The sequence below is a fragment of the Schistocerca cancellata genome, chromosome 7 (genome assembly GCF_023864275.1).
Source record: "Schistocerca cancellata isolate TAMUIC-IGC-003103 chromosome 7, iqSchCanc2.1, whole genome shotgun sequence".
In the NCBI taxonomy this organism is placed as follows: domain Eukaryota; kingdom Metazoa; phylum Arthropoda; class Insecta; order Orthoptera; family Acrididae; genus Schistocerca; species Schistocerca cancellata.
Genome location: NC_064632.1, coordinates 71,096,780 through 71,168,868, shown reverse-complemented (window position 1 = coordinate 71,168,868; position 72,089 = coordinate 71,096,780). Strand labels below are relative to the sequence as shown.

Genomic DNA, 72,089 nt, shown 5'->3' with positions numbered 1-72,089 from the left:
TGTTAACAAATTTCTCTTCTTCAGAAACGCTTTCCTTGCCATTGCCAGTCTATATTTTATATCCTCTGTACTTCGACCATCATCAGTTATTTTGCTCCCCAAATAGCAAAACTCATTTACTACTTTAAACATCTCATTTCCTAATCTAATTCCTGCAGCATCACCCGATTTAATTCAACTACATTCCATTATCCTCATTTTGCTTTTGTTGATGTTCATCTTATATCCTCCTTTCAAGACACTGTGCATTCTGTTCAGCTGCTCTTCCAGATCCTTTGCTGTCTCTGACAGAATTACAATGTCATCCGCAAGCCTCAAAGTTTTTATTTCTTCTCCATGGATTTTAATTCCTACTCTGAATTTTTCTTTTGTTTGCTGTACTGCTTGCTCAATATACAGATTGAATAACATCGGGGATAGGTTACAACCCTGTCTCACTCCCTTCCCAACCACTGCTTCCCTTTCATGCCCCTTGACTCTTATAACTGCCATCTGGTTTCTGTACAAATTGTAAATAGCCTTTCGCTCCCTGTATTTTACCCCTGCCACCTTCAGAATTTGCAAGAGAGTATTCCAGTCAACATTGTCAAAACCTTTCTCTAAGTCTACAAATGCTAGAAACATAGGTTTGCCTTTCCTTAATCTATTTTCTAAGATAAGTTGTTGGGTCAATATTGCCTCATGTGTTCCAACATTTCTACGGAATCCAAACTGATCTTCCCCGAGGTCGGCCTCTACCAATTTTTTCCATTCGTCTGTAAAGAATTCGCGTTAGTATTTTGCAGCCATGGGTTATTAAACTGATAGTTCATAATATTCACATCTGTCAACACCTGCTTTCTTTGGGATTGGAATTATTATATTCTTCTTGAAGTATGATGGTATTTCGCCTGTCTCATACATCTTGCTCACCAGACGGTAGAGTTTTGTCAGGGCTGGCTCTCCCAAAGCTATCAGTAGTTCTAAAGGAATGTTGTCTACTCCCGGGGCCTTGTTTCAACTCAGGTCTTTCAGTGCTCTGCCAAACTCTTCACGCAGTATCATATCTCCCATTTCATCTTCATCTACATTCTCTTCCATTTCTATAATATTGTCCTCAAGAACATCGCCCTTGTATTGACCCTCTATATACTCCTTCCACCTTTGTGCTTTCCCTTCTTTGCTTAGAATTGGGTTTCCATCTGACCTCTTGATATTCATACAAGTGGTTCTCTTTTCCTCAAATGTCTCTTCAATTTTCCTGTAGGCCATATCTATCTTACCCCTAGTGATATGCGCCTCTACATCCTTACATTTGTCCTCTAGCCATCCCTGCTTAGCCGTTTTGCACTTCCTGTCAATCTCATTTTTGAGACATTTGTATTCCTTTTTGCCTGCTTCATTTACTGCATTTTTATATTTTCTCCTTTCATCAATTAAATTCAATATCTCTTCTGTTACCCAAGGATTTCTATCAGCCCTCGTATTCTTACCTACTTGATCCTGTGCTACCTTCACTATTTCATCTCTCAAAGCTACCCCTTATTCTTCTACTGTATTTCTTTCCCCCATTCTTGTCAATTGTTCCCTAATGCTCTCCCTGAAGCTCTCTACAACTTCTGGTTCTTTCAGTTTATCTAGGTCCCATCTCCTTAAATTCCTACCTTTTTGCAGTTTCTTCAGTTTTAATCTACAGTTCATAACCAATAGATTGTGGTCAGAGTCCACATCAGCCCCTGGAAATGTCTTACAATTTAAAACATGGTTCCTGAATCTCTGTCTTACCATTATATAATCTGTCTGATACCTTCTAGTATCTCCAGGCTCCTTCCACGTATACAACCTTCTTTTATGATTCTTGAACCAAGTGTTAGCTATGATTAAGTTATGCTCTGTGCAAAATTCTACGAGGCAGCTTCCTCTTTCATTAAATTTTCGTCTCTCTTCACTATCTGAATAATTTCTTTTATCTCATCATACATTTCATCAATCTCTTTGTCATCTGTGGAGCTAGTTGGCATATAAACTTGTACTACATTGGTAGGCATGGGCTTCGTATCTATCTTGGCCACAATTATGCGTTCACTATGCTGTTTGTAGTAGCTTACCCGCATACCTATTTTTCTATTCATTATTAAACCTACTCCTGCATTACCCCTATTTGATTTTGTCACCTGACCAGAAGTCTTGCTCCTCCTGCCACCGAACTTCACTAATTCCCATTATATCTAAATTTAACCTATCCATTTACCTTTCTAAATTTTCTAACCTACCTGCCCGATTAAGGGATCTGACATTCCACACTCCAATTCATAGAACGCCAGTTTTCTTTCTCCTAATAACAACATGCTCCTGAGTAGTCCCCGCCCGGAGATCCGAATGGGGGACTATTTTACCTCCGGAATGTTTTACCCAAGAGGAAGCCATCATCATTTAACAATACAGTAAACCTGCATGCCCTTGGGAAAAATTACGGCCATAGTTTCCCCTTGCTTTCAGCCGTTCACAGTACCAGCACAGCAAGGCCATTTTGGTTAGTGTTACAAGTCCAGATCAGTCAATCATCCGGACTGTTGCCCCTGCAACTACTAAAAAGGCTGCTGTCCCTCTTCAGGAACCACATGTTTGTTTGGCCTCTCAACAAATACCCCACCATTGTTGTTGCACCTACGGTACGACTATCTGTATCGCTGAGGCATGCAAACCTCCCCACCAACGGCAAGGTCCATGGTTCATGAGGTGGGAGGGGGGGGTTAAAGTCAGTAAGCATTTCTGATTCCCATTTAGAGATGTGCAAGCTAGATCATACCTTATTTTTGCTCATGTTGTTATCCCCATAGATAATCTTAAGACACCACATGAAGGCAAAACATGTTGTTAATAAAAGAATAAGTTGCAACCAAAACTGTTTTTAATTCATATACTCTACATATGGTTGCTGCACCAGATGGCGTAATGGAGTGGAAGAAATTTTACGAATCACAAGGAGGAGATTAAAGCAGAAATTCTACTAGATGTATTAGACAGAGGCATAATAACTAAGTCGGTTAGTCACAAGCTAAGCAAAGACTGACAATTTAAGCATACCTAAATGAATTATAATCCAAGCAGATATAATCAGAGTTGTGAAAAATCAACACGCATGGGTTTAGGCCATTTTTATTACATACATTCTTTATATTTATGTTTAAATGCTGGTAAATTGAGTTTATAAGCAGAACCCATAAAATTTAATTCTTGGGCATGTTGTGGCCAATTTGTTTAATTAAGCTTATCATATGTATAGGGTAACATCAACAGCAGCATGAAAATGATATAACTGGAGAAGGATTTATGATTAATAGAAAGGGAGGGCAAAGAGTGTGTTACAGTGAACAGTCCAGTAGTAGGGTTGTTCTTGTCAGAATTGATAGCAAACAAACACCGACAACAATATTTCTGGTATACTTGCCGACATTGCAAGCTGATGGTGAAGAGATAGAGAAAGTATATGAGGATACTGAAAGGATAATACAGTACATAAAGTGAGATGAAAATCTGATAGTCATGGGAGACTAGAATGCAGTTGTAGGTGAAGGAACAGAAGAAAAGGTTACAGGAGAATATGGGTTTTGGACAAGGAATGAGATAGGAGAAAGACTAATTGACTTCTGTAATAAATTTCAGCTAGTAATAGTAAATACTCTGTTCAAGAATCACAAGAGGAGAACGTAAACTTGGAAAAGACCAGGTGATACCAGAAGATTTCAGTTAGATTGAATCATGGTCAGACAGAGTTTCTGGAGTCAGATACTGGATTGGAAGGCATGCACAGAGCAGATATAGACTCAGATATAATGTAGTAGTGAGGAAGAGTAGCCTGAAGTTCAAGAGATTAGTTGGAGGAATCAATACGCAAAGAAGTGGGATACAGAAGTGCTAAGGGATGATGAGAGATGCTTGAAGTTCTTTAAGGCTATAGATATAGCAATAAGGAATAGCTCAGTAGGCAGTATATTTGAAGAGCAGCTCAGCAGGCAGTACATTTGAAGAGCAGCTCAGTAGGCAGTACGTTTGAAAAGGAGTGGACATCTCTAATAAGGGCAATTACAGAAGTTGGAAAGAAAAACATAGGTACAAAGTAGGTAACTGCAAAGAAACCATGGGTAACAGAAGAAACAGTTCAGTTGATTGATGAAAGAAGGAAGTACAATAATGCTCAAGGAAATTCAAGAATACAGAAATACAAGTCGCTGAAGAATGAAATAAATAGGAAGGGCAGGGAAGCTAAGATGAAATGGCTGCATGCAAAATGTGCAGAAATCGAAAAAGAAATGATTGTCAGAAGGACTGACAGGAAAGTCAATAGAACCTTCAGTGACATTAAAAACAAAGGTGGTAACATTAAGAGTGCAATGGGAAGTCCACTGTTAAATGCAGAAGAGAGAGTGGATAAGTGAAAAGAGTACACTGAAGGTACTGGGGGAAAACTTGTCTGATATGAAAGAAGAAGAAACAGGAATCAGTTTAAAAGAGATAGGGAATCCAGTATTAGAATCAGAACTTAAAAGAGCTTTGGAATACTCAAATTAGGCAGAAGGGATAGACATCATTCTGCCAGAATTTCTAAAATCATTAGGGGAAGTGGGAACAAAATGACTATTCACATTGGTGTGTAGGATGTATGAGTCAGGCAACATACCATCTGACTTTCGGAAAAATATCATCCAAGCAGTTCCGAAGACTGCAAAAGCTGACAGGTGCAAGAATTATTGCACAATCAGCTTAACAGTGCATGAACCAAAGTTGCTGACAAGAATAATATACAGAAGAATGGAAAAGAAAATTGAGGATGTGCTAGATGTCCATCAGTTTGGCTTTAGGCACAAGAGAGGCAATTCTCATGTTGCGGTTGATAATGGAAGCAAGACTAAAGAAAAATCAAGACACTTTCATAAGATTCGTTGATCTGGAAAAAAGTTTTCAACAATGTCAAGTGGTGCAAGATGTTCAAAATTCTGAGGAAAATAGGGGTAAACTATAGGGAGCGATGGGTAATAAAAGAAAATGTACAAAAGCCAAAAGGGAATAAGAAGAGTGGATGACCCAAGAGGGAACAATAAGAGTTGACAACCAAGTAAAAAGGGTGTAAGAGAGGGATGTAGTCCTTCCCCCCTACTGTTCAATCTGTACATCAAAGAAACAATGTTGGAAATAAAAGAAAGGTTCAGGAATGGAATTAAAATTCAGGGTGAAAGGATATCAATGATACAATCTACTGATGACATTGCTATGAAAGTGAAGAAGAATTACATGATATGCTGAATGGAATGAACAATATAATGAGTACAGAATATGGACTGAGAGTAAATCGAAGAAAGACAAAAGTAATGAGAAGTAGCAGAAATGAGAACAGTGAGAAACTTAACATCAGGATTGATGATCATGAAGTAGATGAAGTTAAGGAATTCTGCTACCTCGTCAGCAAAACAACCAAAACAGCAGAGGCAGGAGGGCATCAAAGCAGACCAGTAGTGGCAAAAAGGGTATTCCTGGCCAAGAGAAGTCTACTAGTATCAAACATAGGCCTTAATTTGAAGAAGAAATTTCTGAGAATGTACTTCTGGATTACAGCATTGTATGGTATTGAAACATGGACTGTGGGAAAACCAGAACAGAGGAGAATTGAAGCATTTGCAATGTGGTGCTACAAGTGAATGTTGAAAATTACGTGGACTGATAAGGTGAGGAATGAGGAGGTTCTGCACAGAATTGGAGAGGAAAGGAATATGTGGAAAACACTGACAAGGAGAAGGGACAGAATGACAGGACATCAGTTAAGACATCAGGGAATTACTTTCATGGTACGAGATGGAGCTGTAGAGGGTAAAGACTGTAGAGGAAGACAGAGATTGGAATACATCCAGTGACTTCATTTACTTATTTTAACGTTTATTTGTGTTAATATTTTGCTGTAAAAGTAACTTATTAGTGGATTTTCATTAATCTCAGTCTTTCTTCCTTTGTTATTGACTCGAGTGGTCTATTATTTGTGAGTGTTCTTTCGTCGTTCGTCTACGCCTCGCGCCTCAGTAGTGTGTTTACATCTTGTGGCATGCACTGCAGCTGTAGTGGCTATAACCTAAGTACTGACAAATTTATTTGTGCTCTGTAATACAGTTTTTAAATTTAATAGATTGCAGCAGTGTTGCATGCCGTTTGTGGTGAAATAACGACTTAATAAACTTTTGTAATCGTTCGCCCACTGTGTTTTATAGAGTTTTCAGTGTGTTGAGTCGTTCAGTAAATTTTGTGCTTTAGTTTTCAACTGACGTTTATTATTCTTTCTAGTGAAATATTTGAGTAAAATTTTCATTCAGTGTTTTAAATTCGCTTAGTGTTACAGTGGTCGTTTTAATTTTTTGGTTTTAGCTAATAATTTTGTGAAGTTTTGCTGGTATTGGTATCGACTGTGTTGTAGTAGTATTGATACAAGTAGCTGCTTTCTTAGAAGGCAGAGAATTTCGAGACCATTATTGTTAGTTCTTAAATAGTTCTACTGGTGTAACTGAAGTTTGGTAACATAGACGTATAGTTTTTTTTTCAGTAATTGTAAAATTTTACCATGATTGAGAAGTGTGGGCTCTGTCGTAGGTTTGTGAGTAGTGGATTATGGTGTGGGATTTGTTCAAAGTATTTTCATTGGGGGGAATGCAGTGGGGAAGCCAGTGGTCATTTTAGGGAGATCCTCTCCTGGGAATGTAGAATCTGTAGTAGAAACAAGTTAATAGAGGAGCAGGAGTGTAAGATCTGTGCCCTTCAGGTGCAGTTACAATGTGCAAAGGAGGACCTAGATAGGTTGAGGAGGGTGAAGGGTGGTGGGGAATGGGAACTGGCAGTTGGCAAGAAGGTAGCTAGGAAGAGGAGGTATTCGGACAGTTTTACTTTGCATACATGCAATAGATACGACCAACTGTCAGAGTTGAGTGGAGAGGAGCCTCGAGTAGCTGTAGATGTAGGTAACTTGCAGCAGTCCTAGAGGTGTGGGCCAGCAGTTGCAGGAAGTGTTGGGGAGTGAGTACCAGGTCACCAGCATTGTGAAGCCTAGTGCAGGGTTGGCTCAGGTGACTGAAAGCATCGGGGAGTTATGTAAGAATTTTATGAAGGAGGATCAGGTAGTGATAGTGGGTGGAGCAGGGAACAGTCTTGATAGGGATGGGAAATATGATGTCAGTGGTGACTTGGTTAAGATAGCTACTCAAACTGGTGGCACTAATGTGCATTACGTGCAACTGTTTCAGCGTCATGATTGGCCTCACCTTAATGCAGCTGTTAGGTGCATTAATGTGGGGATGGGGAGGGCACTGATGGCGGAGGGCATGGATCACATCTCAGTGGTGCCAGTTTGGTCTATCAGTAGATGGGGTTTCACTAAGCATGGCCTGCACCTCAATAGGTATGGGAAGGTAAGGCTGGCTAAGCTTATGGGTGACAGTGTAGTGGGTGGTGGTGGTGGTAGTGGTGTCACTCATGGAAAAATTCCTGTAGTAGTTGGTGTTAAAGCTGCACCTTTTTTAGACTGAAGTCAGCTGATAGGTATACCTGCTTAAAGGAAGTCCCTCTAACTAAGGGCTCACCTCCAGAGGATGTCATGTTTCCAAGTAGAGAAGAAATTAGCATATTTCATCAAAATATAAGAGATATTAGAGATAAAGTTAGTGAACTGCTAATAGATGTTAACTATGAAATTATTGGTATATCAGAGCACCACTTAAATAATTTGATAATTCAGAGGCTTCCTTTACCAGGCTACAGTACAGGTTAGCTGGCTGTTTCTCAAGGAGTTCCTTGCAGGGTGGGGGAGTGGCTCTGTATGTAAAAAACAGTATTTCATTTGAGTCCATAGACAAATCATGACACTGCACTGAACAGATATTTGAAAGTTGTGCAGCATTAGTTGAATTTAGTGAAACTAAACTTCTAATTGCTGTTGTTTATAGGTCCCCTAACTCCGACTTCAGAGCATTTTTGCTTAAGCTACAGAGGGTTCTTGATTCACTTTGTAGGAAGTACCAGAAAGTAGTTATATGTGGTGACTTCAATATTAATTTTTATATGATTGTGCAAGAAAAAGAATGTTGGTAGATCTCCTAAATTCATATGATCTAATCCAAACTGTGTTTTTTTCCAACTAGGGTGCAGGGGAACAGTAGCACAGTCATAGACAATATTTTTATTCATTCTTCATTACTAGATGGGCATTCTGTTAGTAAAAGGGTGAATGGCCTTTCAGACCATGATACACAAATTTTAACACTAAAAGGTTTTTGTACTCAAACCAATGTCATTTAATTACAAACTATGTAGGAAAGTTAATCCAACAGCAATAGAGAGTTTTTTTAAAACTTGTCAAGGAACAAGAGTGGCAAGATGTTTATAGTGCCAATAATATAGATGATAAATACAATGCTTTCCATAACACATTTCTCATACTCTTTGAGATTTGCTTTCCATTAGAACATTCTAAATGGGGTACTAGCAGTAATGGACAGCCCAGTTGGCTGACTAGTGGGGTAAGGATATCATGTAGAACAAAGTGGGAATTATATCAAATGTTAGAAGTTGTCACAATCAAGCTACAGTAGCCCATTACAAACAGTATTGTAATGTGCTTAAAAATGTTATTAGCAAGGCAAAAAGTATGTGGTATGCAAATAGAATAGCTAATTCACAGGATAAAATTAAAGCCATATGGTCAGTTGTGAAGGAAGTGTCTGGTCAGCAGCACAAGGTCGATGATATAAAGTCGGTTCACAGTAATAATATTTCTGTTACTGATAAATCAGATATATGTACAGTATTTAACAATCATTTTCTGAGCATTGCTGGTGAGTTAAATAGAAATTTAGTTTCTACAGGAAATCATATAAATTTCTTAGCAAATGCCTATCCGAGATTGATGTCTGAAATACTCCTCTGTGATACAGGCAAGAGGGAGATTGAGTCAGTAATTAAATCACTGAAGACTAAGGACTCTCATGGTTATGATGGAGCGTCTAGCAGAATATTAAAGTACTGTGCTCCACATGTTAGCCCTGTATGTAGCCATGTCTGTAATTTTTCCTTTAGGACTGGCCAGTTTCCTGAGCGATTAAAGTACTTAGTAGTAAAGCTGCTTTATAAAAAGGGAGAAAGGGATAATGTGGATAATTAATGTGGATAATTTTAGACCTATTTCTATGCCATCAGTGTTTGCAAAAGTTATCAAAAAGGCTGTGTATGTAAGGTTAATTGATCATTTTATATCACATGATTTGCTATCAAATGTACAGTTTGGCTTTAGAAGTCGTTTGACAACTGAAAATGCTATATTCTCTTTTCTCTGTGAGGTACTGGATGGGATAAACAAAAAGTTTAGAACGCTTGGCGTATTTTTTTATTTAACAAAGGCATTTGACTGTTTATATCCAGAAGTTGGGCCATTGCAGAATAAGGGGAGTAGCTCACAATTGGTTCACCTCTTACTTTAGCAACAGGCAGCAAAAGGTCATTATTCACAATGTTGATAACGGCTGTGATGTGGGATCTGAGTGGGGTACTGTCAGGTGGAGGGTGCCCCAGGGATCAGTTTTGGGGCCGCTCCTGTTCCTTATTTATATAAATGATATGCACTCCAGTATTATGGGTAACTCTAAAATACACTCCTGGAAATTGAAATAAGAACACCGTGAATTCATTGTCCCAGGAAGGGGAAACTTTATTGACACATTCCTGGGGTCAGATACATCACATGATCACACTGACAGAACCACAGGCACATAGACACAGGCAACAGAGCATGAACAATGTCGGCACTAGTACAGTGTATATCCACCTTTCGCAGCAATGCAGGCTGCTATTCTCCCATGGAGACGATCATAGAGATGCTGGATGTAGTCCTGTGGAACGGCTTGCCATGCCATTTCCACCTGGCGCCTCAGTTGGACCAGCGTTCGTGCTGGACGTGCAGACCGCGTGAGACGACGCTTCATCCAGTCCCAAACATGCTCAATGGGGGACAGATCCGGAGATCTTGCTGGCCAGGGTAGTTGACTTACACCTTCTAGAGCACGTTGGGTGGCACGGGATACATGCAGACGTGCATTGTCCTGTTGGAACAGCAAGTTCCCTTGCCGGTCTAGGAATGGTAGAACGATGGGTTCGATGACGGTTTGGATGTACCGTGCACTATTCAGTGTCCCCTCGACGATCACCAGTGGTGTACAGCCAGTGTAGGAGATCGCTCCCCACACCATGATGCTGGGTGTTGGCCCTGTGTGCTTCGGTCGTATGCAGTCCTGATTGTGGCGCTCACCTGCACGACGCCAAACACACATACGACCATCATTGGCACCAAGGCAGAAGCGACTCTCATCGCTGAAGACGACACGTCTCCATTCGTCCCTCCATTCACGCCTGTCGCGACACCACTGGAGGCGGGCTGCACGATGTTGGGGCGTGAGCGGAAGACGGCCTAATGGTTGTTGCGCAGCTAGCGCCATTCGACGGCCAACACCGCGGTTCCTGGTGTGTCCGCTGTGCCGTGCGTGTGATCATTGCTTGTACAGTCCTCTCGCAGTGTCCAGAGCAAGTATGGTGGGTCTGACACACCGGTGTCAATGTGTTCTTTTTTCCATTTCCAGGAGTGTATTTCTGTTTGATGATGACACTACCTTGGTAGTAAAGGATGTTGTGTACAATATGGACTCGGTTTCAAATAGTGCAGTACATGACCTCAGTTCATGGCTTGTAGAAAATAAACTAACATTAAATCACAGTAAGACTCAGTTGTTACAGTTTCTAACACACAATTCAACAAAACCTGAAGTTTTAATCTCACAGAATGGGCATATGATTAGAGGAACTGAACAGTTCAAATTTCTAGGTGTTCAGATAGATAGTAAGCTGTTGTGGAAAGCCCACGTTCAGGATCTTGTTCAAAGACTTAATACTGCCATTTTTACTATTCGAATGGTATCAAAAGTGAGTGATACTTCAACACGTAAATTAGTCTACTTCGCTTATTTTCATTCCCTTACGTCATATGGTATTATGTTTTGGGGTAACTCTTTCCATTCTAGAAGGATATTTTTGGCTCAGAAATGGGCGGTTCGGGCAATAAGTGGTGTGAGTTCACGAGCCTCTTGTCGACCTCTGTTCACGAGTCTGGGTATCTTGACATTGGCCTCTCAATATGTATAAAGTTTGTTACCAAGAATAAGCAGCTTTCACTCGGTTAATACTCAGCAGAAATCAAACCTCCATTTGGATCGGACTTCCGTAACTCCCGTGCAAAAAGGTGTGCAGTACACTGCTGCATCCATTTTCAATAAGCTGCCACTCGAATTCAAAAATCTTAGCAGTAATCCACATGCTTTCAAATTGAAACTCAAGAGTTTCCTCATGGGTCACTCCTTCTATTCTGTCGAGGAGTTCCTTGAAAAATTAAGCTGGTTCTTATTGTATTGCTGATAGCATTTACTTAAACTTATGGACTGATTTTTTTTCAGGTTCATGAAAATTTATTTTTATCTGTTATTACTTTTATGTTGTAAGTTCATGTACTGACACGTTCCATGACCTAGGAGATTTGCTTCTCAATTTGGTCCTACGGAACTTGACGCGTAAATAAATAAATAAATGAATATTTGAAGATGTAGGTTGCAAGTGCTGCTCTGAGATGAAGAGGTTGGCACAGAGGCAGGCCACATCAAACCAATCAGAAGACTGATGCCACCCCCCCCCCCCAAAAAAAAAGAAAACTATTTAATTTTAAAGTAAATTAATTAATATATGGGACCTATTGTAATTTTAAATTGGTATGTTAGTTAAGAAAACCATTGCTGAGAGCAATATGGAGATATGTTTAGTGACCAGTATCCATTATCCAAGGCAACAAAGGTCCAAGATGGCAAGTTGTATGTCACAGATTATTTTTTGGAAGGTCCCAGGAGAAGTGATACAACCAAAGAGGAAAATTCTGTGTAGTTTCTCTACCAAGACACCCTTTAGGAAGAAAGACGATGCAATTATGTCCTTAATTAATGCTATCTTTTTCTATTAGTTATATTACAAAAAATGACATTTCTTTTCTTGGACTACTGAAGATCATCTTCATTAGTTGCAGATTTTAGACACAATCTTCAAAAAGACAAAACAGAACAAAATATGAATATGATGAAGGGCTAGGGAGGCGATACAACCTCCTACCAGTCAAAGGGAAGAACGAACCTGAGGGTCAGTGAAAGGAAACACCTGTGTCATGTTCCACTGTTTCCCATCCCAGGCCTTCCTCTTCTACAGGTGAGGCAACCGCAATAAACAGCAAACAGTGAGAACCTAAATAGCGTGAGAGTGGTGCAGCTACAGAATTCACTACTAGCAAGTGAGAAACTGCATACTCTTATGTGCTCAGTTTCTGTAATAATCATGTTTTAAATAATTTCTTGGCAGCTGAGAATAATCCAGAATTGTGTATGTAAGTGGATTGCAAATTAGTATTTACTGCATTTTTTATATCTGACGAAATTAAATGAATCTACACCACAGCAACCCTGTCAGAAAAGGAATACTCTCTTTTGTAACCACGGCTCATGTTATGGCAACCTCTACACCAGTACTTGAAGCTCACAGCTCACTGTGATGGTCTCAGCTATGTTACTTAACTTTTGGGGCCAAATGCTTTGTACTTTAGCGTTAGGAAAGAGCTATTTAATGATATCAAATAAATGAATGTTTACAAAGTACACCCACTTTTGCAACATTTATTCATTTATTCCTCCTTTGAACTGTATCCTTTGGCTAATTTTAAGTAGTAGGAGATGTGACTGCCATTACGATTCTTCACTGATGCGTGATCAGTCCAGAAAAATTAAGTGAGAGCAACTTCGTTGAATTACAGTTAATATTCCATGCTTGCAGCAGGTGGGAACCAATTAGTTCCTATACTGAATTTTTCATCAAATTAGCCTTGCTGTTAGCCATACTATACTATAGATCCCTCAAACATAAAACTGTGCCCAGTAGTTGGGAGAAAGTGTGGGTCATACTGATCTCCAAGAAGGGCAGCAGAAGTGATCCACAAAACTACCATCAGTATACCTGACATCCATTTGTTGTAGAATCTTGAACATATTCTGAGCTCAAATATAATGAGGTATCTAACAGAATGGTGTCTTCCACATCAACCAGCAAGGATTATGAAAACATTGATCATGTGAACCCAACTCGTCCTTTTCTTACATGACATTTTGAAAGCCATGGATGAAGGCAATCAGGAAGATACAGTATTTGTAGACATAGGACTCAGTGCCATACATGTGCTTATTACTGAAAGAATGATTGTAAGAAGTGCTAAGCAAAATTTGTGAGTGAACTGATGATTTCTTGGTAGGGAGGACACAGCATGTTGTCCTGGATGGAGAGTCATTGTCAAATGTAGAAGTAATTCAGGTGTGCCCCATGGAAGAGTGTTGGGGCCCTCACTGTTCATGTTGTATATTAATGCCGTTGCATTGATAGTATCCTCAGATTTCTGCAGTTAATATAGTTAACTATAATGAAACACTGCCTGAAAAAGCTGTCCAAATATTTAGTTGGTTCTCAAGAAGATTTTACTGTGATGCAGATTGCTTTAAGCATTCATCAATGTAAAATAGTGCATGCCACAACACAAAAAAAAAAAAACATAGTATCCTATGACTGCAATATCAGTAACTCACAGCTGGAATCAGTCAGCTCATACAAATACCTGGAGGTAAAAAGTCATTGGGAAGTGAAATGGAATGATTACACAGGCTCAGTCATAAGTAAAGCAGATGCAGACTACAGTTCATTGGTAGAATACTATGGAAAAGCAAAATCAGTCTTCAGAGAATATTACTTACAGGACACTTGTGTGACCTAGCTTAAAATATTACTCAAGTGTGAGGGACGCATACTGCATAGGACCAATAGAGGACACTGAATGTACACAAAGAAAGGTGGCACAAATCATTACAGGTTTGTTTCACTCATGGAAGGGTATTATGGAGATACTAAAAAAAAAAATGGAATTGGAAGACACTTGAAGACAGATGCAGCTCTCTTAAGGATCATGAGGATGAGATTAGATTACCAACAGCACACACACAGGAACATAAGCAATCATTCTTCCCACACTCCATGTGTTACTGGAGTGGGAGCAACCCCTAATAGCTGGTACAGTGGGAAGTACCTTTTGCCATGCACTTCACAATGGTTTGCAGAGTATGGATGTAAATGTAGACATAGTTCTAATTGACACAGTACCAGTTCTACAAATACGCAAGGGCTTGCCGCAGGTCAGTAACAGGGTGTGTCACAGGTGTTGGTTCTTTTTGCACATTTCATATTCCTGTTGTATTACGGAGTTACATTGTGGAGTAGTGCTCTTGAATGAAAGATAGTATTTATGCTGCAGTAAGAATATTGTGTAACGTTTATAACTCCACATCTCGCAGAGGCCTCTTCGAGAATATGAAATATGATAGAGTGTTACTCACCACATGAGGAGGCATTGGGTGGCAGGCAGACATGTTTAAAATTATGCTTAAATGTAGACTAAGTTACTGCACAAGTCCTTATTCAAATTTAGAAAAACTCACACACATTCATATTGTTGTTAAAAGTAACTTTCATGTAGACTTTTCCTCCCCTCTGTAGAGTTAAAAGCAGAATTGTTACTCTGGCGCAGAAGACGTTGACAATCTCCTATACAACATAAGCAAACAGTTGGGGGCCCCTATAAGTTTAATAGAAAATTACAACATGACAGATTGGCCAGCCACATACTGCTGAGATTCATCGATAGAAAATTTGTGTTAGCTACATGTTCACTACCACTGTTCATTTAAAGTTGCACGGCAAATAGCCAGTTATCTATAGTTGGTAAAATGCAGCTGTTTAACAGAACTCCAGAAGAAACAATCTTTTTTATAATCTGGCAGCTTTCCCACCAATTTACTTCGTTACATTTGTCTGGTGCAGCACAATTAGCATCAAGCTTTATAATGATAGTTCATTGTTAATACAGTGAGCATACTGAGTTTTTTTGTAAAGTGTTGCTTCAGTTTTTTGTCGATGTACATCGTGATTCATTCCACATCCCTGACATTCTCTCCTTCTTGATGAGATTTACAAGAGCATCATGAATAAATAATTGATGAACTAAACAAGAAGCTTTGCTTGGAAGTTTGGTCCTTATAAGTATTTCTCATATGTTTACATAGTTTGTCTAGAGTCAATCCTTGTTGTCATGCAGAATGTCATCTTGAGCAAGGCAACTGAGATATGTTTTTGCCCAGAATGAGCAAACCGTAATAATGTTGAAAATTCCTTGATGATTAAAACTGTATGTTCACCAGAATTCGAACCAGGGACTTTTGCGTTTCATAGGCAGTTACTCCACTGCGCTATTCAAACACAACTATGACCTGCCTTTAGATCGTTACTTCCTCTTCTACATTCCAAACTTCACAGAAGTTCTTCTCTTGCATACTTTTGGGAGTAGCTATCACTACCAGAGAAAAAGATATTGAGGAGAGAAGGTACTGGTGTAAGTGAAGCTCGGATAACTCAGGTTGGTATAGCATTTAATCTGCAAGTAAGTTTTAAATAAGTGCGCGCTGTGCAGCAGGGTGAAAATTCATCCAGGATGTAATCCATTACAGTAAAATCCCGAATTAACAAACCCACTTTTAAGCAAATCCCGCTTTTAACGAATATTTCTGTCGGTCCCATTAGGATAATGTTGTTATTCCTCTCTTTTAAGGAATAAACACATAATGATTTGCAATATGAAATGTTCGAGTGAGTTTTTTTTTATTTCTTTCCATTTCATTTCGCTTTAGGGGTAGTCGTATTATAGTCGTGTAACGCAATAAATGGTAATCGATTCAATCGGTCGACATGTACGTAGATCGCAGTGAATAACTCGACTTCCCTTTTAGTGTTACCGATATATGCGTCGAAACAATCGGAAATCGATTCCTCTGCGACTTGCGTCACGTGATATGATGTTAAGTTTCAGTTTACGTTTACGAAGCGCGAGAACTGGTTGTTCGTTTTCCAAACTGTCGAAGTTATCAGTTTTACTTTTGTGGAAATATGGCCAGCAAACGTTGAAAGCTTACAGTTCAGCAAAATCTGACGATCATCCTTCACGTCGACAATTTTAACATAAATATTTTCGCCATGGCAAAGAAATACGATTAAGCGCCGTCTACATACGCTGCTTATTCAAAGATGATAAATTGTTCTAACAATTCTTATGGATCCAAAAAGGAGGAATATTCGTATGTCTACATTCAGTGACGGGAAAAATATTTTTGCACTGTGGTTTCAAGCACTGAGAAGTGGAAGCATTCCTATAATCTGAAACCTAAGCTGCAAGAGGAGGTTCCTGAAATCGCTCTGAAAATCGACACAGAAAATCTCAGTGCATCGAATGCTGGATGGATCGCTTTAAAAAACATTATTATATCTGTCGTTTCAAAGTGTAAGTGAAGGAAGTGAGGCCTTTATTATAGAAATCGTGAACTGTGGAAAGAATTACATTGCCACGATCGACACGGCGTTGTGACACCAGATACATTTTCAACGCTTATGAAACATCCTGCAAAACCATATTCCATTAAGGCAAAAAAATACCAGGGAGATAAAACAAAATAAAGAAACGTTGACGACGCTGTTGGGTAAAAATAGTGATGGAAGTGAAAAAGGTGCGTCTACTATTAATTCCTTGCTGTTTCCAAAACATAAAAACGGTACTATGTACTTACGACAAACCCTGGAGACGTCAGAAATCTTTACGATTTTTTCAGGCATTTAGATACCAAGATGAGTGCAGCAGGAAGAAATTAGATTTATTATTGGCATATGCCCAGTATATCTCACAGATACATAAAATGAGGAGTGTAAATGTTGTGTATATTCCTCGCACTTAACAAGTCACCTACAGCCTCTGCACTTGGGCATAATTTATTTATTTATTTAGCAGCTTATGATGTACATCTATAGAGTAAGTCCAAGTACATATTTGTTTTGTCAGTTTTCCAATAAAATACATTCATTTTACTGATTCTAACTATAGTTTTGCTAAGATATAAATTTTACACTCTGTCACAGCCAAACACAGAGTAACAGTTGCACAGAGGTCAGTTTCATTCTTTGAGTGGTAGGGAGTGATGAGACTGCTTGTACAGTGATGAGACTGCTTGTACAGGCTACACACAAATTTGTTGCTGCCTAGAATTCTGTTATGCAGCAGATTATGTTAAAGTGGCTGTTATACGTCAGTTGCAGCACAGGACGACGTTGTTCCAGAAGATGGATGGAATAGCAAAACTGATAGTTCTGAAAATGCAAGATTCCAGGACAGTTTAGTGATGTTGATGTTCTGGTTTCCATACCTGAGATTGATGTGAGTCACCTGCTTATGAAGCTACACAGGTACGAGCTGGTGGTGACACTGAAGATAAAAGGAGGGTGCTATGCGAGGTGTTGATACTGTCAGGAATTTCTTTTTCTCTTTTAATGTAAATGAACCTCACATAAACCAGTTGGAGTGATGGCTCCTTTCATTACAATATATTGGAAGGGTTAAACAAACAAGACTCCTTGATTTCTTAAAAAAGTTAAGGATTTCCTGCATTTGAATTTGTAGTGCTGTGTATTGTTAATTCGGGTTAACGGAAGCGTCCGATTCCACCCATCTACTTTGACCCATGACGTCACCAATATGGTGGAAACGACAATTCACAACTACTCCCATATCGCACCTATGACGTCATTACATAAACATGACAAGAAACACGAAAATAGCCCAAAAAACCATCAAACACACATTCCTCCAAAAATATAATGAAGCAACAGGACAAGTGGGGGAAATGGGGGTTTTTGGGCGGGGACAAACTAAAAATGAACACACGCCACTAAAACCAAATGAGAAAACTATAAAATGAAACAACCACAACCTTTCCAAAATCAAGTAAAACCCATATCCACTGGAATCGATCACTTCCCTTCACCTAAATAGCTCAACAGAAACTACTGATTCCAACTCACACAACCCAAAACTACAACCACCTCCACAATAACTGCTACCTCAAAAAAAAAAAAAAAAAAAAAAAAAAACACAACAACAAAATGGGAATCAAACTCTTCCCTTGACGTATATAGGTCAACAGAAACTCCAGATACCAATTCATACAACCCAAAACTACAACCACCTCCGCAATCACTGCTACCTCAAAAAAACCACTGACAACAACAAAATTACAATCGAACACATCCACTCACCTACATAAGCCAACAACAGCTCACAATACCAAACCACCCACTAGAATCGGATACTCCCATGCACCTTCACAGATCAACAACAACTCGCAAAACCAACTCACCAATACCAGCAACAAAATCTCCCCCACTCACACACACACAATCCACAAATCCTCTAACCAGACAAAAAATGAAACAACTCACCACAACAAAGCTCCAGCACTGACCCCTAGGTTGGACACTACAAAATTCCCAACCCACTCACCACCCCTCCAAAAATCAAAACAAAGAAATAAATAATAACCAAAAGCAAAGATAACTACAACAAAACAAATCCTCCACAACAAAATAATCAAAAACTGACAACCACTCCCTACCCGCCTACCTCCGCAAACCTCACCACTCCCCCCCCCTCCCACCCCCCCCCCACCCCCCCAAATCTTAACCAACCCACAACCTTCGGCCTGTACGTCTTACCAACAGCCCTTAAGAAAACCCTAAAAATACAATAACCCTCAGGGATGCTCTTCCGCCAACAGTACTCACCTAAATGAGCCTGAAGGTTGGAAGAGCGCCTCTTCCCCCTCCCAATAACAGATTTAACAACTCCCTAAAACCCCTCTATAGTATTAGTACAGGCCCCACTCTCGTAATTCTTAAACTCAATGTTGTGATTAACTACTAAGTGATGGTAACCCTCGTGACCTAACCCACTATAAGAAGCAAACCCATCAGAAACTACAGTGCTCCCCTGCTCTACATACTCCTGAATCAACCCCACTAACTCCCTTTATGTATGCCGTTCAACAACCCTAAAAACATATTCAGAAGACCCAGACCCCATTACTACAGCCCCCCCCCCCCCCCCTACCCATAACCCAACCACATGCTCACCCCTCCCATGCTTCCTCCTACCAAACTGCGACTCATCAATTTCTACAACTACTCCAGGCCCACCCAACTTATCCCTGTATTTAATGTATTCCGAACAAACCTCATGACAAAAAGAATACCAGTCAAGAACTGTCCGCTCATTCACACCCACCTCATATGTGCAAAAACTGTGAGAGGACTGATAACAAAAATGATAACTCATCAAGATAATTTCACGCATGCCCAAACTAGATTTCTCGAACCATGTACCCCAGCATATGGAGCGCCAAACGTTATCACACCGGCACCTCCACACACAGCCGTCCCTGGTCCGAGACATCAGAACTTTGGTTAGCCTCATATTTTCCTGCCATACAGCGCACTTCACCAACTCAGCCAGAAGACCAAAAAGCTGAAGGAATTTGATCAGCAATATTGGACTATCGCCCATCATGCTCCACAACCAAAAACTGTTGATGTTGTTGGTCATATCCATTCTTAACGACTACATAACAAAAGTAATCTAAAAAAATTCAGACAAAACAAACCAAACACGACACTACATTAACTTAGAAATAACCAAAAACTAAACTGTCAACTCACTGGAAAATATTCCACTATACAGTCAGTAATCACCAGCACAAAACCTGTCAATGTAAACAACTCAAATGAACCCAATACGACACAACATACACAACCCACAAACACCACCAGAGAGCACCACCAACAACAACCATATGCCACCTAAGAACACATCATAAGCACACACTAAACCAACAACAAAACCAAACATGCAACCCACAGACACACCACCAGAGAGCACCACCGATAGCAAAAACAAGACATCTACAAACATGCGACACTTACAAGCTAAACTTCGCACCGTCGTACGTCACAGGTCAAAGCTGACAGATGCAATTGGACGTTTCTGGTCATCCGTTAATTCTGTAATTAAATAGCACAGATATCATGTAAACATGCTCTAATTATGAATTTGGGTCACCCTTTCAACATACTCTGGCAAAACTCACGTTTAAGGAAAAATTGTTTGAGTCACTAGAGATTCATTAAAAAGGGTTTTATTGTATGTAAAACTGATGATGTAGCAGCCTCCTCAAAGAATTTAAAATTCCTACACTTACTTCTCAGCCTATTTACTCCTTAATGTTGTTTGTTGTTTACACTTGGTTATTCTGAAGTAGCACTACAGTCTGCATGCAGTCAAAAAGTCTTCAAAAAACAGCAAACCTGTCATAGTAAGGGGTCATTCCATATCAAATCACCCAATAAAAAATAAATTTTACACCCACCTACTTAGATTTTCATGAAATTTGGCTCAAATGATTCTAATACCATCCTGACAACACCTGCATTTTTTTTTTGCTATATCTCTTATAGTTTCTTTTTTTTATAAATTTTTAAAGTTTTTATGTTTTCATAATTACTATTAAAAACAGTCTTGATCACGATTTATTTAACAAGGTGACCGGTTTCGACCACTGCTGTGGTCATCTTCAGACCATTGAGTAGGAACCCCTTTCTGTTGGATTTTTAATAGTAATTATTTACAAGACATTGATCACTGCTGTTCCCGTAATGCATTCAAAAGTAATTTTATGTTTTCCTTTTTCCGGACCTTTGGAAATGGTAAATTTAATTTGTATTCAAAACTTTAAAATTGCTTATCTTAAAAACTCTTTTAGATAACATCATGAATTTTTGCAGCAAGTTTATTTATTATACATATTTGAAGATAAAAATGATACTATTAAAACATAGTAATATGTAATATTTTCTATGAAAATAAAATATATATGTATTTTTTTTTAAAACGGATGTTTTGTTTTATAAGAATTGTAATATCTAGAGTCTCAGACCTGATAGAATGCTCAAATTTGTTTTAATTTACTCTTAAAAATATAGGCTACTTGATAAAACAAAAATAATGATAGCTTTGTAACATGTTTATTAATTATAGCAGATTACATTAGAATTATGTACAAAGATAGTGTACTTACGACACTTATGTATAACCCAACTGATTGCTTGAAACATTGAATTTTTTGAGTAATTTTGTCTTTTTAATAAACATTAATGCTGATTCAAACTGTTTTTCCACTTCATCCAAGAGCTTTCAGTTCTTTTGATACAGTCTTTTTTTGAAGTAATATACACAGACTATGTGCTCCAAAGGCACTATGCAAGAATCATCTCTTTCAGGCCAATAAAATGATGCAGCTGGTCCTGAAGGATGTAGAAATAGAATTTCTGCATCTTCTTCATCATTGAATATTGTTTTTACCAGTCCAAAGTACCAGTTACCATCATAATTTGCAGCCACATAGCTATTTATGGATGATTCAACACGAACCCAATCAGAAGAAGAATGGAAAGAAAAGACTAAGGAGGGTTTTACACTATCCGTAGTCCTTCTAATTTCGAGGTTGTTTGTTGGAAATGGTTTGAAGTTATGAAAACTTCTTGTTCCAGGAATGGTTCGGGTTGCTGGAAAATGTTTTTCTAGTTTTAACCTAGCAAATCGCTTCTTTTTTGTTAATAAAGTGAAAATGAATGTTTTCAATATTTTTTTCACAAAACTTGTACACATCGATTGCTGTCATTATTTGTTCTTCGTCTAAAAACTGTAGACTGGCTTTCCTTAAAATTCTTTTAATAGTTCCTCCTAGGCCATCACAAATTGACTTCCCATGACTTGTTGTGAAAAAAGAGTGTTGAGCCTTCAAATTAAAGTCTCTCAAGTGTTCAGTCAAATTTTTAAAACTGTTTCTATTTTTGTACTGCCCAGCACAACCATCTGTAAAGTAGTGAACGGAGTCAATGTCAGTATGATGTAATGACAGCCACTTTGTAATTTCTTTTTGTACAAAGTTAACAAAACCAGTGTCATGTTCTTGGTCATCACTAATAAAACAGTGGTTGGAAACAAAAACATTGTTTTCCTCATTTCTTAGAAAAACTCCAACTGGGTGTAGAGTACAACCACCTCTATTCCAGTGGTAACTTTGGAACTCATTTTGTATAACAAAGGAATAATTTTCACTGAAATCCATCACAATAATTGCTGTTTTGGGTGGTGGGTCTTCTTTCAGTCTTTTAAAGGCTGCTGATTGGGATTTTGCTATAAATGAGTGCGGGGTGAGCTTTTCCAATGACCTAACCAATAAAGAAATGTAGTCTTCAACACTGATAGACTGTTTGATCATTTCTGCCCTGTCTGTGTTAACCCACTGACTGATTACAATTTCTTCTTCTAAATCATAATCTTCACTTAGTTTTTCAGTTAAGTACTCAGTTAGTGCAGTATTTGCAGGACAGCTGTCGCAATGATGTAGCATGCAGTTTTGGTTTTCTGTGTTGCACACAAGCATCTTTATAAGATTCTTCAATTTTCACAGCATCCAGTAATAGTTTAACATTCTGGTGGATACTGCATACACATACAGTGTGTGCGCCTGCAGCACCAGCAAGGATACACCATTTAGGTCTCAAGAAACAAAATTTTGAAAATTCTACTTCTACCTCGGGATTCTCCCATTTGAAAGAATAATACAGTTCTCTCAAGTTACACAAAATGAGTCTTTTTTGCATGTACACATTTTTTTGAACACTTACTTTGTCTTTTGTTCCAGGGTAGCACTCTGGAACTTTCATCCTTTTCATAAAAATCTGTTACAAGTCTTACTGTATTTTCAGAAGGAGTTTTACCGTTTTTTGGACCAGGAGTTTCCAAAATACCCTTTTGAGATTTTAGCTTTCTAGCTTGTTGCACCATGTACTCACATTAAATTCTTTCATCACTTTATTTCGACTCCAAGAATCTGGAGCCAAGGTCAGAATCTGGATTTTTCTAGACCTCCCAACAGATGAAATCTTCTCTTTCATAAGAGAAATCATTACATCAAAATCCTTTGCTCTCTCAACCACACTTGTATCTTCTTCGTCATCATCAGAACTTGGTGCATCATATTTTAATGCTTTTGAAACCGCCTTTTTTGCAGTCTTTTCAATACTGCCAACCTTCCTTTTAAAATAACACCCTTTACTTTGTTCTGACAAGCCATGAAGCTTTATCAGTGTTAAACCTAAATTATCAAGAGCAATGTTTGTTTGTACAATGGATTCATTTCTGGATTTGAATGATTCTAATTCAACCATGACTTCATCACCTGTTTCACTTTCATTGACTTCAACTCTTAATTTTTCCTCACAAAAGTTACGGCATGTTCAGCAAAGCTTTTGTCCAGGTTTTATGCTAATATTTTTTGTCAGTAATTGTTTAGAAAGATCCAAACCTACAACGATTTTTTGAGGGGCTTTTTGTGTTTTTTTAGTGGGTCTACACATGTTGTTTGATACTTTTCAAAAACATTTAAAAAGTAGTAGCTGTGGTGTGAACATATATTCTTAAATTCACACAGATTAATTCCAGATTGTAATATTGGAAAATATTTTTCTTCCTCAGTCAATTCAGATACCGGTTGTAACTTTTTGAAGGTGTGTAGGTTGTTTGGAAACAGTCAGATTTTTTAAATAACCCTACGCTACAGGTTTGAATATGTGACATACTGATTTCACTTTTGGTCTGATTACTGTTCTGGTTACTTTTATAGGATACTGGAAAATAATCTCTGTAAACTAAGTAACAGTACTTACTGAAAGTGTGAATAAACTTAATAAAATACTATCCAAGCACTATTTAACAGTGTAATAATTTTTTACCTCAAAACACAGGAGTAACAAAACAAAATCCAAGCATACATTGTTACTCCAAGAAGACAAAAACTTATTTTCGGTGTCTAAGTCACTTGGTACTTTTTATTTTTAAAATATAATTGTTATTTTAAAAATTAGATAACTAATGAACAGGTTAAAAAGCCAACATAATTTTTCTTTTATCTAATAGCCTATACAATTAAGAGTATTTTAAAACAAATTTGAGCTTTCTATCAGGTCTGAGACTCTAGATATTGCAGTTTTTGTGAAACTAAACATCCGTTAAAAAAAAAAAAAAAAAAAAAAAAAAAAAAAAAAAAAAAAAAAAAAAAACAAACTTGTAAATTTTTTTTCATTTGGAAGATTTTAGTATATCATTATGGTAATTTTTTTTAACATTTAGATATAATACACAAACTTATTCCAAAATTTCATACTGATATCTTGAGTATTCTTTAATATACAAATTTTTTTAGTTGTGAGGACACGTTTAAGTTACGATTTCCGACTGCTGAAACAACGCCAAATCTAAAAACTTTAAAATTTATTTAAAAAAAACTATAAGAGATAGAGCAAAAAAAATTTTACAAGTGCTTTCAGGATGATAAAAGAAGTAATTGTACAAAGTTTCATCAAAATCTGACATGGTTGGTGTCAAGGCCTGGGTGACTTGGCATGGAATGACCCTAAGGTCACATTATTTAGAAATTTATAGCTGTAAATGTTGTGAGCTCCTTAAGAAATGGCATTCTCACAGTACACATTACGCAGAAGTGACCATGGGATACCTCCTAGTACTGTGTCAGGCCTCCTTTTGCCCAACAAAGTGCAGTAACTCGATGTGGCATACACTCGACAAGTCATTGGAAGTCCTCTACAGAAATATTGAGTCATTCTGCCTCTGTAGCCATCCGTAACTACGAAAGTGTTACCGGTGCAGGATTTTGTAAATGAACTGACCTCTCAATTATGTTCTGCAAATGTTGAATGAGATTCATGTCAGGCAATCTGGGTGCCAAACCATTCACTCCATTCACTCGGATCTTCAAACCAGTTGTGAACAATTGTGATCCACTGACATGGCGACGGATTGTCATCCATAAAAATTTGATCGCTCTTTGGGAACAGGAAGTTCACGAATGGCTACAAACGGTCTCCAAGTAACCAAATATAGCCATTTCCAGTCAATGATCGGTCTGGTTGGATCAGAGGACCCAGCCTATTCTGTGTGAACACAGTCCATACCATTATGGAGCCACCACCAGCTTGTACAGTGCATTTATGACAACTTGGGTCCATGAGGTCTGCGCCACACTCGAACTCTACCATCAGCTCATACTGTCTGAAATCAGGACTCATCTGATCAGGCCAGTTTTCCAGTCATCTAGGGTTCCAACCAGTGCTTTTTTTCTAAAAATATGTTTGACGGTACTCCAACATGGGATATAATGCAGCGAAAATTAGTTATAACTGAAGCATGGGATACCACCCATCTGCTTTTAGCCATGACGTCATCAACATGTCGAACTGAAAAAAAAAAAAAAAAGGTATCGGACTCTTCAGTTGACTTTACAGCTCAAATGAAGGTGGCAACACCGAGAAAAACAGAAACATACAAGAGAAAGAGGTATCGAACACTTCAGTTGACATCACCTCAAATGAAGCATGCGATTTGAGCGTAAGCATATCCGTTTAGCACTACCATCGTCCACTATTAGCGGGCGAAGGTACTACACGCTTGTCGAACTGGCTGCCAGAGATTCAGTTGTCGAGAATGATTGCAGCAGCTTCGAAATGCTTGAAACAGTCAGACATCAATTTTCTCACCAAAAACTACACTGGTAGTGTTCGTATTGCAATTATCAACAAGAAAAAATGAAATAAAAAATTTATGTCCATGAAATAAATGTTTGGCACTCTTCCAAGTTCTCAACATTGTAAAAAAAATTACTTTGTCATGAAAAAGTTTAGGGGTACGCATCCCCCCCCGCCCAGTGTTCCCCCAGAAAAACAGCACTGGTCCCAACCAATATGGTCACATGCTCAGGAGAGGCGCTGCAGGAAATGTGCAGTTAGCAAGGGCTCTGGCGTTGGTTGTCTGCTGCCACAGCCTATTAACGCCAAATTTTGCTTCGCTGTGCTAATGGACATTTGACTGTTAGCACTGACAACTCTACACAAACTCCACTGTTCTCGGTCATTGTACATGTTGAGAGGTAATGCCTGAAATTTTGTATTCTCGGCACACTCTTCACACAGAGATTGCAGAATACTGAATTCCCTAATAGTTTCCGAAATGAGATGTCCCCTGCATCTAGCTCCAACTATCATTCTGCGTTCAAAGTCTGTCGATTCCCTTACTGTGGCCATAATTACATTGGAAACCTTTTCACATGAATCACCTGGGTGCAAGTGGCAGCTCCTGCACTGCACTGCCCTTTTATACCTTGTGTACATGTTACTACCGCCATTTGTATATGAGCATATTGCTATCCCATGACTTTTGTCACCTCAGAGTAATACAGTCATAGCTAACAATGAAAGTCACTGTCAGTTTTATCTCCACTACTTCCCCCCCCCCCCCCCCCTCCCCAAACACAAGCTCCTTCTTCCACCTCAGTGTAACTTTGAGCATAAACACGTATGAGACAAACTATATATTACTTAAATGAAGCAATTATTTTGGCTGATTTGGTAAAGTGCACTTACTAATAACTTAATGGTTTTTCCTTCATGGAGGACTAGTCAGAACTTTTTTAAAGACATTTCCACCATTTGACTGTAAACTACTGTTAATTTATTTAACACAATTATGATTTCAGCTTTGTAGCCATTCAAGTACATGTTGAAATGTTACAATATATTTTACCTGTCTGTGTGACATGTAATTGTCGAAAATTGTGGTCTCTGAGACCAGATCAGAAATGTTTTTCGGTGATGACATAGCGTACAGACAGATGTATTGTAACATTTCAACATACACTTGAGAATGGCTATGCAACCAAAATTATGGTTGTGTAAAATAAATGAACAGTAATTTACAGTCAAATGGTGGAAATTTCTTTTAAAAAATAAAATAAATACGTAAAAATAAAAAATATCAACGTGATTTATCATTAATTTGACAGTGCCACAAATTTAACTGATTGTTAACAGGGACATACCTCTTATTGTAAAAGCCAGCACTTGTCTGCAACTCTGTGTGTCATCTTTACAGTGAGTAGCAATCTGTCTTTCCATAGTTGTTGATATTCCAACCTGGAATTTCCATTGTTTGAAAAATGGTAACTGTTTAGAGTCATTTTCCTATTGGTGTATACTACTTTGGAATACAGTATGTACACATGCAGATCTTGTGTGCACAATTGAGATCACAAATGCACAGAATTCAGAGTAACCTAATTCAGGTATTGGGGATGGAAGAAATTTTCATCACCAGAGTTTGCTAGCAGCAAAGCTGCATATAAATGCAATATCTATATTAAAGCAAAATTGAGATGATAAGTGTTTGTATTCATATTTTAATACAATTTTGTATATTGGTATTATTATTTGCATTGTGAAAGTATGACAGTCGCTAAAAGTACAAACAATTGCAAGCAGTTGTTGCATTGAATAGTGTTAGGCATACTGTCCTGTTAGCAGTGTCATTATTTTGGACTGAGGAAATAATGACCACTATGTTAATAAACTCTAAGCTGGAAATAAACTGTGTTTTGTTCATGGGAATGAACAAATATTGCCACACTTCTAAAACGTGAGACCCTTCAGTTGCAACATGGTAGGGCAAGTTAATTCTTTAACGAATGATGTCCAGAAGCCATCCGCTCTAGGCCAGAATGCACCCATGATATTGGAGCTGTCAGAACTATCACGTGTGCTGACCCTCTAGTAAGTTGCTGTATCAGGAGATTTTAAAACTTATTGTTTTAGGTCACTATGTCTGTAAAACATATGCATAGGCAGATTCATTGTGTCTTGAGAGGGGAAGAGAGAACTCGTCTGCTTTGTTGATGTTTTTTGATATTTGTTCCTGCTGAAGTAATTAAGTGAGTTTCCAAACACCATTAACTACATTTACACATGGTTAATGAAACATGCTTAATGAAAATAAGAGGAATATTTGGTTTATAAGTGAACATTACTGTGATGGCATATGCTATCATTATTAGGTTGCAGGAGGTGATGGCATATGCTATCATTATTAGGTTTCAGGAGACACTTTTCAAGAATCACAGTTATCAGTTTTTTTTTTCCTGATCCAAGTTCAGATAAAACACATTTTTGGGCATTTTCTGATTGTTGAACACCAGTACAATTTTGTCCATTATTCATTTCCACTATTTCAGGGTCCCAATGATTTAGTCACTGTATATAATAACCTCTCCTCAGGCAATAAACTGGCTGAAAACAATGTAATGTAGTTGGACTGATGGCATCATTTTAACAATTTCATTGACTTTTGTTTGTGTTGTCAAAACTCTGGGCATTTTTCTGCACCATAATTGTGTGTGGTTCCACGAAAGATTTCATTGGTTCCTACAATTTCTTTTATCTAAGGAGTGTGTGGAGAAAGTTACCAATTAAAATGACTTCCTCTATGCTTGGGGACACCACATTGTGTAACCCCACTGACAATCAATCTTGCTTCACAGCAGACAATCTTTCATGTTGATGTGCAGGGATGACGTGTTTTAAGCTTTCATGTATTACAGATGTCCTTTTCCCATTGTATATCGTTTGCAGAAAATAAGGAATATTTCTGTACTGTATCGTGTTGTACATATTCCTCACCATACTTATGCCGTATGGATCTAAATGCTTTCCTCAGCTAAGATTAGTTATTACTTTTCTGAGCACAGTCCCTGACTACCATACTGCATGCCAAAGATCTTGGTTATATTCCAAGCCTATCTAATGTGCCATGCTCTAAGAAAATGCAACATTGTTGGTATGTTCACTGGATGAGTCTTTAAGCTCCATGACACACTTGTTGTTATTCAAGAAACAGTAGGTTACCATAACACCAACAGAACACAGTGTTCCAGAAGCGTCCATGTAATATAGATATGTATCTAACACTTTGTGTATGGAGGAAAACATTGACGACTACTAGTAGCATGATATTCAGTTTGGGACTGAATCGCTGAAGTATTCTAGATGTTTGTGGAAAGAAAACAATTATTTATTTATTATGGCTACTTTCATAGCAATGTAACAAACAGTATCAGAATTTTTTTCATATAATTTATTTTTCAATGTTAGTGGTCACTGCATCCTGCTAATGGCTGCTGCTTCTGTATTTGTGTATCAGAATGCAAGACTTCATTTGGAAGAAATGCAAAACCTGTGTGGATAGTGTTTTTATATCCTATATTGAGACTATGTTTATTGAACTGACACTGGGTATCTGTATTTTATTCAGCCTTATACATCCACAAAACAAGCAGGTTTTGTTGAAGGGAAAAAACCTCGTGAACAGATTCTCAACATACGACATATAATTGAGAAATCATGAGATGTGTGTGTTCCTCTTCTCATTAGATTTGTTGACTATAGGTAACCGTTTGACTGTGTAGTCACGGAAAAGTTGGGTTACCTGCTTGTAGAATTCTGTCTCCTAGCACAGTTGACAGAACTGATCAGAAGTCTATACAGTAGTCACTTCATACCTGTGAAGACAAGTGCTGCACATCTGATTTCTTCAGTGCATCAAAAGGTTGTGTTCTGCCTCCCCAATTTTACATCTATGCAGAACATATCATTAGGAAAGCTCTTAATAACTGGCCTAAAGGCATCTCAATTAGTCATACAACTATTAATGACTTCCGATTTGCTGATGACACCATGCTTTTAGCCAGCACTGAAAGTGAACCTGCTGAGCTATTGACTGAGGTAAAGGTCATTAATCTATCCTATGGATTAAACATCAGTCTCAGTACATCCAAACTCATGAAACTGATTGAGAATATCAGGCTCAACTCGCAGATCAATTCAAGGAACTAGAAGTTATGCATTCTTTTATCTACATCGGTGACATGGGAAGCAGTGAAGATGAGATAAGAAGACGGGTCACATTAGAGCAAGTTGCTATGAAGCAGCAAGGGTTAGCAAAACAGAGTGATACCTAACACCACAAATGTCTGGCTTGTTGAAACACTCATGTTTTCTGTCTTTTTGTATGACTGTGAAACAAAGACTCTTATGGCCAGAGACAAACAGCATTTGATGCATTTGAGCTCAGATGCTTGTGCAGGATGCTACACACAACAGGGACAAAAAGAAATGTATCCACTGTCTCCAGAAACTTTTTATTCTCATGTCTAGTAAAACATTCTCCAGTTTTTTGGCCATATTGTGTGAGAAGAGATAGGGAAAATTAAGAGAAATAATCATGAAAGGGAAGACAGGGGAAGAGACCAGGGGAAAGAGCATCAAGCAGGTGGATGAATCAGATCAAGAAGATCTTTGGTCTGCCTCTTAAGCAGGCCCTAAGAGAAGGTGGTAACCATCTGGGATGGAGACACTTGGTTGATGGGGTCGCAACACTCAGCAATGAGCACAACGGCTTGTGGTGATGACGATGATGATGATGATGAGTGAGCCGACCTACTAACTACCGCATCCAGAAGATTTATTTACACAAATGACATCACTCTTGCATGCCAACATACTAATATGACTGCTCTTGAACAGACTCTCACCCAAGATCTGGAATTAATGACTGAATACTTCAGGAAATGGCGACTAATCCCAAGTGCCCTTAAAACGGAGACCTCATACTTCCACCTAATAATAGGCTGGCTAGAACTCCTCTACAGATGTCTTTGAATAGTACTGCACTTCCTTACAATTCCCATCCAAAATATCTGGGCGTAGCATTGGATCTTATAAAAAAGACATATCAGACCTGGCCACAACACTGAAATCCTGAAACGACATCCTCCACAAATTACCAGGAACGACCTGGGGAGCTGGTGCAGGCACACTCCGTACCATTGCTCTAAGCTCAGGTTACTTAACAGCTGAATACTGTGCATTAGTGTGGCTAAACAGCCCGCACATGGGAAAAGTAGATGTGGTGCTAAATCAGACAATGAGAATAATTGCTGGAGCTACTAAAACCACTCCACTCTACTGGCTACCAGTCCTCACTTACATCGAACCACTTTATAAACGATGATGCAACGAACTCATAAGGGAGTTTAAAAAGATCTCCAGTAATACAGCCCTGCCAATCCACCAGGACTTTACTGTATTTAGAAGACTCAAATACAGAAATCCTCCTGTGAAGACTGCACAGCAACTTCTGAGCCAAAACTACTATGGCATTGAAATCTGGCGAAAGGACTGGAGAAACAGAACCAATCCCAGGTGGCATACTTTATTTGAGACTCCCAACCTTCCAGCGGGCTTTCACCTCCAATGAAAACCTGGGTAACAGTGAACAGAATCCAGACAGGTCATGGCCGATGTGGATCCTCAATGTACAGATGGAACTTGAGACCTGACCCTGGGTGCAACTGTGGTGCCAAAGAACAAACCATACACCACATTATCAGTGAGTGTCTACTGAGGGTGTTCACCAGCACTGATGACTACTTCCTGAGGGCAACACCATTGCTGTGGAATGGCCGCAGAAGTGTGAAATTATGAGTGCTGAAAATACTGGAATCTGAACTTTTTGCAATCTTATTGTTTGTAATATAGTTTTACATTTATTGTTATGTGCCAATGTTCAATTTACATTATTTTATTATGTTTGTATCCTATATATTAACAATGTATATTCTCTTTTATGTTGTTTCCAACGTAGTGTCTCATGCCATAAGCTAAATAAATAAATAAATAAAGTGACAGAAATTTCAGATTCTGTAGTAATCTGCTCATCAAGATGTATAATCTTTCAGTGACGGTTCACCACAGTAAGTCAAATATTAAAAATAGAATTTGTGTGTATGTCTTGAGGCATTGTAACTCATGGCATGCAAATTACCCAGACTACATTCATCCGATGTTTGAGAAAGAGTGCTAAGCGACTTCCAACAAAATTTAAACATAATTTGAAGCTGTTTTACACAAGGAAGTTAGATTGTTTGATGAATAAGGGGTGATGGGGCTACTGTTTCCTTTGCTAATAATTGTAACAATAATTTGCTTGAGGCATCAGTCATCATTAATAAACTGTCTTCCAGTCATCCAGCGTCATAATACCACATTCCTTTCTGAGGTTCCGATTGACTGTGCTACTTGCTTAATCTCTTAAATTTTCATTACTCATAAAGTTTATGGGGCTACAGAAAAGAAAAAAATCTGCTGTGGAGCAAGCTACATGAAATAACTGACAATTGTGCAATTTCTTGAGCAGTTAACATGGAAACTAAGAACATTTTTTCCTATTTTTTTTAACTTAATGTTAAAAGTAATCTTGTACTCATTATTGTTGATAACTTTTGCTCAAAAATCAAAAAGTTGATTTATCTTTTCATTCCAGGGTAGTGGCCAAAATAATCAATGCTCTATGGACAACAGTTTTTTATATTATAAATATTGTACATAAACAAATGTGTGTGTATAAAAAGCCATTGTGTTTTAACTTAGAGGAAAATAATAATATTATTAAATTCAAATCATGGCTATTTTACATTCAATACAAAATAGAAATAATCAACATTTTACCCTGCAGGTATGTGCCTATGCACATGCAACTGGGGCCACACTTTGTATATATTTATATACAGTATCAGATCTTCCATCAAAATCCAAATTTTGGACATTTAAATAACATTTTTGGTTTCTTATTAAACAAATACCTCATAAATAAATCATTTTTACATGAATGTTTACACCATACAGCTGAATTGTACACTACAGACGTAAAATAAAACACTGTCACAGTAAACTTTGGAATGTTGAAATCAGTTCTTTAAAGTAAAGTATAATCAAAGCCTCAATAACAATAATAATAATAATAATAATAATAATAACAAATTAAATCTGCAATTCTTATTTGTAGTGTATGAAATGATACGAATGTAAATAAATAATTTTAAAATAGTTTTTGTAATAGGTTGATTAACAATTAGTGACTTGTGCAACACAGAATGATATTTAATGCCGCACTCATTGCTAGATTTATCACACAACTCACTCATACTGTGCAGAATGTAAGTGAAGATAAAGGCCTTTGCTCTCTTTCAGAATATACAAGGAAAATGGATGAATGATTCTCTTCTCAACAAGTAAATCTATGAAATGATGTTCACACAATAAAAGTTTTTAGAACAAGAAGTTGTCTCATTATTTAATAACCTTTTCTTCATATTACCTGAATATATAAGAAATTGGGTGGATAATACGTACTCCAGATGTAAGACCTCACAACTGACCTTCCTTTACAGTAAAAAAACTGACCCGTTGTGAATCTAATGTGATGGTAACTTCTAAGAATGACTTAACCATCAAGCAGTAGCAGGTTTTTCTTCGCCAAATAACTGGCACAAAATGTCTTTTGCATTTGGGCAGCTAGGTACCCACAAATGAAGAGTCTCTCATAATCAAAATAGACTGTGTTGAATTTGTCACTCTAACCACAAATTATTTAACACTTTTGGAAACTAGCACCAAAGTGAAAAAAGTAAGTGACATAGCACAGCCAACATCTTTATCAGCAAGTATGTCCCAGACTAGAAAACTTTGAACAAGACTAAAACTTCAGTTTTGGAATGTCAGGAAAAAATGTTATTAATAATGATTGCCTTTTGTTATATAACTTGTAGACACCACTGTTAGTTACAGCTTTAACTGAAACATTATTTTATACAACTAAGAAAAATATGGTGCAATATTGTACATCACCTACTTAATATGGCCTGAGCTTTTGTATTAAATAAGTAAGAAGTAGTCACTTTATCACATCCTTATATTTTGATTGTCTGGCTATGTAACCACTAAAAGAATAAAAATAATTAGCACATGTTGATGAAACTGAATTATTTTATAACGGCAAATCAGTATCTGCAATGTAAATACTAATTAGCCAGTACCAGTATTTACATTGCTAGCCTCCTGTAATATATGTTTGTGTTTCACACACTTTATAATTATTTTGGTAATACTTGTTTGATATCTACTCAATAAAATAATCTTACTCATAGAATCTTTGGATATTCTGTAGCTTACGTGTGCACAAAGTGCACCCACCAGCTACATGTTCATTCATTAAGCAACTATACAGACTTACACTAATGAAGCTATGTTGTAAAAATGTATTACCAGAGCATTCAGACATAATTTACAACAGGACTATAACCATTAACATTCATTATAGTGTACATTTATCATTACTGTATTGTGTTCAACTACTTTTTGGCATGGCATAATACTTAAATGAACTTAAAAATTAAAGTGAAAACTCTTGAATGATTTTTTGCATATGTAATCCTACAACGTGAGGTAGAAAACACTGCAAACATAACACACAAAATAACCACACAACAAATATTCTGTTACCCACACATCTTACCACATGTTCAAACAAAATAATAGAAATATACTGACAACATCACAAATTTAAATATATAATTATCCTCAAGTCCAATACACACCAAAATTTGTTTATTGCCATATTACTTAAGTCTTTGATCTGTGTGTAAATAACAGTTTCTAGATCTTTCACAGATAACTGCCAGTCTGTATTCCCTAAGTTGACATGAGAAACTCTTTCATTGTTTGACACCAAGAAGTTTTGCCGCATCATCGGCTGATCGAGCCTGGAGAGCTTTGTCTATGATAGAACGGTCCTGGATGCCAAGCAGATTACCTATGAGATCTGACGCATCTTCTGATTCACCCCGACCTTTAACAACTGACGGTGTGGTAGCATCATCATTATTGTTGTTACTATTGATGTTGTTGTTGTTGCTACTACTGTTGTTGTTGTTGTTGTTTCCCGGGGGGCTGTTGTTATCAGTCACAGTTACACATCCATCACTTTCAGTCACAAGTGGTGTCACACTAGCTGCTGCACAGCCTCCATGTTTTTTGCGGTGTCGAAGCATACTGTGTTTCAATGTGAAACGCCGGCGACAGACATCACAAGAGAACGGCCTCTCACCAGTATGTGTACGCATATGACGGCGCAAATCCTCTGCTGACCAAAAACGTCGCATACAGAAAGCACACATCACCTGTAAAAAAAAGAACAACACTTACATTTAAGTGCACAACTGTACTTTTAGTTGATTCCCATTTTAAAAACTTGCCTATAATTATAGTCTGCCATAGGTATTGATAAAATAATTTCAGTGAACATTACTGACAAAATGAATCAATGAAACAATATCTTTGCTGTAAAAGCTATGAATTTTAACATACATTAATGAACATTCAACGAATAATGCCTAGGACTTATATCATTCTTAATGGAATAACGTACTTTGCAACAAAGTCGAGATGTTTAGGTTTTCAATCATTAATTCCTGTCTGAAGGTGCCCCATAAATAGTTGTGTGAGCACAAACATGAGGATTTATCCAACTAATTATTTAAAAACCAAACTGCAGTCCAAGTAATTAATCAGTAACATGTTGATGTCTTATTATTTGTAACAACAATACAGAAGGGCAAACTACTTGTAACCACATAGAGGAGCTAACGAGTCACAAACAGGCACAATGGAAAAGACTGCTAAACATTTAGCTTACGAACAAGAAGGGCTTATTCTAAAATACAATGAGTTGTGTGACAATGGGTGTGTTTTCTATTTCAGAAGAAGGACTTTTTTCCATTGATAGACATACTTTCTACGTGATGTATGGCAATTACATTTTTGCTCTTTTCAACTTACTTACAACAGAAAACTTTATGACTCTTGAGTATAGAGGGTGTGAGGCTAGATTCAAATTATTATTGTGTCAGATACAGCAGAGGATGGCTGGATGATGATGATGATGTTTGGTTTGTGGGGCGCTCAACTGCGTGGTTATCAGCGCCCATACAATTACCCAATCTTTGCTCAGTCCAATTTCGCCACTTTCCTGGATGATGATGAAATGATGAGGACAACACAAACACCCAGTCATCTCGAGGCAGGTGAAAATCCCTGACCCCGCCGGGAAGAGGATGGCTGGGACGATGAGAAAGTACCACAGAACTGAAATCGCAGTAACAAAAACTAAAGGTTTACTTGTGGTAGTGTATCCAGATTATTTTATACCATAAGACTGGAGTAGGGGTGTGGGATGGAGGAACCGGGGTTGCACTCCATCAGTTGCCAGCCTTGCATGAGCTCACAGTATTTTTTAACTGCCAACTGTGGGTGGTTTATGTGCAAGCTGGCTTTACCAATATCAGCTGACTGAACACAGTTGTAACTGTAAAAGCCAACCAGCAGAGTGGCCAACTGCTGCTCACTTCTATCAGATGCACTATTTTATAACTATAACAGAGACATTTCCAGAAGAGCAGTGGCACAGTAAGGTGCGTGCTGAAAAACACAACTGAGTGACTACTGTTCACTCATCCCTAGGGTGTGTTCCGGCCCAAGCATTACCTTCCTTCATATAATTTTGGATGCTGCAGCCAGTGAACCAAGTTAATGACAAGTTCATCACAGGGCACAGACATGAGGAATTCTGATGACTACGTATAAGAACCTCTCAAAGGCATTCAATATTAGCGAAGATAATTTGCTACCCACAGTTGCTGTAATATTAACCAGCAACATCAAACTACTAGTTGACAGTGCATTACTTGAAGTTTCATAAAATGTCCTAAAGGAAGGAAATGTGTCAATGGGTGGATGAATGCAGGATGCAGATAGTTATACAAAAAGGAGTTATGTGAAATATATTACCTCAACCACTTTATGTATGTATTATATCCCTGTGGAAGATCCTGGTGGAATACATGTCCTATGCACCTACCAAGTACATAATATTCCATTCCCCTCACAGGTATATCCAACCCTATCAGAGACAGGGCCAAATGAAACTTGTTGTGTAATACATAAACAGTGTTGTAACTGAGGCACAGCCTTTTATGTGGGCATGACCACCAACAACTGTGCACCCAAATGAGTGCCCACTGCTAAACTGAGTGAAGTTGATCACCCAGTACCAAAGCATGCCACAGAGTACAGTACAGCATGCTTAACTTCATTAGCTGTACCCGTACCATGTAGACTCCCACCACTCATACCAGCTTCTTTGAATTGCTTTTAGACGCCATTCTACAAACCCACAATCTGGCCTCAACCTCTAGTAACCCCTGCCCCTGCCCCTCATGCCTCTGGCTTCATTTCACAATTTCCCCTACGTAATATTCTTCTTCCTCCATCTCCTTCCTTCCTCCCTTCCCACAACCTTCTTGCTACTTTGTCATTTTCCACATACAGCTGCCTGTATTTTGATCAGAGTGGTTGCACTGGAGCCACATTTCTATCTTGTTACCTTGCTGGCTTTCCCTCTTAGTTGTTGTCCTCCCTTCCCTCATGTGTTTTTGTTGGTATGATAACTCTGAGGAAGGAGTTTTGTGCCGATTTCAATCTAGTCCTGTTAAAACCCCATGTCTTAACTATATTGTGAGTGGTTACCTTTACTCCTACCATTGTTTATATACAATACAGGTCCTTCATATAACATGGAAAGTTACTGAATGTCCACCACAACACAAACATTTACCAAGCATTTTAGGTAGCAGAATGTCTGGCCTCACCACCCTTCATGAGGTCCCTTACTAAGAACACCAACCTTCAGCAGAAAAAGGAAGCCATAAGCAGCCTCAAAACAAACCCTGACCTAACTGTCCTACCTGCAGACAACGGTTTCACCACTGTCATTGTGAACATGTCAGAAGGCCTCTGCCAATTATCTGACTCGTCAACCTATTAACTCTGCCAAAGTGATTCCATCCTAAAGTCCAACATAACCTCCAATCCCTGCTTAAAGCCTTAAGGCGGGTCCACACTGAGCGCACCGCACTGTGCTGCTGCAGCCCGCGCCCTGCTGTAACAGAGGGGAGTGTGCCGTCCGCGCCCCACCGTGCCGCTCCGAGGCACGCACCGTGTTCCAGTTGGAGCGCGCGCACGGTCTGAAGATGGAGTGAGCCGAAGCCCCGTCTAAAGTGAGCACGCGCAAACGTTCCACTTCCTTTGATGTACCGACAACAGCCGGAACACTGCACAGCACGACACGGTGCAGCGCGGTTCGCCGTCCACACTGGGCGCGCAGAGCCATTATGCGCAGCACGGCACGCTCAGTGTGGACCCGCCTTTAGGTCCTTCCCAAAACCTCTCCCTCAAATCCATTTCCTTCCTCACCCCTCCGACACACCACACACCCATCTTCTACATTCTCCCCATGTACCCAACACTCCTGGATGCCCCATTGTTGCTTATTATTTTGTCCCCACTGTCCACCTCCATAGCTCAGTGGTCAGTGGGGATGACTGCAATGCCGAGAGCCCGGGTCCAATTCCTGCCTGGTTCAGAGATTTAATTTGCCGATGTCCTCATCATCATTTATCATTGTCAACACACAAGTCACAGAAGCGACATCAAATCAAAAGACACCAGGCGGCCAAATACCCTGGATGGGGATATCCTGCCCCGAAATGCCATGTGATCATTGTGGCCCTACTAATAGAATTTTGGCCCTCATTGACCTACAGCGCCAATCTGTTGCCCAAAACACCTAGCCTCCCACATCAAAGGTATTAACCACTTCCTTTATTGACTCTCCACCATCCCCACCCCTTTACCTCCTGGATCCACTCTCATCACTGTTGATACCACTTCCCTCATGCACATGGTCTTGCCTCTACTGAACACTACCCCTCCCAACACTTTTGGACTCGATACCTGTTACCTCACTCCTTGAATGCCTTACTAACTTTATCCTAACTCGTAGCTACTTCCCGTTTGCAGGGAAGGTACACAAACAAATATGTGGCACAATCATGGCACCCTCCTAGGCCAACCTGTTTATGGGCCATCTAAAGTAGACCTTTGCAGCTTTCCAAAACCCAAAACCCCTGTTCTGGTTCAGGTTCAGTGGTGAGGACTCAGGGGGCCTTCATAACTTCAACACCTTCTTCCCCATCCATTTCACCTGGTCCTCCTCAGCCCAGCATGCCACCTTCTTGGGCACAGACCACATCCTCTCTCACATCTCCATTCATCCTTCTGTCAACATTAAACCCAACAGCCACCAAAGCACCTGCATTTCGACATCTGCCATCTCTTCCATACCAAAAAATACCTCCCATACATTCCGGCCATCTGAGACTGTGCATCTGCTGTGACAAGAACTCTCTTGCCCAGAATGCTGAAGGTCTCACAGAGACCTAAACAGACACACTATCCACCAGACCTAGTCAGCAAACAGATTTCCCTGGCCATATGCACACACACCCAATGCTCCAACCACCAATGAGCCGGCCGGAGTGGCCGTGCGGTTCTAGGCGCTACAGTCTGGAGCCGAGCGACCGCTACGGTCGCAGGTTCGAATCCTGCCTCGGGCATGGATGTGTGTGATGTCCTTAGGTTAGTTAGGTTTAATTAGTTCTAAGTTCTAGGCGACTGATGACCTCAGAAGTTGAGTCGCATAGTGCTCAGAGCCATTTGAACCACCACCAATGAGAACCGTTTACAAAGGAGTGCCCCCTTTTTGACACAATACCTAGGGTGACCAGACGTCCAGATTAATCCGGACATGTTCTCCTTTTTAGCTCTTTGTCCGGGCGGATTTTTACAAGTGTCCGGCTTTTTCGCAAAGTTGAGCGTAATACAGTTAAATTTACAATTTGTCCCGTTCTATTGCTCTTTTCTTAAAATATCAATAATTGTTAAGGAATGTATGTATGTTATGTCTATAAATAATAAACCCATTTATTAAAATTGAAAGTATGTTTAATGGGGAATACTGCAGATGAGGATACCACCCGTCAGCTTTGGACAAGTCACATGAAAGTAGCCAATCAGGAGTGGCGTTTAGGCAGCCGTCTTTGATAAATCTTAAAACTGCGCGTAAATATACGAACAATTGATGCCACACTGTCACCACAATCCATGTTTTTAATTTAAAATAAAAAATATTGCTCTGGGAATCACCACCTGACCACCAGTAACAATTAACTACTAGTTTTACCGGTAATTCCCGGCAGTCACGTGACTTGTCCAAAGCTGACTGGTGGTATCCTCATCTGCAGTTGACCTGTTTGATGTGTCCTCTTTTTTTCTTCCTTTGTCCTCCTTTTTCAAGCTGTTTGTCCTCCTTTTTAAACAATTAAACAATTGCATCTGGTCACCCTACCAATACTGCTCCAGACTGGAACAAATAAACCACTTCTTTTGTTAGGGCTTTGGTTATCTATCGTTATGCCCTGAAATGAGGGACATCCTACACAAGATTCTTCCCACCCCTCCAACAGTGGTGTTTCATCACCCACCCAACTTCCAGAACATCCTAGTGCATCCCTATGCCAGTCCCAACCCCTCATGTTCCTGTGGAAGACCTATTTGCAATACCTGCCTGATCCACCCACCCAGTACTTCCTATTCCAGACCTGTCACAGTCTTATCTTACCTCATCAGAGGCCAGGCTGCCTGGGGAAAGCACCAATGCCTTATACCAGCTCTGCTACAATCCTTGTACAACTTTTTTGGTATGACTACCAATCAGCTGTCCATCAGGACGAATGACCACCACCAAACTGTGGCCAAAGCAGAGTGGACCACCCTGCAGCACAAGGTGCAGCTGAACAGAACATGCTTCACTTCCATGGCTGCTTTGCAATCTGCACCATCTGGATCACCCCTCCACCACCATATTCTCTTAACTACTAATCTGGAAGTCATTCTTTCTCAGTTTCCCAAATTATCCCAGTCTCAACCTATGGTAACCTCCTATTACCACACCCTCCACCCAACAGTTTCCACCCCCTCTGTCCATCTCCTCCCAATTCACATCCCCTCATCCTCATCACGCGCTGCTCTCTGCCAATCTGCCAATGCACCCACCTGTCTTTTTCACCTTCTCTGGCCCATCTCCTTTTCCGCTACCTGTTTCACTCCCCCTGCCCCACTCACCACAACCTCCTGAAGGTTGCACCTGACAGCCTTGTCTGGCTACCTTCTAGACCTGCAGGCTCTGCCAGGCAGCAGGACCCCCCTTACACGTACCTCGCTATCCTCCCTCCTTCCCTGCCCCACTCTTGGATTGTTGCTTGACTGCATCTGGCCAGAGACAGCACTCGCGTGTGTGAGATGTGCTTGCTTGTGTGAATATATGTGAGTGTTTGTGTGTTTTCTTTTCTGAAGAAGGTTCTGGCCAAAAGCTCAATGTGAAATGAACAGTCTTTTTGTTGTGCTTATCTGCAACTCAATGTGTCATCTTCATGGTGAGTAGCAGTCTATCCTTTGGATAATATTGCTGAAGAAAGTCTATGCTTCCACTATTTCAGCTACTGAAGATGACCACTGATCTGTGCAACTCACCTTCCGGTTGGCATAATCTGGAAATTTTCCTCTGGCTGATTCCATCCCTTCCTCTGGATTGTGTTGTGCCACATGCGTATGGTTTCCTTCTTCCTTAACAACACCCATTGCTCCACTGTTACTGATGTTGTTATTGTCTTCAGCAGCTTCAAGGGCACCTTTCATTACAAGTAGTTCAAATTCAGCAGTATGGCATTCTTGTATGTGATTGAGTGCATCTTGCCTTTCTGCGTAACTCCCATCACATAAGTGACACTTGAATGGCAGCTCAGAAGATGGCAATGTGTCCACAGCTGCAGGAGTTTGATTTAGTTGTGAAGATAATCTGCTGGAAGATTAATACCACTCATTACAACCTTTCTCTAGCTGAAAGTTGATTTTGACATCATAATAGTACTGAACTGAGGTACAAATTATTACTTAAGGAATAGGGTTAAGTGGACACTGGCTGTTTTTACAAATCACAAATTCTTCTACTTTTTGAAAAGTTTTTGCATTATGTGCATTTCTACAAACAAGTAATTTTAAAGCATCAGAACACTATAGTGAAATGTCCTACTATGCAAAACAAATCATCTAGGAAATCATTCATCAAGGTCATGTTACAGTTATATCACAGTGGAAATTTAATGCATATGTTTTTGGAAGCTAACTCAATCTTGTAAGGTGAAACTGTTGACTTTTTTCCAAATTATTTTAACTTTAATGCTTATAATCAAAATTCCATCTAAATCATAAATTTATTTCATCACCTTATACAACTGTGCATGATGCATGTCAGAACAATTGGATGAAAATGTTTGAGGTACCGTACATCAAAGCAGTAGGCTCAGCCCATTCCTGTTCAGTATTTTTTATGAATTACCTGACTGCCTCAATACAAAAGCTCCCCCCACCCCCGGAATCTTTCGAGCATTGGTGATATGTTGCTGAAATCAGAAAGTAAACAAAAAAGAGGACAGACCTCAGATCAGCAGAGAGAGGCATTAAAGAGTGCTTTCCAACTACTACAATACCAATCCCAACTTGTCCAATGGCAGTGTCCAACTCAAAAGAACCAAATTACCAACTGTTATCATATTCAAATGTCTACAATCAGTAATATCAGACAATAGAGCTATAGACACAGATGTTAGCCATTAGATAGCCACATATTACAATAAAACAGCACTTACTTCGGTCTTGTGTGACAGAAAAATTCCTGCTTGCACCAAAGATAAAGTACAACAAACAAATCTTAGAGAAGGAGTGATCTTCGGCAGCAAGGTTTAAGCTGTACAGAAATCACCTGACCAAAATCTGCGTTCAGATAGAATGCCCCGGTTGCGATGGTCAGGTGGTGACACCTTCAAGATAAATTCAATATAGAATATAAAGAGCGACTTCTCAATGCATGTGGAAATGTCGCTTGCAGAAAATACAGATAATTGCAGACAGAAATTCCTCTTCAGTTTTTGTTTGACCAACAGGTTAGTCAATAATTATAGTCAATTTTTACTGTCAGAAACCAACAGTAGCCAGGACAGGCAGCTGCATGAAGGTATTGGAACAAGTAGTGGAGTGGGAGGCTTCTGGTTCTTCTTGGCAAAATGCAGGAGATACATAGAAGGAAAAGTATGCCACAGTCTCTTGACAACAGTCAGAAGGAGCTTGTTAGCCTGGAGAAAGCATCATTTCCAAAGTTATGACAGGCTTTCATTTGGTTCACTACTGAAACTTTTTATCCATTTTGTGACAAACGTGCTTCATTTAGATTAAGCGGCTCGATGATAACTTTATAATGTGATCATTTTATGTACAAATTATTTTTATGAGCTTCTGACTTCTCATTTGTGAGATAAAGAAAAGCAGAAATTTCTAAAAAAAAATGGCCAGAGTGATAAATTGCACATAATCTTTCATTTCTTTTCAGCACTACCTGTAGAGTAATCTAGTTTCCATACATTCAAAAAGTCATCCTTTACAAGTGGTAGTGTATGAAAATAGCACCCATTAATGATAAAGAGTACAGAATCCAGACTGAGATGACATGGCTACTTGCTTTGAGAACCAGATGACCATGTAATGAAGAACAAGTTTCCCATCATTGTAGAAAATAAAGGAAAAGGATGGTCTCTGCCAACCTGGCCATCAACAGACCAAAAAGAGTTGCTAATAGATGGGTCTGATCAAATAAGAAGCACACTCACCATGCAAATGAAACCTCAAGATTAGAAAACCTTACATCATGTAAGAGTACTGTGCACAGAAGAGAGGTCTTATATTATTTTACATGATGTGGCCATCAGTATCAAATAAATACAGTACAGATACAGTTTATACTGTCAGGAATGGTACCTCTTTGTACCACTTACTGACCAAGAACAGGTGCTCTCCTGAAATTTTATATTATATGTAATGCATTCATTTTATTCAGATAATTTCAATAGCCAAAACATGTATAATTGATCAAGGTACTGAAATGATCTAGATGAAACATTGGTTGTAAGAGCTAACAGGATTGCTAACCTAGCCTAGAATCTTTTATCCTACATCGTTAACTTTAATGTCCATATCAAATCAACTTAACAAATACTGCCCAAACATTAGGTGTGCATACATACCTGGGTACAATGCAGGGCACCACTGTAGGTGAGGCTTCCTCTACAGTCACAGCAGGAGGTGCAGCGGGTGACACAGCTGGTGTGGCTACTGTGCTTGCTTCAGGCACTGGAGGTAGTGCCACAAGCACAGGAGTTGTTGGAGGAGGTGAGTCTGTCAGAACACTGACTTCGGGGTCTGCAGACGATGGTTCATCACTACCACTACCAGTGGGACTACTGCCAGTTTGATTCCCATGCTTCGTGGACAAATGTTTACGCAAATTGCTCTGAGTTGAAAATGTTGAACTCGGGCACTGGTGACATTTGTATGGCCGTTCAGGTACGTTACGTGTTGCAGAGTTTACTGCCCCAGGAGAAGTTTCCCCGCTGCTGCTTGCGCTCCCAACTGCACTTGCATTAACAGCCTGACTCCCACTACTTCCGCCATGTTTACGCAATAAATGACGGTCACAGTTTGATTTTGTAGTGAAAAGCAGTGGGCAGTGTTTGCATTTAAATGGTTTTTGACCTGTGTGGGTCAGGACATGACGCCTTAGTGAGGATGACCACGGGAATTTGCGGTTGCAGTAAGGGCACGAGACACGATTTGGTGCCAGGGAATATGCACTTTTCTTCTTGACATCTGATGGGGGTGTAAGCTCCGTCTCAGACCTGTAATAAAAATTCATCTTACTAAACCAAACAATAGTCATTACATTAATCAGTCATTACATTGTGGTGACAATTTGGACCATTGTTCAAGAACAAATGATAAATGTTCAATGGCTGGCAGCAGAGACTAAAAAATTCACTTATTTTTCAGCATAGACCAAATTAAGTCAATGTAGTTCATCCATAGTTCTTTTTTTCAGGTAGCATATTCTATCCTAGAAGCAGAAAATACTTTTCTCCAGCTACTAGATCATCATCAGTGGAGTCACTGAACTTTCGGCACTAATGGTTTTAGATGTGGGAGCAGGTAGAAATCAGAATGTGCTAGTTGTGATCTTCTGTGTGACAATTCCAGCAATTTGTACTTCAAAGCCCTCTATTTTCTCACTGCCAAATCTTTTGTGAGTGGCTGCATTAAGGTGAAGAAATTGATTTTTCCACCTCTTTGCAGTTCAGGACTTTCCTTAAATGTTCTTTTTTGTCCAATGGAACAGAATGCTTTTGTTGTGTTCATCAGCTATTGATTTACCATTTGTAAAATAATCTATCAGAACATTCTATGTTGCATTCCTGAAATCATTCATTATAAGCAGTCCACTAGGTGAAACTGCCTTTGTTCTTTCTAGTGGAGGACCACAGGTTTCACCCATTGTTTGAAGTACTGTTTTAATTCTGGAATGAACTGTTGGATCCGCATGTTGTTCATAGTAATAGATAGGAATATGGATTCATATTAAAACTGTCCAAACTTTTACCTTTATATGCATTTACTTTTTGTCAGCAGTCAACCAAATGTGAAACCCAGCTTACAAAAGGACTCTTATAGTTAATTCTTCTCTTTAATCCAATATGCCCAACATCAGCTCTTTCGCACACCTTTAATCACTTATTGCACATTACTATATTGTAAATTTGCTCAATAATTTGTGAGTATAATTTAAAGAAAGGCTGCATTCGAATTCAGGTGTCTATATCTTTAAACACTCCAAATGAAAGCGCAATTCCTTACATCATCAACACTGGGTGATGTTTCGCTAACAATAAACTGCCCAAAATGTAATTATTTATAACAATATGGTATTCCAGTTTATCAACTTCAGTGAGACACACACAAGTACTTTAAAAAATTTGTAAACAAATCTATTGTACAGACAGAGTTGACACTGCATTATTTCACAAAAGCCAATGACATCTATGTGCCATGCTTTGAAATCAATCAATAATCTGCATCCTCATACTGAATGCTAAATACTGCAGTAAAAGAGATGAGTGGTGCCGCAGGTCTCACAATAAAGTGGATATTATCTGGGTTGGAAATAGTTGTTGTAGAAAGAACTTGTAAATGTACTGTGTATTTAGTTGACGGCTACAGGGTTACTTGTAGTAGGACAGGCTGGGACTAACATGACAGCAAAAATGTGGAATTATAGTCGAACATGATACCCTATGCAGGCACAAAAAGAACTTTGAAAGAAAACAAAATGAGATCTGGATCAATCTTGTACTTATGGAAATGTGTTCCTCGCACATGTGAAGAAGGAGTAGTTTACATGTTCTTCACACTTAATCATTGCAGGTAAATAAAGATTAATTTTATCTACACAACAGCAGCCATCTTTCTCTGTACAATGTAGGCTCACCTGTTCTCATCACTGCTTCCAGCAACAAGGCCATCCTCATCTTCCTCACTATTGTCCTCCAGTTTGAAATATCGCTGGAAAGCATGGGTTTGTTGATTTGCTGCATCTAGCAATCTGGAGACACTAGCAAGGTCTGTGCCTACTCCTGCTCTCATTTCCAGTTCCTCTGGTGACACAACTGTAATAGAAGGAACTGGAGGTTGCGGAGTTGGGTTCGGGGACTGCTCACTCTCATCAATGACCAGTTCAGCTTCATCATCTGCATCATCAGCTGATACAGACAATTTTGATTTCAGCTGTTGAGCAATTGCATGTTTCACTTCATCTGAGATGTAAGTCTTTGAACCACAATTATTAGTGTTGTGACTGTTATCTTCATTCCTCATGGAAGTGGCTGGAGTAACAACTGTAGTGCCTGTGGTAGTCACCACTGCTGTTGCTGCAATATTTATGCTAGTGGTGGGAGTGACGGCAGCAGTGGAAGTAACACTGCTACTGTTGAAGATTGTGCAGTTGTTGCTGGATGTAGACCGTTGCTGCTCCTTCAGAACCTGTGGATAATTAAAAATTTTCTTGAATAACTGATTTATTGATTCGTCAAGTTCTCATCAAGAAGGAGAACCATCAGAAATTTAGAATGAATCAATGTATGTGTTACTAACAAGACAAAGTGGTTATAAAATACTCTTGTACATAGTATTAACGAAGTGTTATATCCTAGATTATGGACACAATAAAATAGCAGTTTTTATTCGATAATAAAGCTTCATTAGATAATAAGTCCCCGACAAGACTTTTGGTGCCTGTTACGTACATGTATCATGAAAATGTTATTTTCCACATTTTACATTGTCCCATGTTTTACACCATTTTTTGAAGTGTCTTGAAAAGTGTAAAAGCAGGATTTCACTGTAATTGATATCTTATTTTATTGTCTCCCCTAGTAATTCCCAAACTGCATTTCTTCATTACTCAGTGAATCCCCTCACTTTATAAATGGTCTTCAAATGATTTTTATGTGAGTGTTTTAATATAAATTGCATGAGAAATTATGCTTGTCACTACTGCTACACAATACTGGAAAAATAGCACTTAATCATGAAACTCCAAGCTGATTTGGCAATACTACGAGAAGAATTAATAATTTTTGAAAGGAGTAATGTCAGATCTAGACTAGAAGGCTGGATTACAGTCAAGCATTCAAAATCAATGAAAAGAACTAGGAGATGGCACGAGTCTTATAGCTTCAGCCTATCTGTCTCCAGCAGTGTTAAATGGTTTGAAGACTGGACAAAAGCATTCAGACAAATCAAGAAGTTCTGGTCTGAGAGTAAGGAGCATAGGATGCTGGCTAAATGCAGAAAGAATCATTTTAAGACAACCAAGAAAGTCTTATTGTAAGGTAGCAGTCATGGGAGGAGAATGTCAGAAACAATAGAGAACTCTTTGGGATGTAATGTTTTTTGACAAGGGCGGGGCTCCATAATATCACTTATGCTTCAGGCTCTTGGTGAAGGATCTTTGGGAATAAAATCATGTAATAATAATGGGGTGGAAATAACATTTTAGGCTGTAATCTTAATTGTGCAACTGAGAGTCACACCTGGTACATTGCTGAAATGCTCCTGTCACTACTGATAAGGACATGTCACTCTGAGTGGCATGATAAGCACAGATGATGCATTCAGTGGAGCAAGGTAATGCAGAGCTTGGAGGGTCACTCAGGGAAGAGAATGTTCACACATGGATGTGATGGATGTCACACTCAGTTACATTGTACATGGCATAGCTTGCACCTGTACACTCCTGCTAAGAGGTTACTTGCATGGCTAACGTTCAGAAATATCCAGTGTGACTAAAGCAGTATCCATATTATCCCACAAATATTCTTTAAGTGTAAATTCACCTGAAAGACAGGGCTGCAAAATAAATATACCTACAGTTGAAATAGCTGCTAGTGAAATGAAATACTGCAGCTTGGACAAAGCCATGGATATTAAATAAAATGCCTTTAGTATCCTCCATCAAAACATTAGAAACCTCATCAATAAGAAGTATGACATTAGCACATCCATACAGAAAAATGAAAGGATAGATGGAGGTATTTTCAGGAATAGGTTACTTGTTTAAATTTAGGTGATATACATATGAATTTGCATTAGGCAGTACAGTGATAGTTTATTGTGAACACATTATACAGATTAAGTTTCTGTGATTTCCTTATGTTTTGTTAATGTACACCTTGACTCATTCCATATCCCAGAAAATTCTCCTCCTCCTTAGTGGGGCTGAAAGTCCATGTCTCCGTGGTGTAAGTTAGAACTGATTACTACACACTGGGTGTAAAGTTTTCTTTCAAACGCATCATGTGTTTAATTCTGAAAATTTTATTTGCTTTCCCAAAAGCACTTCAGACTTTTTTTTACCTTCTGTTTATCTCTTTTCCTTCCACTGTTTTCAGCTGCTCTGAATACAAGAATTAGTCAGCTATTCTATGAACTCATTGTGCAATTCTCTCCTTGGTGTATTTTATTATACATTACTTCAGCCTTATTGTCAGGCCTAATTTCCAACTTGCTCTATTAAATTTGTCTAATGAATGAATATCACCAAATTACTTTTTGAAGTTTATCTGCACTAAAGGCAAACAGTAGTGCCATGAGCACAGTGAAGTTGGTTTTGACATTTCCATGACCACACAACTTTTTAAGTAAAACATTTATTTGGATGCAGCAAGAACGATGGTGTATTTACAGTGAACAATGCAACCCACACTGCAACTAATAGAAATCTTGAAACTTCCTAGCAGATTAAAACTGTGTGCCGGACCAAGTCTCGAACTCAGGACTTTGCCTTTCGCGGGCAAGTGCTCTACCATCTGAGCTACCCAAGCACGACTCACGCACCGTCCTCACAGCTCTGCTTCTGCCAGTACCTTGTCTCCTATATATCTTCACTCCTTCATTTCAGATTATCAGATGATTTGCAGGACTGCCCAGTAATTTTCTTTCAGACATATTTAGATTGCTACTTTCTTGAATCATGTCTGATCAAAGCTTGTAAAAGACATGTCCATTATAAAACAGAACCTCTCTCAGAATCTTGGAAATTAATTGGTGTGAGAAGATGAAAATCACAGTTGATTTTCATTATTAGCAACAAATGCAATTAAGGCATGTCGAAGTACTGTAAACAGAGTGTAAAAACTCCAGATCTTAGAAGAGCAACTTCAATATTTTGCACATAATCTGAAAGTGATGTTAGTGTAGTGTAAGCTGTATATGAAGACTTGTAGGTAGTGTGGATATCAGCTGAAGCACAACTGTAAGAGAAGTTCACAGCAGAGAAATAAACAATGCCACACCAAAATGTGTTAGATAAACATAAATATATATGTCTCCCGGGATTGGAATGACTCCTTACCCTCTCCCTTAAAACCCACATCCTTTCATCTTTTCCTCTCCTTCCCTCTTTCCTGATGAAGCAACTGTGGGTTGCGAAAGCTTGAAATTTGTGTGTGTGTTTGTGTGTGTGTGTTTGTGTTTGTTATTGTCTCTATCAACATACCAACGCTTTTGTTTGGTAAGTTACAGCATCTTTGTTTTTAGATATAAATATATATGTATCTAGATGATATCAGTAGGTTCACATGCATTAGGGTATGGCTGATGAGAAAGGTTCATATTTTCTTTTACATTGTGCATCTGGAGAAAATACTCATAATTAACTATTGGTTGGAGAGATATGTACATTCAGTGTGACATCTGGTGGATGTTAAAAATGTAATGTAAGGTATGTGCTAACTTCTGTGGATCACGTTGCCACTGACAGAGATCCATTAAGGGAAAATCCTATTTAAAAAAAAAAACTGCAAATAAATGCCAAATTTTATTCATCTCTAAGCAATAGTTTGTAAATTGGAGAATAGAAGGCAAACTGGGGATTACAGTAATTGTCATTTCAGAAATGGATGCAGCAAGAATTTTACATTGCTGTGGGACATAGTTGCTTCACCTTTAACACAAGGCCAGTGTCGTATCAAAATGGTTCCAATAGCTCTGAGCACTATGGGACTTAACATCTGAGGTCATCAGTCCCCTAGAACTTAGAACTACTTAAACCTAACCAACCTAAGACATCACATATATCCATGCCCAAGGCAGGATTCGAACCTGCGACCATAGTGGTCGCTCGGTTCCAGATTGAAACGCCTAGAACTGCTCGGCCACAATGGCCGGCAAGCATCGTATCAAACAGTGAGATTACTGCGAAGTATTGAAAAACTCAGTCACCCATCTACACTGAAGCACCAAACAAACTGGTATAGGCATGCATATTCGAATACAGAGATATGGAAACAGGCAGAACATGGCACTGTTGTCAGCAATGCCTATGTGAGACAACAAATGTCTGGTGCAGTTGTTAGATCGGTTACTGCTGCTACAATGGCAGGTTATCAAGATGAGTGAGTTTGAATATGTTGTTGTAGCTGGCGCACAAGCGATGTGACACAGCATTTATGAGGCAGCGATGAAGTGGGGATTTGTCCATACAGCCATTTCGTGAGTGTACTGGGAATATCAGGAATCCAGTAAAACATCAAATCTCAGACATCACTGTGGCCAGAAAAAGATCCTGCAAGAGTGGGACCAACGGCAGAAAAGAATCGTTCAACGTGACAGAAGTACAACCCTCCTGCAAGTTGCTGCAGATTTCATTCCTGGGCCTTCAACAAGTGTTAGCATGCAAATCATTCAACAAAACATCATTGATAAGGGCTTTCGGAGTTGAAGGTCCACTTGTGCACCCTTGATCACTGCACAACACAAAGCTTCTTTACATGTCACCTGGGCCCATCAACACTGATATTGGACTGCTGATGACTGGAAACATATTTCCTAGTTTGACAAGTCTCATTTCAAACTGTCTCAAGGGGATTGATGTGTACAGGTATGGAGACAAACACATGAATCCATGGCCTCTGCATGTCAGTAGGGGACTGTTCAAACTGGTGGAGGCTCTGTAATGGTGTGGGGCATTTGCAGTTGGAGTGATGTGTGACCCCTGATATGTCTAGATACAACTCTGACAGGTGACACGTCCATAAGCATCCTGTCTGATCACCTGCATCAATTCATGTCCATTATGCATCCCGACAGACTTGGGCAATTCCAGGACTATGACACACCCCACACATTCAGAATTGCTACAGAGTGGCTCCAGAAACACTCTTCTGAGTTTAAACACTTATGCTAGCCACTAAACTCCCCAGACATGAACATTATTGAGCATATCTGGGGTGCCTTGCAACGTGTTGTTCAGAAGAGATCTCCACCCCCCTCATACTCTTTGGGATTTATGGACAGCCCTGCAGGATTCACGGAATCAGCCCCTCCAGCACTACTTCAGATATTAGTGGAGTACACGCCATGTCGTGTTGCAGCACTTCTGCGTGCTTGCGGGTGGTCTACACAATATTAGACAGGTACACCAGTTTCTTTGGCTCTTCAGTGTATCATACGCTGTTTCGGTAGTTATTTGAAAATTTTAAGTAGTTAATATTTTAATGTAAAGCAATTTTTAATGTTTCAAGTAGAATGTGAAACCAGCTAATAGTGCAGTGATGTAATTACTTAATCCTATGCATGGTTTTGATTGAACATGTACTACTGAATACTCTAAATTTGTGTAATGCAGAAAAAGTAGTGAGAAGGAACTGAGACACTGAAATCGCTACTAAATTATAAAATAAATACTTGTAGGTACAGTGCATTATAGTTCTAGTGATATATTTATTCACATTATTGCAACTGAAGCAATGTATAATGGATCTTAGATAACAGCTCTCACCTCTGTAACTGGTCGTGGAATAGTGAGAAGATGGGGCACATCTTGCATATCAGTGCAGGTAACATTCGGAGGTGGTTGTGGCCTCCTTCCTGGTCCTCCCACTGTTCGTTGTCGCTGACTCCATAATTGAGGGTGTTGCTGCTTTATATGTCGCTCCATATTTGAACGGAGTGTAAATCGTGCTGAACAGTGTTCACATGCAAATGGCCTCTCAGTGCGGTACCTTCTTTGCTTTTGCTTTGGCATCAGAACACCATTCTTGATCACCATTTTTACAGAGGATGATGGTACAGCAGGTAGGTCCCGGGATATAGTAACTGGTTTTGGTGGCATGTGATGCATTATATCTGCCTTTTCAGCCACGGGGACAGGAACATTGGTGTCAATTTCCTGCTTCAACTTCATACTGGCATTCCTGGCAAAAAGAATATTAAGTCTGTGTTAGTCTATGTCACTCCTGCTGTAGTGTTTATAGTTATTTGGATTATTGCAAAGTATGATATAATTTGGGTTCTGGTGCAGCATTGTTCCCCATAGTTAAAAATTTGATAATAATAATTAAAGTATCTCAATGTGTCACTTATCAGAAGTTTATTTAGTTAAACAAACATTCTGTACTCTAGTTTACCTGCTACTGAAATCATTTGAAGAGTCTTGGAAAGTTTGTGGGTGTCTATTAATCTGTTCATTTCCAGGCACTGCACTTAATACTTTTCCACCACAAGTGAGCCGTATTTCACGAATTAATTCCTTTTGCAGCAGACGTTCCTTCATTTCTTCCACTTCCTGCAAATTTGATGTGGGAGGAAAGATTGGTCTAGAAGGTGAGGGCATCAAAAAATAAGGGAAAATAGATGATATGTATGGTGAACCAAACTGTGGAAAGTATCTGGTTGCAGGAACATCTGTATTGGGTGACTGTGGAGGATTCTGGTTAAGATGAGGTGGGAGATTTGAAGCATGATTGCTGACTGTGTTCAAAATATGCTGTGCCAAAATGGAGCCAGGGCTATTGCTCATTACTAAGGGGACTTGATTTTCAGCTTTGACCTGTGTTCCAAAGAGAGATTTTCGGATTTTGTCAGTGTAGTGACTAGATGACACAGGAGTAGCAGACTTTTTGGATAAATCCTGAGGCTTTTCAGCATCTTCATCATCATCATCTGCTGAAGGAAATGGTGAATTACATGGGGGAGGTGACGGTGAGGGTTCCTTCTTCTTCTTCTTGCGCAAGTCCAAGGCATCCATACTGAGATCCAATGGTGAATTTACATCTCTACCATATGGTGTTGCACCACACGTGATAGCTGAGCTACATATAGGTCTTTGGCTTTGACTGACTAAACTGGAAAACTGGTTTGTGAAAGTGACTAGTGTTTCTTTGTCTTGTATATTTTGCTGAACATCTTCAGGCTCTACCTCTACCTCTGCCTCTGGTTCATGTTCATTTTCCTCTTTCTTCACAGTCACAGACATTAGACTCTCCTCTGATACCTGTGGTAGTGTGTTACAAGAAATGGTTGGGTCCTCTATCTTGTCTGGTTTATCTATTAGTAATGGTGTTTTTACACTGTCGTTTGTAGTATCAGTAGTAGCAGTGGGCCGTAATCTTTCCTGCAATGACATGGGAATGTCTAGTTTCGCTTCCTCAGTGGTCTCTTTGGTGATATCAGGTCTGGAATGTGACAATGCTGTACTCAGAAGATGTCCAGTGCTGTATTCTTCTGATGAGCCAGATGCAAATACAAGACTCCTCTTTACATCTAATTTTGTTGTTATCTTCCCCTGCAGCTCTGGATCATTTGTAGGATCCTCAGAAGGATGATAAATAATAGATTTTTTCACATCATCACGAGACAGTTTGGAATGGCGATTTCTCAGATGCCTCTCACAATTGGCCTTGGTTGTGAAAGCATAGTTGCATAGAGCACATTCATAAGGGCGGTCTCCATTGTGAGATCGCATATGCCGCAGAAGAATAGTGCGATCAGAGTGGGTGAACGGACACACATTGCAGCATCCTGCTGACAAATGTGCTCTGCTGTGACCTTTGAGTGCTCGTAAATTTGGAAAAACTGCATCACACAGTCGACACGGGAATTCCCCACGCAACTTCATGCGTCGAAACTCTGCAGCAAATAGATCTTGTTGTTCCTCTTCTTTGACAGCTGAATCTGGAGGTGTGAGATCACCACTGGCACTATGGCATGATGAAGGAGGAGGAGGAGGAGATGGGGATTTGGAGAGCTCTGGCAATATCCCACCAACTGATGTTACAGAGATCATGCTCTGAATATCTGCCAAATCTCTAGTGCCCATTTGTGGTGACTGATCAAAGTTTGAAAAGTCAGAAGGTTGCTCCAAACTGTCTTCCTTGAACTGAGGTCCCGGTGAAGGTGTTTCATAAGGCACCTGGAAAAAGTTGATTAAATATATTATTGAAAATGTGAACCATAATCTCTATGTGGCATCAGTATTACTATACCACTACTACTACTACTACTACTACTGCTACCACCACCACTACAAAAAAAAAAAAAAAAACCACAGTGCCTTCAAGACTGATACTGTTAACTGTCTTTATTTTTACCTGAGATGATACTTTATTACGGAGATCAAGGCATGAAAAGAAATCATGCCTCTTCTTTTCTTCAGGTGTTTCATCTTCTGATTCTGATGGAGAGACTTGCCGCCTTCCTGAGTGACAACTGAGATCAGTAGGACCATCACTTTCAGCACTATCTGAAGAAGTCGTCGCTGCCAAGCCACAGCCAGCATGTATATGAATCTTAAGAGCACTATCGCAGGGGAAGGATCGGTGACAGTGGAGGCACTGGAATCTCGGACATGTTGCTTTCGATGGCCGGTGCAGGGATTGTTCACACACAGCACGGGCAATATGTGGAAATTTTGAGCTGGAGAAGTCAACAAAAGTGAGGTCCTGCAAAAATGACAAAAATTTAACTTGTGAATTACATACATTAAATATTTTTAAAAAATATAAAAATTCAGTGTAGCAGGTTCTTTGTCTGCAACAAATAACCATTTACATTCAAGATCCAGATCTTATTGAAAATGAATTTTGTGGCAGTAAGTGACTTACTATCAACAAAAAATGGTTCCTGTTCCACTTGGGATGAAAAATGTGAGGGGACCAAGTTTAAGTGATGTAGATTGCAGTACACCCAGTATAGTCAAAACTATGTACAGGATGATTAAAAAAAAAGTTTACAAACTGACGGGGCACATCAGGCAAACAACAATGATCAGTTATCACGTAGGAACTGAGGGTCACAAATGCCATCCTGGACTACTAAATGGCATTGCAGTTATTTAGTCACATGCTACAAATGAATGCCCTCTACAGGAGATGCTCAAAGTTTTGTCCAGCAGCATCGAGACACTCCTGGCATTGATGCTGCTTTCAATAATGCACCGTCTCAAAGATACCTGGTGTATCTATAATCCACCCTGCTGGTGTTTCTCTAAGCCATCCTGCTGCCATAACAATCCTGCCCAATCAGTCCTACAGTGATGTAGCAGATGTTTCATACTCAAGGCTCTTCACATACCCCCACAGGAAAAAGTCAATTTGGGACAGATCAGGTGATTGTGGTAGCCATGCAACTGGCCCACTGTGACCAATCTATCAGCCAGCAAAGGTTGCCTGCAGATATGCCCTCATTTGTTTGCCGAAATGTGCAGGGTATCCATCATGCTGAAATCAAATGTGGCTTTGAACAGGCTTCGGAACATCATTCAACATGCCTGGCAAAACCTCTCACATGAATATGAGATACATGCATGCATGAAGTTGGTTCGGTAGCCCAATTAAACAGTCTCTAATGATGCCAGCCCACACATTAAGCGTAAATTTACATGTGAGGCATGCTTACATGTAGCATGTGAGTTCACATCCACCCACGTTCACAGATTGTGAATGTTCATAACACCCTCAAGTGAGAATGTAGCCTCACTGGTGAAGAGGGCACTTGCTGCGAAGCTTCAGTCTGCAGCGGATTCATGCAGAAAGCGCCAGGCAAATCCCATGCACTTGTTGTAGTCTCCCGATTGCAATGCCTTGACATGTTGGAAATGAAACGGATGCAATTATCGTGCACAATGCACCAGATGGGGAGGAGAGGGAGGGGGGGTTGAGACATCAGTGGTGTGGGATATTTTGCACGATATAATTGCACAGCTTCTCGTCCATTCCAGTTGACCGCACAGTAAATGAAATGCATCTCAGCCATTTCGCGGTACATGTAGCTAGCCATGTTAGTCACAACCCTTCCACACCATGAATGGCAACTCTACCCATGTTTATACAGCGACGCCCCTTGTGACAACATCCTCTCATGACTGTAGTGTCCTCCTATGCCATTTGTGACCTCCAGTTCCTATGTGATAAGTGGTCCTTGTTGTATGTCCGATGTGCCATGTTAGACTGTAAACATCCCCCCCCCCCCCTTTCATCTTTTATATTGAATGTAGGCTCTCCCAGCATATATTGTAGGTGAATAGCTCTCAGGTTTCCAGCCAGGTGGTGGTCTTAAAATGGCACAGTGTCAACACTGCCACCGGTGTGTAAACCTGAGAACTATTCCCCAACCATGTATGTTACTAATGTGCTATTTAATTATAAAATCTCAAAGTCTCTGAAACTGCTCATGTACCATTGCACTGGAATATAGATCCATTAAAACATTATGCCTATATAGCGATAAGATAATATTGACTAACAAGAACACAAGATTTTGTAAATAAATTGTGTGAGTTTCCAAGTATGATATTCAGAAGACCTGCAGAATACTTCTTAGTGCAGATAGCAAATTCATATATTTCATCAGCGTGCTGAAGGAGAGATGGTAAAGCATAACTATAGCCATTAGTAAACAACACTTTGTTACATTACACTATATATAGTGTAACAGAAAAATAATTAATTTTATAACTTCTCTCTTTTCATGTCTTGTGCTATACTGAGAATTAACACCACGATTAAGCTCATCAAAATCTATGCTATTTATGAAATGAAGATGAGTTGTGAAGAAAAGGGAAGAGAAAAAAGAAAACACAGACCTGGTCATACCTGCTTATACGTTATGTTTAAGGAATTTAGTGCTTAGAAAACTCATTTTAAAATAATTTATCAGTTTTATGACCAGCAAAAGGGCACTTTCTGAAGATCTGCAATGACCAACACAGCACCAGTGAAACAGGAAGGAGTATTTAGTTATTGAATAACCAATTTTAAAAATCATGCATAGATGATGTGTTATATTGTGACTTACCTGAAATCCGACAACTGTGTCATGAGCAGCATATCTGTGCATATCGAGGTCACGACTATTGCGGAAAGCAGCTCCACAAATATCACAGCGTATTTTGTTGTCCTGCAGCTGATTCAACTTGTAGAATGGTGTATCAGTACCTGGATGCATCTTATTGATGTGTAATTCAAGTGAGGCAACAGAAGGAAATTCATGTCTCTCACACACTGGGCACTGTAATTTGCCATCACCACTTAAATCTTCGGGCGAGCTTGCGCCCACGGAACCACGTAACCGTTGCCTGATGGAAGTTTCACAGGCATCTCCATCCTCCTCCACCTGCCACAAGATGAGGAATCAGGTCAGAGTGTCACATGCTGCACTCTGTAAATTTGCTTTGTATTTAGATAATACAGGAAGACAGCGATATTTATAGTATATACTACAATAACAGAGCAATTAATACTTATTGGGCTATGAAAAATACAACTAAATTTGGCAGAAAAAACAGCAAATCATTTGTTACAGTATTTTTTGAAATAATGGGATCCTGAATTGCCATCTACAATTTACCAGTGTCAGTTACAAATCACAAATATGGTTGAACTGGTTAGCTTATGCAGCTAAATTATTAGTACATCGATTTTTTGTTCTCTCTGCTCAGTTTTAATGGGCACTCATATAGATTCGACAGCAGCACTTTTAAATGGGCCTCACTAGCTGTAACTTGACAGACTAAATAAAGCATAGAGAATTAACATCAAGACAACAATATCAAAATGATAGATTGCTACTCTTTTGTTGTGCCTGTTTGCAACTCAACATCTCCACTATATGGTGAGTACCAATCTATCCTTTTCACAATACTGCCATTATTCTATCCTTGATTTTCCATTGTTAGAATTAACATCAAGACAGCCAGCACCATATCCAAACCACAGTCTTACAAAACATAATGCACCATTGTCATTTATCCGCTGTGTTCTGTACCACATAACTATTGGGAACTGCTAAAGTTGATTTTTTTTGTTGTGAGTGCGGTGAAATGATCTTAATTAAAATTTGTCTTGTAATGGTCATTAGTTACGGCATTACCTGAAGCTCTAATTTATATCTTGTATGGGTTTGAGTTACTTATTTGTTATATTTAGGAACCGAAAATGTCTCAGTGTTATCACCTATACATAACTTTGAATTCAGTGAAAGACCCAAATTTTACAATTCAAAGATGATTCACCAGGATGATGTCATTATTTCATCACAATGTTATTACAACATTATTGTAGTGTGGTAAAACTCTGCTGATTTTATTAGAAGCCAAACAAATGCATTATCTGCAGTGTTAAAAACTACAAGAAGACTAAAATGGCTGGCCAGCATTCTTACTTCCAGCAAATGAAATTCCAGTACCGCCAATAGGCACATTTAAAAGTGAAAAAACTATTTCTAGCTTCCAGAACTGTTAGTTTCTTCCTCACGGAGGAAAGAGAGATATATTTTGGAAAGAGAGGTTAATCACTCAGACCCTCAGGTTTACACAGATCCACGCATCCCCGTGGCCCCAAAACTTAGCTTCCTTTGGAGGATTACACAGTCTCTTTGGTAGACCTGTTGCACCTTCTAAGTGTTCTGCCAATGAATCGCAGTCTTTGGTTTGCTCTACCCACAATATTATCTATGTGATTGTTCCAATTTAGGTTATTTGTAATGGTAATCCCTAAGTATTTAGTTTAACTTACAGCCCTCAGATTTGTGTGACTTATCGCTTAATCAAAATTTAGCTGATTTCTTTTAGTACTCACGTGAATAACTTCGCACTTTTCTTTATTCAGGGTCAATTGCCACTTTTCGCACCATACAGATATCTTATCTAAATCATTTTGATCATCTGATGACTTTACAAGACGGTAAATGACAGCATCATCTGCAAACAATCTAAGACGGCTACTCAGATTGTCTCCTATGTCTTTAATATAGATCAGGAACGATAGAGGGCCTATAACACTTCCTTGGAGAACGCCGGATATTACTTCTGTTTTACTGGATGGCTTTCCATCTATTGCTACGAACTGTGACCTTTCTGACAGGAAATAACGAATCCAGACGCACAACTGAGGCGATACTCCGTAGGCACGCAATGTGGTTAGAAGACGCTTGTGAGGAACGGTGTCTACAGCCTTCTGGAAATCTAAAAATATGGAATCAATTTGACATCTCCTGTCAATAGCACTTATTGCTTCATGATATAAAGAGCTAGTTGTGTTTCACAAGAACGATATTTTCTGAATCTGTGCTGACAATATGTCAGTAAATAATTTTCTTCGAGGTACTTCATAATGTTCGAATACAGTGTATGTTCTAAAACCCTACTGCAAATCAAAGTTAGTGATATAGGTCTGTAATTCAGCGGATTACTCCTACTTCCCTTTTTGGGTATTGGTGTGACTTGAGCAATTTTCCAGTCTTTAGGTACATATCTTTGTCTGAGCGAGTTGTTGTATATAATTGCTAAATATGGAGCTATTTTATCAGCATACACTGAGAGGAACCTGACTGGGATACAATCTGGACCGGAGGCCTCGCCTTTATTAAGTGATTTAAGCTGCTTCGTTACACCGAGGCCGGCCGGAGTGGCTGTGCAGTTCTAGGCGCTACAGTCTGGAGCCGAGTGACCGCTCCGGTCGCAGGTTCGAATTCTGCCTCGGGCATGGATGTGTGTGATGTCCTTAGGTTAGTTAGGTTTACATAGTTCTAAGTTCTAGGGGACTGATGACCATAGATGTTAAGTCCCATAGTGCTCAGAGCCATTTTTGCCAACTCTCCCGATTTAGGCGGGAGACTCCCGATTTTCCACTTTTTCTCCCGCCTCCCTATTATTCCAGTATTTCTCCCGATTTTTACTAGTTATCGTCAAACTTACGATATTTGTTTTGAAAACCCGCCATTTCAGTTTTTTTTCCCCCGCCAGTTGCAAGAATTCGTTGCGTATTAGTCGACCTTAATCGATACATATCGAAGGTTATAAAAATCAGGAAGTCGCGCGCGATTTATATATCGATAGTTATATTTCCTCTTTCCCGCGCATTTTGTCGAAGATGTAACCGTGTCCCCTAGTGCACATGTAGAAACCTCGGTAGTGCACAGTGTTCTGTTTGGACGTGTGTTGATGCATATTGTCGTAGTGTTTTGATTCGGGGCTTTGTTTTTAAACATGGCCAAAAAATATAACTCCGTCTTCTTAAAACAATTTTCGGAACTGTTTCCGTGCATTATCGAGTCGAGGAAAGGCCAGTTGATCGCTTTTTGTACCGTTTGCCGATGTGATATTTGTGTATCACTTGGCGGAAGAAGTGATGTTCCCAAACATGTGGAAACAAAAAAGCACCGAGACAATTTGAAGAGCGTCAATAACAATAAAAAACTGGAATTCAGCAACAAAAGTGAAAGTGATGGAGTGATAAATGCTGAATGTTTATTTACGTATTTTATTTTAGAACATAATTTGCCGATTAATTGCGCCGACCATGCTAGTCACCTGTTCCGGAAAATGTTCCCGGACAGCAGTATAGCGAAAAAATACTGCTGCGGAAGGACAAACACTGTCGCAATTATCGGATTAATGGCAAAAAAGGAAAAAGAATAAATCACAGACATTTTGGAAAAATTGCCATTTTCTATTGCAATGGACGGTAGTTTCTAGGTTGTTTTTTTTTTTTTTTCCTTGCCATTATACAGGTTTGTGGCGCCTTAAAGGAAAACTATTCAGTTGTCTTAGGCAGGGGTAAAATACAGGAAGCGAAAGGCTATTTACAATTTGTACAGAAACCTGGTGACAGTTATAAGAGTCGAGGGGCATGAAAGGGAAGCAGCGATTGGGAAGGGAGTGAGACAGGGTTGTAGCCTGTCCCCGATGTTATTCAATCTGTATATTGAGCAAGCAGTAAAGGAAACAAAAGAAAAACTCGGAGTAGGTATTAAAATCCATGGAGAAGAAATAAAAACTTCGAGGTTCGCCGATGACATTGTAATTCTGTCAGAGACAGCAAAGCACTTGGAAGAGCAGTTGAATGGAATGGACATTGTCTTGAAAGGAGGATATAAGATGAACATCAACAAAAGCAAAACGAGGATAATGGAATGTAGTCGAATTAAGTCGGGTAATGCTGAGGGAATTAGATTAGGAAATGAGACACTTAAAGTAGTAAAGGAGTTTTGCTATTTGGGGAGCAAAATAACTGATGATGGTCGAAGTAGAGAGGATATAAAATGTAGACTGGCAATGGAAAGGAAAGCGTTTCTGAAGAAAAGAAATTTGCTAACATCGAGTATAGATTTAAGTGTCAGGAAGTCGTTTCTGAAAGTATTTGTATGGAGTGTAGCCATGTATGGAAGTGAAACATGGACGGTAAGTAGTTTGGACAAGAAGAGAATAGAAGCTTTCGAAATGTGGTGCTACAGAAGAATGCTGAAGATTAGATGGATAGATCACGTAACTAATGAGGAGTTATTGAATAGAACTGGGGAGAAGAGGAGTTTGTGGCACAACTTGACAAGAAGAAGGGATCGGTTGGTAGGACATGTTCTGAGGCATCAAGGGATCACAAATTTAGCATTGGAGGGCAGCGTGGAGGGTAAAAATCGTAGAGGGAGACCAAGAGATGAATACACTAAGCAGATTCAGAAGGGTGTAGGTTGCAGTAAGTACTGGGAGATGAAGAAGCTTGCACAGGATAGAGTAGCATGGAGAGCTGCATCAAACCAGTCTCAGGACTGAAGACAACAACAACAACATAGGTGTATACAAGAATAAGCCAGAGCCTTTTGATCTTTCATATCTCCTGATTTTAAAAACTGAATCTCCTGATTTTTGATTTTTGATGGTTGGCAAGTACGATCGTGTAAAACGATACTACTGCCATCTGTGTATGTACGTATCCCGTGACTTTTGTACCCTCAGTGTAAAGCCGTCAGCTTCCTACCGAGCTGAAACCTACCTTGCGTTTGTTGCACACAGTCGGAGAAGGGGGCGACGAGCCTCTGGTACTCCCCGCGCGGCTACTGCCGCCGCTACTGCTGCTGCTGCTGCCGCAGGACTCGCGGCGGCGCTTCGAAGCGGGCGAGGCTTCCGGGGCCGCATCGTGCGTGCGCAGGTGGCGGTGCATGTTGCCGTTGGTGGTGAAGGCGACGCCGCACACGCGGCACTGGAAGGGCCGCTCGCGGGAGTGCACGAGCGCGTGGCGGTCGCGCGAAGACGCCGAGCTGAGCGCCTTCCCGCAGACGCCGCAGGGGAAGGGCGCGCCCGAGGCGCCGCGGTGCTGCTCCGAGCGCAGGTGCAGCGTCAGCGCGTGCTGCGACGGCAGCGTCGCGGAGCACGCGGGGCAGCCGAACGCGCCCGCGCCGGCTCCCGTGCACTCGTCGCCGTCGCCGTCGTTGCTAGGAACAGAGCCGCTCGGGGTAAACTCTCCTCCCAGAGGTAGATTTCAACAGCTACCACGCGTACCGGTATGAAACGAGCGTTTCTTTGTGAAAATGAAACACTAATTTTGAATTGAAAAGTAAAAACATTTTATTCAAAGTACCGACCGTCGCTTTCTATACATTTTGACCACCTTTCTGGCAATTTGTGAACACCCCACGCCAATAGCAATGTTCGTCTTTTGAAGCAGACCAATCAGAAATCCAATTTTCGACTTCTTCGTAAGAATCGAAGTGTTGAAACTTCCTGGCAGATTAAAACTGTGTGCCCGACCGAGACTCGAACTCGGGACCTTTGCCTTTCGCGGACAAGTGCTCTACCATCTGAGCTACCGAAGCACGACTCACGCCCGGTCCTCAAAGCCTTACTTCTGCCAGTATCTCGTCTCCTACCTTCCAAACTTTACAGAAGCTCTCTTGCGAACCTTGCAGTTTTAATCTGCCAGGAAGTTTCATACCAGCGCGCACTCCGCTGCAGAGTGAAAATCTCATTCTAGAATCGAAGTGTTCCTCAGCCAATGCGTGTCCCATTGATGAAAACAAATGGTAGTCGGAAGGGGCCAAGTCTGATGAATACGGCGGGTGGGGTAGCAGCTCCCAGCCAAGTGTTTTGATTGTATCCCGAACCAGTTCTGCTTTGCGTGCAGCTGCATTGTCGTGTAAAAAAATTACTTTGCCATGTCTTCTGACCCGTTCTGGTCTTTTTTCGATCAATGCATGGTTCAAATTGATCATTTGTTGTATGTAGCGATTAGTATTCACAGTTTCACCGGGTTTTAGAAGCTCATGATCACCACACCTTTATGATCCCACCAAACACAGAGCATTGTCTTCTTGCCGAATCGATCTGGTTTTCCAGTCGATGTTGATGGTTGTCCCGGATTAACTCATGATTGTTCCCGTTTAGGATACTTAATATGAATCCATTTTTCATCGCCAGTAACAATTCGATACTAAATTGATTTTCTTTCATGTCTTTGAAGCAAAATTTGACAAATGGTTTTTCGGTATTTCATTCAATTCATGTGGCACCCATTTTCCACACTTTTGGATCTTTCCCATAGATTTAAAGGGGTAAGACATTGTTTGTTGTGCAACATTTAGCACTGCTGCCATTTGCTTCTGACTCAAAGTATCATCTTCATCCAATATTGCTTGCAATTCGGCGTCTTCGAACTTTTTTGGTGGTCTTCCACGTTCTTCATTTCTTACATAAAAATCATTGTTTCTGAACCGTTGAAACCATCTTTTGCATGGTGCTTCTGATAGAGCATGATCACCATATGCCTCGACAAGCATTCGATGCGACTCTGGAGCACTTTTTTTTCAAATGAAAACAAAAAATTAATGCTTTCCGTAAATCATCACTTTCTGCTACAAAATTCGACATTGTTAACACGATGAAAACATATGATGATGTTTGTTACATGACTTGATGTATACTAAATATCTTTGGCAGATGTCATACCAACCAAACAAAAAAAATTAAGGCTCGTTCACAACAAATGTTCCCTATCCTCAAATTTGTATCTTAAAGCTCATTTCATAACGGTACACCTGGTAATATTGCTTTATTGGGCACGATCCACGCGGATGTGGCGTGTCATTGCAATCTTTGAACTTAGGCACTTACCTACAGTTGAGGGAAGCTACAGCTCGATGTTGACCCCAAACCATGGTGATTTACTGACTAGTAATATGTAATTAGACCAGTGGTCATCAAACCTCGTTGCTCAAGAGCCAATACTGACATAGTGGACAGCACCTCCGGCCCCATATGTACCAAACTTATTAATGGGTAACCTAGTTAAATTAATATGTTATTGAGTTCCCGACAGCAACAGAAAAGACGCGATAAGTTGACCACTGGCCCCTTATATAGCAGTCGTGAAAACTCAGCACCATTCGGAACACTTAATGGCGAATTATTTATTTCATATTGCTACCACCCTTAGTAAGCCGAAAGGCGTGCCTAACAACGTGTTGTTGTTTGCCTGTGTGAATGAATGATTAATTGATTAATAACAGTAAGTTACTTGTACTTAAATGTACTGTACAATATGACACGCAGTCAAAAATATTAACTACATGTTTCGAAAGCCATTTTTCTTACACTCACTGCGTTGTATTATAACAGCCTTCATTTAATTTCATATTCCTTGCTACAAATACACTACTTGCCATTAAAATTGCTACACCAAGAAGAAATGCAGATGAGAAACGGATATTCTTTGGACAAATATATTATACTAGAACTGACATGTGATTACATTTTCACCCAATTTTGGTGCATAGATCCTGAGAAATCAGTACCCAGAACAACCACCTCTGGCCGTAACAACGGCCTTGATACGCCAGGGCACTCAGTCAAATGACGAGCCAGTTGCTCGGCCACCATTGACCAGACGTTTTCAGTTGGTGAGAGATCTGGAGAGTGTGATAGCCAGGGCAGCAGTCGAATATTTTCTGTATCCAAAAAGGCCCGTACAGGACCTGCAACATGCGGCCGTGCATTATCCTGCTGAAATGTAGGGTTTCGCAGACATCGAATGAGGGGTAGAGCCACGGGTCGTAACACATTTGAAATGTAGCGCCCACTGTTCAAAGTGCCGTCACTGCGAACAAGAGGTGACAGAGACGTGTAACCAATGGCACCCCATACCATCACGCCGGGTGATACGCCAGTATGGCGATGACCAATACGCGCTCTCAATGTGCGTTCACCGCGATGTCGCCGAACACGGACGCGACCATCATGATGCTGTAAACAGGACCTGGATTCATCCGAAAAAATGACGTTTTGCCATTCGTGCACCCAGGTTCATCGTTGAGTACACCATCGCAGGCGCTCCTGTCTGTGATGCAGCATCAAGGGTAACCGCAGCCGTGGTCTCCGGGCTGATAGTCCACGCTGCTGCAAACGTCGTCGAACTGTTGGTGCAGATGGTTATTGTCTTGCAAACGTCCCCATCTGCTGCCTCAGTGGTCGAGACGTGGTTGCACGATCCGTTACAGCCATGCGAATAAGATGTCTGTCATCTCGACTGCTAGTGATACGAGGCCGTTGGGATCCAGCATGGCGTTCCGTATTACCCTCCTGAACCCACCGATTCCATATTCTGCTAACAGTCATTGGATCTCGACCAACGCGAGCAGCAATGTCGCGATATGATAAACCGCAATCGCGATAGGCTACAATCCGACCTCTATCAAAGTAGGAAACGTGATGGTACGCATTTCTCCTCCTTACACGAGGCATCACAACAACGTTTCACCAGGCAACGCCGGTCAACTGCTATTTGTGTACGAGAAATCGGTTGGAAACTTTCCTCATGTCAGCACGTTGTAGGTGTCGCAACCGGCGCCAACCTTGTATGAATGCTCTGAAAAGCTAATCATTTGCATATCATAGCATCTTCTTCCTGTCGGTTAAATTTCGCGTCTGTAACACGTCATCTTCGTGGTGTAGCAATGGCCAGTAGTATACGTACCGCATTTGCATGTTAGACTTTATACCAGAGCGACTTATCGGTATGAGTCGCGCATGCCTGTGAGTTGTCAGTACCGGAAGAGAGACAATAAAAGATTCCCCTTCTCACATGTTCTAACATCTTAGTGGCCATTTTTTTTTTTTTTTTTATGTGGTTTTAGGGCGCACAACTTCAATGGTCATTAGCGCCCTGACTACTCTAAAAATGCACCGCGAGGCACAAGTTGACAACAACTAAAAGGGAAAACACGCTAAAAGAGACTGACAGGCATAGGATTAAAAAACAACATCAAATGTCCTTAGCGAGGTTTGTCAAATTGATAAAACAAAGAACACGAGCAGCTGCTCGTGGGTCATCCGCTAAAACGGCATCGAAAGTATTAGGCAGGTTAAGATCGAGGCGCAGTTGGTTAAGATCGGGACAGGACATTAAAATGTGTCTAACCGTCAGCAAGTGCCCACATGGGCAGAACGGCGCCGGCGCAGCCGTCAGCAGATGGCGATGGCTGAACCGGCAGTGTCCAATCCTTAACCTTGCTAAAACGACCTCCTCCCGCCGAGAAGGGCGTGAGGAGGACGTCCAAGCCACGGGAAGAGGTTTTAAGGCCCGAAGCTTGTTGTCGGTAAGTGCAGCCCAATCGGCATGCCACAGCGACACAACGCGCCGACAAATGACCCTGCTAAAATCGGACGAAGGGACACAACAAGAAGCTGTCCGAGGCTGGAGGACCGCAGCCTTGGCCGCGGCATCTGCAGCTTCGTTCCCAGGGATACCGACATGGCCAGGAACCCACATAAAGCTAACTGGCGGACTGACGTCCACCAGCCGCTGAAGAGAGCGTTGGATCCGGTGTACGAAGGGGTGAACCGGGTACGGATCACTGAGGCTCTGGATAGCGCTCAGGGAATCTGAGCAGATGACATAAGCAGAATGTCGGTGGCGGCAGATGTAAAGAACAGCCTGGTAGAGGGCAAAGAGCTCAGCTGTGAAGACCGAACAATGATCATGGAGCCGGTATTGGAAACTTTGTGCCCCGACTATAAAGGAACACCCGACCCCGTCATTGGTCTTAGAGCCATCTGTATAAATGAAAGTCATGTTGATGAACTTCGAACGAACTTCCAAAAAATGGAAGTGGTAGACCGAACTGGGGGTGACCTCTTTTGGGAGCGAGCTGAGGTCAAGGTGAACGCGGACCTGAGCCTGGAGCCAAGGTGGCGTGTGGCTCTCGCCCACTCGAAAGGTTGCAGGGAGTGAAAAATGAAGGTGTTGAAGGAGGCGACGAAAGCGAACTCCAGGGGGTAGCAGGGCAGAGACATACAACCCGTATTGACGGTCGAGAGAGTCGTCAAAAAAGGAACGATAAGACGGATGGTCGGGCATTGACAGTAGCCGACAGGCATACCGACAAAGCAGTATATCGCGCCGGTAAGTGAGCGGCAATTCGCCAGCGTCAGCATGAAGACTCTCTACGGGACTGGTATAAAATGCTCCGATCGCAAGTCGTAAACCCCGATGTTGTATGGAGTTGAGGCGGCGTAAGATGGATGGCCGTGCAGAGGAGTATACGAAGCTCCCATAATCCAGCTTGGAGCGGACGATCGACCGATATAGACGAAGTAGGACGGTTCGATCCGCTCCCCACGACATACCACTGAGAACACGGAGGACATTTAAAGAACGGGTACAACGGGCGGCCAAATATGACACATGTGGAGACCAGCTAAGTTTCCTGTCAAAGGTAAGGCCTAAAAATTTGGTTGTCTCCACGATTGGGAGAGCAACGGGACCAAGTCGTAAGGACGGTGGGAGAAACTCTTTGTAGCGCCAGAAGTTAATACAGACCGTCTTCTCGGCAGAAAAACGGAAGCCATTGGCGACACTCCAGGAGTAAAGACGGTCAAGAGAACGCTGAAGACAGCGCTCCAGGACACGTGTACGCTGCGCGCTGCAATAGATGGTAAAATCGTCCACAAAAAGGGAGCCTGATACATCAGCTGGGAGGCAATCCATTATTGGATTGATCGCGATGGCGAACAGAGCGACGCTCAAAACTGAGCCCTGTGGCACCCCATTCTCCTGGCGAAAGGTGTCGGACAGGACAGAACCCACACGTACCCTGAACTGTCGATCCATTAAAAAGGAACGAATAAAAAGAGGGAGGCGACCGCGAAGGCCCCATGTATGCATGGTGCGGAGAATGCCCGCCCTCCAACAGGTGTCGTAAGCCTTCTCCAAATCAAAGAACACAGCCGCGGTCGGGCGCTTCCGCAAGAAGTTATTCATAATGAAGGTCGACAAGGTAACCAGATGGTCAACAGCAGAGCGGCGCCTACGAAATCCACATTGTACATTTGTAAGTAGGCGTCGAGACTCAAGCAGCCAAACCAATCGAGAGTTAACCATTCGCTCCATCACTTTACAGACACAGCTGGTAAGTGAGATAGGTCGATAACTGGAAGGCAAGTGCTTGTCCTTCCCCGGCTTAGGAATCGGGACAACAATAGACTCGCGCCAGCATGCGGGAACATGTCCCTCAATCCAGATGCGATTGTATGTACGAAGAAGAAAACCTTTACCCGCAGGAGAAAGGTTCTTCAGCATCTGAATATGAATAGAATCAGGCCCTGGAGCGGAGGACCGTGATCGGCCAAGTGCGGTTTCGAGTTCCCGCATGGTGAATGGGGCATTATAACTTTCACAATTCGAGGAGCAAAAGTCAGGTGGCCTAGCCTCCTCTGCCTGTTTGCGGGGGAGGAAGGCAGGGTGGTAATGAGCGGAGCTCGAAACCTCGGCGAAAAAGCGGCCGAAGGCATTGGAGACAGCCTCAGGGGCCACAAGGACTTCATTCGCGACCTTCAAGCCAGAAACTGGGGAGTGGACCTTAGTGCCAGATAGCCGGCGCAGGCTACCCCAGACAACAGAAGAAGGAGTAAAACTGTTGAAGGTGCTTGTGAAAGCAGCCCAGCTGGCTTTCTTGCTTTCGTTAATAATACGACGACACTGAGCACGTAATCGTTTATAATTAATACAATTCGCCACTGTAGGGTGGCGTTTAAAGGTGCGTAAAGCACGTCGACGAGCACGTAAAGCGTCTCTACATGCTGCGGTCCACCAGGGGACCGGTACGCGACGTGGAGAAGAAGTAGGGTGAGGGATGGAATATTCAGCAGCAGCGAGAATGACTTCCGTGAGGTGTGCGACCTGACGATCGCAGCTTGTGACGGTTTGATCCTGAAAGGTCGCCCTGGAAGAAAAGAGCCCCCAGTCTGCCTTGGAGATGGTCCAACTAGAGGAGCACGGAGAGGGAGTATGCTGCAGGAGATGGATAACACACGGGAAGTGGTCGCTCGAATATGTATCAGCAAGTGCATACCACTCAAACCGGCGTGCAAGTTGGGGAGTACATATAGAGAGGTCTAAATGGGAATAGGTATGAGATGTGTCCGGAAGAAAAGTAGGGGCGCCAGTATTAAGGCAGACAAGATTGAGCTGGTTGAAAAGGTCTGCTAACAAGGAGCCCCTCGGGCAGGAGGCTGGAGAACCCCAAAGGGGATGGTGGGCATTGAAGTCTCCAGTTAACAAAAACGGTGCAGGTAGCTGAGCAATAAGTTGCATCATGTCTGCCCTGGTAACGGCAGATGACGAGGGAGTGTAAACGGTACAAAAGGAAAACGTAAAAGTGGGGAGAGTAATGCGGATGGCGACTGCCTGCAGGCCGGTGTGCAATGTGATGGGATCGTAGTAAATATCATCCCGGACCAGCAACATAACCCCTCCATGAGCTGGGATTCCTACCATAGGGGGTAGGTCAAAACGCACAGAGGTGTAGTGTGCCAAGGCAATGTGATCGCATGGGCGTAGCTTCGTTTCCTGGAGGGCTACGACGAGCGGACGATGCAAGCGGAGCAGCAACTTCAAGTCCTCTCGGTTGGAGCGAATGCTGCGAATATTCCAGTGAATAAGTGCCATCGTAAGAAAAGGAAGATGAGAGAAGGGGTCACCTCGAAGGCCGCTTAGGGCCTGGCTTCGAGCGAGCACTGCCGCCGCTATCAGTAGGCGGACAGTCATCGTCCATGGGGTCTATAGGGTCATCGGCCATCTCGGGAGGATGGCCGGGAGGGGGAGCTTCCTCCGCCGGTGAACGGCCAGATGTACGGCTACCGGCGGTGCGGCCAGGCGAAACGGATGACGGCCTGGGGCGGCAACCGCTGGGTGGCGCAGGAGAAGAGATGCGCCGTGGCGGAGAAGGAGAACTGTGCTTCCTATGCGCCTTTTTGGAAGGACGTTTGGTGGAAGTATCGGTCGAAGGCTGGGAGGTCGAGGGACGGAGGAAGTCTGCACGGGATGGTTCCTTCTTGAAGGACCGTGCATCTGACTTCGGTGTCTTCGACTTAGCAGAAGCTGAGGAAGTGGCTGGTGTCTGTGGTGTGATGGGAGGAAGAGGAGACGTCGACCGCGCGATCTTAGCACTGGCCGAACGGACGACCGTGGTGCTGAAGGTCAGATCGCATGTCTGGGTTGCGACCTCCCGGGTAGTCCGAGGAGAGGCGAGGACAGTACTATATTTCCCCGCTGGGAGCAGCGTGGGCTTCCTACTAGCCAATAGCTTGCGAGCAGCCGAGGTGGACACTTTCTCTTTGACACGAATTTCTTGGATGCAACGTTCGTCCTTATAGACAGGACAGTCGCGGGAGGATGCGGCATGGTCACCCTGACAGTTCACACAATGAGGAGACGGAGGTGGACAGTCACCCTCATGGGCATCCCTGCCACAAGTGACACATTTAGCCGCATTGGAACAAGACTGTCGAGTGTGATTGAAACGCTGACACTGGTAGCAGCGCGTAGGTGTCGGGACATAGGGGCGAACAGAAATAACCTCGTAGCCCGCCTTGATGCGCGATGGCAGCTTAACACTATCGAAGGTCAAGAAGAGTGTCCGGGTCGGTACAAGGTCGTTGTTGACCTTTTTCATGACCCGATGGACAGCCGTCACGCCCTGCTCAGCGAGGAAAGATTGAAGCTCCTCGTCAGTCAATCCGTCGAGGGAGCTAGTATACACTACACCACGAGACGAATTCAAAGTTCGGTGGGCCTCCACCCGGACAGGGAACGTGTACAGGAGGGTGGCCCGAAGCAGTTTTTGTGCCTGAAAGGCATTCTCAGTTTCTAGTAATAAGGTGCCGTTACGCAACCTGGTACAAGATTTGACAGATCCGGCTATGGCATCAACGCCTTTCTGAATAACAAAAGGGTTGACAGAGGAAAAATCCTTTCCGTCCTCAGTGCGAGAAACTACGAGGAACTGTGGGGCAGGCGGTAGTACTTTTGTCACTGTTGGCTGGTCACGTTTCCGTTTTTGGGTCGAAGTCGAAAGCGATGGAGCAGAATCCATTGCGGAGGAATCCCCCATGATTGCCAGCGTCTCCGATGGCGCGCTCCTTCCTTGTGGGGACCCTCTCAGAGGGCACACCCGCCTTAGGTGAATGTTTACACCTCAGGTCACACCTCCCGAGAAACAGACGGAGGGACCAATCGGCATGGTCAGAAGGTATCAGCTCAGGCAATCACCCCTCCCCGGGCCTGGCCTTTACCAGGGGGTACGCGCGTGCCTTACATGTCTACCCAGGGCGGGGACTTACGCGTTACCCCGTCACCGGCTACGCGTGCGAACGCGTGGGTCGGCCTTCAGACACGCACAGGGAG

The 72,089-nt window shown here is 40.8% G+C and overlaps 2 protein-coding genes across 3 annotated transcripts; both read right to left on the bottom strand.

Moving 5' to 3' along the window:
• Nucleotides 1-34,614: 34,614 nt before the first annotated feature.
• LOC126092251 (ras-responsive element-binding protein 1-like) lies at nucleotides 34,615-57,624 on the bottom strand. 2 transcript variants are annotated; one of them, XM_049907761.1, is made up of 8 exons: nucleotides 57,436-57,624; nucleotides 54,732-55,082; nucleotides 52,770-54,553; nucleotides 52,142-52,556; nucleotides 46,292-46,842; nucleotides 44,001-44,651; nucleotides 41,398-41,725; nucleotides 34,615-35,090 (listed from the first exon to the last, which is right to left on the bottom strand). In XM_049907761.1, exons 1-8 carry the CDS (start codon nucleotides 57,583-57,585, stop codon nucleotides 34,626-34,628), a joined length of 4,695 nt encoding a protein of 1,564 aa, XP_049763718.1. In that variant the 5' UTR covers nucleotides 57,586-57,624; the 3' UTR covers nucleotides 34,615-34,625. The 2 variants fall into 2 exon arrangements, with proteins under 2 accessions (XP_049763718.1, XP_049763719.1); XM_049907762.1 differs by having other exon boundaries at nucleotides 41,398-41,722.
• Nucleotides 57,625-62,381: 4,757 nt separating this feature from the next.
• On the bottom strand, nucleotides 62,382-66,391 carry LOC126092648 (ras-responsive element-binding protein 1-like). The gene is made up of 2 exons (XM_049908370.1): nucleotides 66,381-66,391; nucleotides 62,382-62,847 (listed from the first exon to the last, which is right to left on the bottom strand). Exons 1-2 carry the CDS (start codon nucleotides 66,389-66,391, stop codon nucleotides 62,382-62,384), a joined length of 477 nt encoding a protein of 158 aa, XP_049764327.1.
• Between the last annotated feature and the right edge of the window lie 5,698 nt (nucleotides 66,392-72,089).

What these genes read in the sequence shown, in the direction of transcription:
- LOC126092251 (XM_049907761.1), bottom strand. Translation starts at nt 57,585, where the DNA reads ATGCATCCAGGTACTGATACACCATTCTACAAGTTGAATCAGCTGCAG. An exon ending in GTAATAAAGTATCATCTCAG is followed by an intron (nt 54,554 to 54,731) that starts GTAAAAATAAAG and finishes AACTTTTTCCAG; the next exon opens with GTGCCTTATGAAACACCTTC. An exon ending in TCAAATGATTTCAGTAGCAG is followed by an intron (nt 52,557 to 52,769) that starts GTAAACTAGAGT and finishes TCTTTTTGCCAG; the next exon opens with GAATGCCAGTATGAAGTTGA.